The 72,089-nt window shown below is 41.8% G+C and overlaps 2 protein-coding genes across 2 annotated transcripts; one reads left to right on the top strand and one right to left on the bottom strand.

Annotated features, from left to right (window-relative positions):
• Positions 1 to 45,134: 45,134 nt before the first annotated feature.
• LOC149470424 (serine/threonine-protein kinase SBK1-like) lies at positions 45,135 to 49,952 on the bottom strand. The gene is made up of 3 exons (XM_089664256.1): positions 49,790 to 49,952; positions 46,303 to 46,505; positions 45,135 to 45,698 (listed from the first exon to the last, which is right to left on the bottom strand). The coding sequence occupies exons 1-3, from the start codon at positions 49,950 to 49,952 to the stop codon at positions 45,135 to 45,137; spliced, it is 930 nt and encodes a 309-aa protein (XP_089520382.1).
• Positions 49,953 to 59,972: 10,020 nt separating this feature from the next.
• On the top strand, positions 59,973 to 62,131 carry LOC149470423 (serine/threonine-protein kinase SBK1-like). Its single transcript, XM_089664254.1, has 4 exons — positions 59,973 to 60,135; positions 60,557 to 60,669; positions 61,311 to 61,592; positions 62,027 to 62,131. Exons 1-4 carry the CDS (start codon positions 59,973 to 59,975, stop codon positions 62,129 to 62,131), a joined length of 663 nt encoding a protein of 220 aa, XP_089520380.1.
• The last annotated feature ends 9,958 nt before the right edge of the window (positions 62,132 to 72,089 follow it).

The following is a 72,089-nucleotide window of genomic DNA, read 5'->3' as shown; positions in this document are numbered from 1 at the left end:
CTAGACGTTCACCAAATTTGATCTAGTGCTGATCTCCTACTCCTTAGACACCATCCATTCCTATTTGTTGTATATGTTCCATATCAGCGGTAGTCTTAGAGTGGACCCTCAATTACTTTAGGCTTCCTATTTTGAAAGAACAGTTTCTCTTATAGCTGATTTTCCTTAAATTGTCTGACATCAACTCGTTCACACTTTTACCATCCTTAAAATCATTGATCTGGATCCTTAGTATGTAACCATGTGTGTGTAGAACATTTATGTTCAAGATTGCATATATTTGGCCCTATGAGCACATATTGCCATCAAACTGTTACAACCTTTTCTTGTGAGATAGCATTTTAGTTTATATACACTTATTTTAGATGATCATTTTTACGTTACAACCTGATTTTGATGGATTTTATTTAAACACAAATAAATTCCCCCCCCTTAAGTTTCCATATATTAGATACATACACACTCTTCATTCTATTTGCTTTTGTCCTATGACAGATGGATAATATTATTCCAAGTTATTAAAAAAGGATCTCACTCTATCCTCTACATAATATTAAAATTAATTTATATTTTATTACCTTTAAAGAACTAGCGCCTTACATCTTCCTGTGCAGCCATTTTGCCTCCAGCAGAGGGTGCAGAGTTACACGGTCCCTTGTGCAGGGCAGTCATTTCTATTCACCAACATTGATTATGGCCCCAAACCAGAAAAGGACCAGGAGTCTGCAAGTCTTCCATTTACGTATCAAGACCAGGTCATCAGTTTTTGTCCTTGCCTCACTCTAGGTAGGAGTAAAGCATGAGAAGAAAAAAAAAAAAAAAAAAAAAAAAGGAATACAGATATGCAGGTTCAAACAACTATTATGGACAGCTACATTTTGCAATACAGCGGCTCTAAAACGCATTTTAAATGTGCTCAGCTCTCTCCTCCCCCCCCCCCCCCCCATCAGTTTCTGCAGAACATTCCTCAGTTTCTCAGAGGCCTCTTCTAGAGTCCCCACCTGGAGTCCCCGATGTTCTCCATCCAGCCTGCAGGACACAGATACAGGAGTCCTCAGTGCAGCAATACTTCAGTAGTTCCTTATGGAGGGAGCATTTCCTGTTCTCCCAGGAAGTGGTGGGGTCACATAAGACATGTTCTTGTGACTTGCTGTGGACTCAGGTGATATTCACACAGACGCTTCACAATGCAGACAGGATGTCACAGCAGGTACAGGAGTGTGAATACAGTAAGTACAGAAGACCCCGGACTCCTCCTGATCTGGCTAAGCATACAGGAAATTTTCTACATTATGCAGTGTTATGTTCCTCCGCAGTGCAGGTCACTCCTGGAACTCCTTTGCATTCAGGACAGGAATACCCTTCAGACCCCTCCTGTGTATACAACCAATACAGACCTGTTTTCCCTGTTGTACATTTTAATCAATCTGGAATCAAGTAAAAAATTAAAGCCAATTAAAAATAATCTTCCATGTTCTAGTTATGGTGTAAGGTTAAATTTTAAAACCCATGAAAGTATTTTGATTCCATCATGTTTATGCCCATCACCTATTTTCAAAAAAACCTTTTAAAAAAAAAAAAAATGCAAAAATCAGCAAGAACAATCTGGGTTTACTTACACCTTTCCATTAGATGTCAGCCAAAAAAGGAAGCCCTCCATTCTCTGCCTTCCCCACCCATCTCCCTTGTATAAAGCGGGCCTCTCCCTCTGATCAGTGACTACTTCAAGAGTTTCCGGTATATTCATCTACTACAGCCCAGCTAAAGATTTGGTGACGTTGTCCAGTGCTGATCTGCACAGGAACTGAATACTCTGAGAAACAAATCAAGATCCTCACAGCTGAATCCTTCATCTTAAGGTAAGGTCACTTTCATCTAACCAAATCAATGGATCTTTAATGAACATTCTGATGATCCTGCAGAGGTTTATGAGGTGTATGCAATTTTAAGACAGACAAAATGGGACACTTTTTCAGCCATGCTGGCCTATGCTTGTTTATTATTCTATTGGATGTTCAGTATTCAGAGGAGTCAGTATTCTGGTGAAGGAAAATGTATATTGTAACTCCATCCTTCTATCCTTATTGGGCTTTGGGTTATAACATTTTAAATGTTGGAGAATTCAAGCGTCAGGGGGCAACGGGGGAAGGAGCCCGATGACAGGTCAATCGGAAGCGTTAACAATCCTCCCCCAGTGTCTTCTGGGACATGACAGATCCCAGAAGACTACAGGCCCATTCACAAGGCACAGCACTACTTGCGCATGGGCACCCAGGTCTGAAGCCACAAGCTGTCACAGAACTCACATTGGGGAGTGAGGACAGCTGGTGAAAAGGGGCTTCAGTGTGCCGCTGGAAGGTGGGACAGGCGAGTGGCTGTTTTTGAAAGTCAGCAGCTACAGGTTTGACTTGAGCTCTGCTTTAAGCTTGGATCAAGCGGGTTCTGTTCATAGTCCCCAGAGTTTCTATTCTGTGCATGAAGTGGCTGGGAAAGATGAGAAGCTATAAATATAGCTCGAAGTTACAGGACAAAAAAAAAAGTAATCTCAGGATTCTGAGAAGGATCAGAAACAGAATGCATGCATATCAGGAGTTTTGGTCTACTTCAATGTTATAGAATATACCAAAAAAAAAAAAAAAAAAAAAAACTGGTACATATGGATGTAAAGCCAGAAAATATTGTGTGACCAGGCGTGCCATTGGTCTTGCTAAGGGCAAAGGGACAGTGATTAGAGCCAAGTGTAGCACCATCTTCTCCATGGCTCCAGAAAATGTGTGAAATTACCATGTCTGATGGGCTGGTTGTAGAAGGCATCCTTGATGTGTGGGTGTTTGGTGTAGTCATCTACATTCTACTCACAGGGCGGTTTCCATGGCAGGACACCATTCCTGATGAGGAATAAAAAAAAAACTTTTGTTGTTGACTGGCAATCTTAACCATTGACTATACTAAAAAAAAAAAAAAAAAAAAAAAAAACACAAAAACAAACAAACAAAAAAGAAGGAGGATAAGTTCACCATTTCATAAATAAAAATGCACAAGTTATTGAAAAAAAATGCATTTAATCACTTTTCAAACAAAGAGCCTGGAAAGCACTGCATCCGTGATCAGTGGAACATTGGCACAATGTCAGGCTCCTACAGACAAGCCCTGCAGCTTTGTGCGTGTACCTCCATGTGGGCTGTTTGAAAGCTGCAGGGCTTGTGAATGAACTAGGAGTGCTCATCAGTGCCCTTTATATTCATTTTGAACTACAAGCCACCAGCCATGGTGCTGTCCTGGACCTCATGTAAAACACGATCTGACTATTGTGTCAACCAGCTGTGAAACCTGAGCTTCAAAAAACAAACAAACACTCACTTGTCATGGAATGCAGAAATGCTTTCAGGAAACCTAACTAGGAGTATGGTAAATTTGTATGGCGTCCATTTCAGGATCTTCATGAAGTGCTGCCTTGTGTCTTCTTACAGATCATAAAAAAAACTTAACTTACTATTGGAACGGAGGTAGAAACATAACCCCCTATGCTCACCTATTTAAAAAACAGACAATTGAATATTCTCAGGGGAATTTTACAAGCATCATGTCCTAGTGGAAGGTAAAAACGTCTTAGTACACTGTTGATTTTACCAAAAATACAGGGACTTGCTTGGTGCCAAAATGGGGAAAAAAAAAAAAATGGATCTCACCTTTGCACCTGGAAAGTGGAGGAAATTCACTACTGAAGCCAATCAGGTTCTGGAGACATGTTGGACCTCCATGTCCATAAGAGGTGCTCTGCTATGGACATTGTAAAAATATGTTCGCCTGCTCTGGAAATCTGAAATGCCTCCAGAAATACCTAACATGTAACACAGCTTCATTAATCGGAGCTGAGGTGGGGGAAAAAAAAAAATCCCACACGGGGTTAGCAAAGACCAAAGCCAACCCTTAAAAAAATGTCAGAACTCTAAAATGAGACTTTTCTGACATTACATGAAATATTTAGTTACGATGGCTAAATATTTGTCCAGGTTTGGCTGTTAGCTTGTCACCAGGTGGTCCGGCCTTTGTGTGCCTCCAGTAATTCAGTATCGTATTTGGAGCAAAAGCTTCAATAATCAAAAGCCATAAAAAGCAGAATGCTGTTAAAGTGTGAGCGGGATTGAGAACATAAAATTTTTCTTTGAAAACTGCTGCGTCTAACAGACCTCCCCCAGGAGTGAAAATGCATGCAAAATAAACCCCCTGTGCTCCATCCAAAGTGTACACATTCTACAGTAGTTAAATGGTGAATTCCCCAGGTAAAAAGGTCCAAATAGAAAACAAGGGATGTAGTTGCCACAAAAGGATTGCTGAAATATAGATTAGTCTATTATGTTGTAATAATGCTAATGGTCCTAAACACAGATCACAGCATTAGTATCTTGTTAAATGTTCCCCCAAATTTGTTGTACAATGGGACATACTTCAACAAATGTCCGGTATACCTTGGGGAAGTAATGTCCAACATAGATACTTCCTTACTGCAACCTCCCTCTTCACCTACCATTACACCGACAGGTGCACGGCAAAGACTTTGGATACTAGTGGTGGGAGAAGAGCCACATAGACCAATTACCCATCATGTGTCCTTCATGTTTAGACATTGCAGACACGTCAGTGCAGCCCTAGCTGATAGTCCTTCCAAGGGCAGCTTTCAGCTCTGGGCACTGCTGTGACCTGATGGTGTAACTAGTCACCCAGCGGGGCCTGCAGGCTCCACCCACCCAGTGTCCACTTTGTACCACACTTTCTGGAGCCTGCACAAAAATTTTACTTTACAAAGCTTGGTAGAGTTCCATACCCAGTTAACTATACAAAAAAAAAAAAAAAAAAAAAAGCCTTTCAACCAGGGCTCAGGCACCCTGTGATGCCTTGACAAAGTGTCTAAAATTTCCAAAAACTTGTATACAAGCCAGTGGGTGGAACAAGCCTAGCTTTTAGTTACATAAAGCCAGGAGGTTTTTATTGTGCACCATAGCGATCTTCTAGCCGCCAGCATCCTAGCAACCAATAACATCAGTTGAAGATGTTGGCTGCATGCACAGAATCCTTGTTTGACACTCTCCTGACTTTATCTATCAGTGCTGGGCATCACATTAACTGGGTGAGGAACTGAGGGAAAAGAGAAACATTGGAATACTAGTCAGTACCATTGTGCTAAAGTTTATTTACTTCGGAATAAAATTAGGGTAGAACAGTGGCTAAATGATTAGCCCTTCTCCCTGGCAGTACTAGGATCATTGGTTTTGAATCCCAACCATGGCACCACGTGCCTGGAGTTTGCATGTTCTCCCTGTGCCTGCGGGGGTTTCCTCAAGATACTCTGGTTTCCTCCTACATGCCAAAGACATGCTAGTAGGTTAATTTTATCCTAAATTGTCCCTAGTATGTGTATGAATGTAAGTTAGGGACCTTAGAGATTGTACGGCCCTTGAGGGTTAGAGACTGATGTGAATGTACAATATATGTGTAAAGTGCTGCCTAAACTTGACTGCGCTATATAAGTACCTATAATAAATAAATGTTGGGTATTATGTGTAGATGTTACTGCTTTATTAGAAGAAAAAAAAAAAAAAACTTAAATAGTTAACATTAGAATTGAGAAAATTCTAGAAAGAGCACCTTAAACAGAAAAAAAAAAAAAGTTGAGAAACGTTAAGGATATTTCTATGGGGAATTTAATAAAAAAACAGAAGCAAACAGAATCTAGAGCAGTTGGGCAGGGGAAGCGATCTACTTTAATCTCTTTCCCTGAACTAATCTGAATAAGCTGGAGAAAGGCGATTGGTTGTAAGCACAGCCGCTACACATGACTGCTCCAGCTTTACTAAAAAACCCCCGGTAGTTTGCTGCAATAAGCACCCCCTTCAGTATGACAAACCACATGTATCCAGACTAGGGCACTCCAGCTGTAGTGGAAAACGATTACCATCATGCCTGTGGGGATCAGAGTCCTGCAATGCTTGATGGGACAACAACTGACACGCAAACTGTTCTACTTCTGTAGAAGACAACATGCTTGAAAATTTTGGGAAATGTATCCTGCAAGCTGTGGAGGAGGAGCAGTATGTATACTACCCTATGATTATTAATGTTTTTGGGTGTATAGGATGCCTAATAGGCCACAACTGATACATTAAGGGTACACTGAATTTTATTAGAACAGACATGTGCTCTGAGGTGTGTAGTATCTGATGGTACAAAGTATCAGACATGGCGGTGAAACATCCTGAGACCAAAACTAAACTTCAACCGTCATTTCACTCAAAAATTTGGTGATCAGACATGTCTATTTCCAAGAACCCCCCATTTGGGTATTGATCTGAGTCTGAGCACACTTTCATACTGAAGGTATTGTTAGATTTCTATTCCAAAATACAAGGGAATCTGAGAAGAAGCTTCTATCCCTCATTTCCTAACTCCATACAAGGTGGGTTTCCCTTTGTAGATTTAACCAACCGAGAGCTTTGCACAGCCCATAGACCTCTATACACTCCCAGCCTGGCCCACAGAACTCTACATAAAACACAGCCCAGCCCATAGAATTCTCTAGACACTAACATTTTCTTTAAGATCTCCTTCCCAATAATAAAACTTCGGTATTTACGACTCCCTACACAACACTTGACTTTCTGGATCTTCTCATTGCTAGAACCTCAGAAGATAGGAGTCCTATTTTTGAAGGACTTCCATGGCCTGAACTCCGTGTCTAATAACAAAGTCTCCCTGTTGGCACTCCCTGGACTGAGCTCTGTCTCTGATCTAAATCTCTACTTGTTTGCAATCCCTGGACTGATATACAAGTTGCTTCTCTCTATACTTAGATAAGTCATTTCTGTTCCTCTATCTCTAGTCTCCTCTATGAATCAAGCTTTTCTTTAGATACCACTTCAGTATTATTGCCTTTTACTATAAACTTCCTCCCCCAGAACATCTCTTCCTTCCAACACACAAATGTCTGACAGTGTCTCCTCTTCACCCAGATATAAGAGGCATTCACTCCGCCCACTGATCACAGGACCAATGAATGTGAAGGCATCCCAAGCTCCAGCCCTTCCCAATCACTAATCAGATGACATCTCTCATTAGCTATTCATACTGAGCTATAGTTCCTCCCTTTCCCAGATTAACTCTTTTGTGTCACGCTTCCTCTTGGATGCTTTATAGGAAATCTGCCCCCTATATCCATCTATTGGATGGAGGACCTCATCTGGTTTTGTCTATTAGAAGAAGAACCATGGAAATTGGTTCCTACAGACAACTCCTCACCTTTCCTCCAATGACAGAACTATCCTGTGCTGGTGATCTGACCCCAGAGAGGGAAGGATCTCATCAATATCCACCAAACCAATTGTCAAATGTGTGCCAGACAGACAATCTTCCTCCCCTTCACACCTTAGGATTGTTACTAAACTTGCTGCGTCCTTCTTGGATGAATGTATCAGTCAAAGTTGTACGTTTATTAAGCAAAGATAATTTCTCATTTCACTTCTCAGGAAAAAAAAAAAACGTCTCTGTTCCCTGTTAATGAAGCCGAGAACATTTGTTCTCACAAGGAGAAGAGAACATTTTTTTCAGCTGAGATCTGTGTAGAAGGAGGAGGACTGAATGTGATCTGGTGAGATAATTGTGTGATTACAGATCACCTGAGTTTAAACCGAGACACCAAAGTTACAAAGACCGTGTCATTACATGAACATAACAAGCACTGACCACTGGTACTTTATGCACATATTGTCACGTCCTTTAACCCTAGGTTCACATGTATGCCATGTTTTTTGTGGGCACGAGAGTCCATTGATTTGCCCCGTGACACGCAGGGTAGAAGTCCCTGCACTTCTTCCAAAAATGCAGCCCGTACAGGATCCCTCTGATTTCCAGTGTGGGCAGCGTGCCATTAGAACGAATGGCATGCGCCCGCAGGGCTGCATTCCCCTGTCCGGGTGGTGCGGCTGCCTAAGGATGGCTAGGTTCACATCTGTGTGGGTGGTGCCGCTGCGGATCCGCACAAACATCCGTGCAGCCGAACCACCTGCACAGAGGAATGCGGACCAGCACTCCGCCCACACTGGAAATCGCAGCCATACTGGTAACCGAGGTTCCCATGCGGGCTGCGTTTTCAGAAGAAGTGCAGGGACTTCTTCCCTGCATGTCCCGGGAGTCAATTCAAATGAATGAGCTCTCGTGCCTACAAAAAACGTGGACCACAGGAACGTGGATATGTGAACCGGGGGTAGAAGTGCATTTTGCCGCTTTTTAACATGCTGTATTATTTTAACACGCATTTTGGCATGGGTTTCTTAGTGTGCATTTTGGCGCTTCTCTAAACACACATTTGGACGCTTTAATGCACATTTTGGGACAGGTTATTTTAACACGCATTTTGGTGTGGTTTGTAACGCACATTTTGGCACTTTTTTTCAGGTTTTTAGTTTTTATACGTATTTGGTAAACGGCACATCTGCTAGTCACTTTTGGGGGCCATTAACAAATAATGGCATCACAAACACGACATGTATTTTGCACGCGTTTCCAGAACACACACAAAACGCAGGTTAAAAAATGAGCCAAAATACATGTAAAAAACGGCACCAAAATACACATAAAAATTTCAATACACATTGTGTTTGTTCAATGTGCATTTTGGCGCGTTGATAGCGTATTCGTCAAATGACAAAATGTACAGCAAAATGCACGTTTGCTAACAGAATTTGGGGTGCCATTAACAATGAATGGCACCCAAAAGCGCACTGCATATTTTTTAATACAGATAAGGAAAAATGTAAAAATGTAGTGAGCGCTCTCAATAATTAGCAGCTGAACATTCAAGGAAAACGCATAAAAGTCCCAAGAAATATATATATAAGTAAAATGCAGCGCTATTGATATATCATAAATGGTTAAATGGATAATGATAAGACACAGTCCAGTAAAAGGTGCTCTTTGATTCCCGGAGCAAATAGTAGAAATGCGCACTAACCAGAAGCATATAGGTAATACGCATGTGAATAAATATCCTGAAGATTCCCCTCTCCTTTCTGGTCTGATCACAGGAATAGCTGGAAAGAATGAAGATCAAGCGCCCTCGTGTGGTGAAGATGTGGTCCAGCAGGTCAGAGACAACTTTGCCAAGATGTAGTTCCCCCTCTCAGGAGCTGACACAGGAATCACTCAGGGCTGTAAAGGTTGAAGAAGCTTCAGAAACTGGAATGGACTCAAAATAGTGCGTCCCTGTGTCAACCTAATTAGATTGCTTGCTGGACCAGGAAAGTTACTAGCCAGCAGCATCTGCATGATCGGCAGTAAAAAAAAAAAAACAGGAAGTCGATGGCGTTTGTGTTTCTTAACTAGATGCAAAAGGGCGCTGTTACCTCAGGGAGGAAATCCAAAGGCTCTGGGAGCAAGGAGGAGTCAGACAGTGTACGTCACAAACGTCAAATTACAGTGCCGATCATGCTGCTGGCTAGTAACTTTCCTGGTCCAGCAAGCAATCTAATTAGGTTGACACAGGGACGCACTATTTTGAGTCCACCACACGAGGGCGCTTGATCTTCATTCTTTCCAGCTATTCCTGTGATCAGACCAGAAAGGAGAGGGGAATCTTCAGGATATTTATTCACGTGTATTACCTATACGCTTCTGGTTAGTGCGCATTTCTACCATTTGCACCGGGAATTGACGAGCACCTTTTACTGGACTGTGTCTTATCATTATCCATTTAACCATTTATGATATATCAATAGCACTGCATTTTACTTATATATATATATATTTTTAATACACTTTTAGCACAATTTGGTCCACAGCATCATGGTAGTTCATTGAAATCTACGAGCGCACAGCCACTAGGGCTGTCAGAACTTGCAGCTCATTTATTCACGGAAGTCCACGAAGGAATGACGCGGCAATGTGGGTGGAGCCCTGCACAGCCACGTTGTTTTCAAATCAGACAGATAATACGGGGAGAAGTTTCCCCGTACTATGTATGAAAGGAATAGGAGGTGGGGCGGTGGGCACTGCTGCAGCTATAGGAACATGTTACACGTTCCACCCTAAAAACAGGTGGAACGTGTAACATGTTCCAAAAGGTGGACTCATCCTTTAACCCCGCTGGTGCTGATATTAGGAAGGAAGAAGTCTTCTTCTTCACATCACAGCAGCTTCTCACCCATATTCTCCAGTTCTGGGACGGAGATAATTTACAGAGATGGTCAGTGAGATCTTCAGATCTCACCTTCATAACTGGCCATCTCTGTAAAAGTGAATGACAGAAGGGTGTGTCCTGTGATGAGAAGTGAAGAAAACATTTTCAGCTCCTCACCTCCACGTCATAAACTGGTACACCTGAGAGATCAGCAAAGATCATCAGGATCTCGGCTTTTCTCTCTTTCACAAACAGGCACGCCAAAGACAGAAAATAAACTCAGAGATGTGACTTTGCCCAGATTCAACCTTCTCTCCCATATTTTCTGCCCCCTGCAAGGATGACATGAATGATAACGATGGTGCGGGTTGTTTAGAACGGGTTTGTTACTCATGCAATTGCAGAAAAATGAAGTGTGAAGATGGCCCCTACAAGTTTATATACTGCTCAAAAAATGACTGGTTTCTGACTGGTTTTCACTAGTTTTTCATTTGGCTAGGGTCAGTGTCACTACTGGTTATCTAGATAATAAAGACACGGGAGCAATATTGTGAGATGCTAATGCTGAGATTACATTTGCAATTGGGGGATGTTTAAACCGCATTTTTACTGCCTCCCATTAAGCTGCAAAGGCAGCCGGACAGGGTTGTACACTTGATGTCTCATGAAGAATTATACCCCTAGGTGAAAAAAGACGGGTTTAGAAAATGATTCTCTATTTGTCAATAAAATCAGAGCCATCACCCTACAGATGTGTTGTGTACAATATAGGGGTCTTGCTTTATTGGGAAGAACACACAGACACCCCAGCATGGGTCTTAGTGGGGAGAACGCACATACCCCCCAGCATTGGTCTTACGGAGGAGAACACACAGACACCCCAGCATTGGTCTTAGTGAGGAGAACACACAGACACCCCAGCATTGGTCTTAGTGGGGAGAACACACAGACACCCCAGCATGGGTCTTAGTGGGGAGAACGCACATACACCCCAGCATTGGTCTTAGTGAGGAGAACACACAGACACCCCAGCATTGGTCTTACGGAGGAGAACACACAGACACCCCAGCATTGGTCTTAGTGGGGAGAATGCACAGACGCCCCGGCATTGGTCTTAGTGGGGAGAATGCACAGACACCCCAGCATTGGTCTTAGTGAGGAGAACACACAGACACCCCAGCATTGGTCTTAGTGGGGAGAACGCACATACACCCCAGCATTGGTCTTAGTGGGGAGAAAACACAGACGCCCCGGCATTGGTCTTAGTGGGGAGAATGCACAGACACCCCAGCATTGGTCTTAGTGAGGAGAACACACAGACACCCCAGCATTGGTCTTAGTGGGGAGAATGCACAGACACCCCAGCATTGGTCTTAGTGAGGAGAACACACAGACGCCCCGGCATTGGTCTTAGTGAGGAGAACACACAGACGCCCCGGCATTGGTCTTAGTGGGGAGAATGCACAGACACCCCAGCATTGGTCTTAGTGGGGAGAACACACAGACACCCCAGCATTGGTCTTAGTGGGGAGAACACACAGACACCCCAGCATTGGTCTTAGTGGGGAGAACGCACAGACATCCCCGGCATTGGTCTTAGTGGGGAGAATGCACATACACCCCGGCATTGGTCTTTGTGGGGAGAACGCACAGACGCCCTGGAATTAGTCTTAGTGGGGAGAATGCACAGATGCCCCGGCATTGGTCTTAGGGGGGAGAACATACAGAGATCCCCGGCATTGGTCTTGGTGGGGAGAACGCACAGACATCCCCAGCATTGGTCTTGGTGGGGAGAACGCACAGACACCTGGCATTGGTCTTAGTGGGGAGAATGCACAGGCACCCCGGCATCGGTCTTAGTGGGGAGAACGCACAGACACCCCGGCATCGGTCTTAGTGGGGAGAACGCACAGACATCCCCGGCATCGGTCTTAGTGGGGAGAACGCACAGACACCCGGCATTGGTCTTAGTGGGGAGAACGCACAGACATCCCGGCATTGGTCTTTGTGGGGAGAATGCACAGACACCCCGGCATTGGTCTTTGTGGGGAGAACGCACAGACACCCTGGCATTGGTCTTTGTGGGGAGAACGCACAGACATCCCGGCATTGGTCTTTGTGGGGAGAACGCACAGACACCCCGGCATTGGTCTTTGTGGGGAGAATGCACAGACACCCGGTATTGGTCTTAGTGGGGAGAACGCACAGACACCCCGGCATTGGTCTTAGGGCGGAGAACGCACAGACACCCCGGCATTGGTCTTAGTGGGGAGAACGCACAGACGCCCCGGCATCGGTCTTAGTGGGGAGAACACACAGACACCCCGGCATTGGTCTTAGGGCGGAGAACGCACAGACACCCCGGCATTGGTCTTAGTGGGGAGAACGCACAGACACCCCGGCATTGGTCTTAGGGCGGAGAACGCACAGACACCCCGGCATTGGTCTTAGGGCGGAGAACGCACAGACACCCCGGCATTGGTCTTAGGGCGGAGAACGCACAGACACCCCGGCATTGGTCTTAGGGCGGAGAACGCACAGAAACCCCGGCATTGGTCTTAGGGCGGAGAACGCACAGACACCCCGGCATTGATCTTAGTGGGGAGAACACACAGACACCCCAGCATTGATCTTAGCATTGAGAAACCAGTAGCTATTAGACAAAAAATTCCATCCAGCTGAGTGACCGCTCCCTTGAGATGATCTGGATGGGACTCAGACATAACGATTGTTGCCGATCCTTTGGAAATAACCTGGACTGGCAATGAATGTCTGTGAGGACCTAAGCAGAACCAATTCATTAGTTTGGAGTAACTGAGGAGGGAGTTCAGTAAGACTGAGTTCACACATACAGCAGACCTCGCCACCCCTTCAGAGCCTGTTATAACTCTGTAAATCCCGCACCACAACTGCAACATGCATTTTATACATAGTGAAAAGTATACTTTATGGCACCACTCCAAGCTATGGATGGAAAGAAAAAGATCCCCCCCACTGGTGAGAAGAGGGGAACATGAGTCCGAGAAATTCCAGTGTCAGCCAATACAAGTGAAGGGATGGACGCTGCTCAACTGACCCCAGGAGTCCAATGTTAAGACAGGGCATCAGAGGGCATGGCCAGAACGGCAGCTGAGGCCATTCATTAACATTGGACTCCTGGGGTCCTCTGAGCAGCGTCCATCCCTTCACATACATTTTATACAGGTGCAGGACAACCCCAATGAATTGACTGTGTAGCATTCAGTGGCAGTACTGCCTGTCAAACATAAAAAGAGGTATAATATTTGCCACATCCCCAAAGCAAAGCACCTCAGCCATGACCAAAGACAGCTCCATGCAACTGCTTTTTAAGCTTAAAGTGGAACAGTAAAAATGTGTCTCAACTGCCAATTTTTACCACACTGTGGTATATCTTCAACAGAACTTTTGTGTTATATCTTTTTTTTTAATTAAAAATTTGAACAAGTGGATGAAAGTTGCATTCCAGTTTTTGACTTATCTCTCAGTCATGATGAACAGCTTCAGTTTGCAGAGGTGTGATCTGGAAAATCTGCATTAACAAAAACACCCCGTGATGGGATGACACTCAGTTTGTAATAAATACTCCACATGGCAAAATGCTCAGGAGTTACGGTGCCTTGTCCGTGAGACACCAACATATGTGCTGGGAGTGTGCAGGGCGTGTGTTCTCAGCACATATGTGTTTTCAAATGCTACACAAAAATGCACCCGCTCGGCATTAGGCCCAGCCACCGAGAGACCGCATATTTGTGTACGGTTGGCGTCAAGGGGTTAAAAACATGGAAAAACCGCAAATGTGTTTTTGCCATGGACTAGTGTGAAAGTAGCCTTTGGATGGATCTTGTGACATCTATGGCAGATCCCATTCTCATCATTCATCAGATTTCCTTGAAGCATACAGTTGCAAGAAAAAGTATGTGAACCCCTTGGGATTACGTGGAGTTTTGCATGAATTGGGCATAAAATGTGCTCTGAACGTCATCTAAGTCACAACAATAGAAGAACACAGTCTACTGAACATAATACTACACAAACATTAGATGTTGCCATGGTTTAATTGCACATAACATGTAAACATTCACAGTGCAGGGAGGAAAAAGTATGTGAGGCCCTAGCTTAATGACTTCTCCCAGAGCTAATTGGAGCCAGGAGTGAGCCAACCTTGACTCCAATCAGTGTGATGATATTGGATGTGTTGCTGACAGCTGTCCTGCCCTTAAAAGACACACACCTGTTTTGGGTTTACTGGTTTCAAGAAGCACTGTCTGATGTGAACCATGCCTCGCAGAAAAGAGCTCTCAGAAGACCTACGATCAAGAATTGTTGACTTGCATGAAGCTGAAAAGGGTTACAAAAGTATCTCCAAAAGCCTTGATGTTCATGTGTCCACAGTAAGACAGACTGTCTACAAATGGAGAAAGTTTAGCACTGTTGCTACTCTCCCTAGGCGTGGTCGTCCTGTAAAAATGACTGCAAGAGCACAGCGCAGAATGCTGCATGAGGTAAAAAAGAATCCCAGAGTGTCAGCTAAAGACCTACAGAAATCTCTGGCACATGATAACATTTTTGTTGACACATCTACAATAAGGAAAACATGAAACAAGAATGGAGTACATGGGAGGACACCACGGAGGAAGCCATTGCTGTCCAAAAAGAATATTGCGAACGTTTGAAGTTTGCAAAAGAGCACTTGGATGTTCCACAGCACTACTGGCAGAATATACTGTGGGCAGATGAAACCAAGATTGAGTTGTTTGGGAAGAACACACAACACTATGTGTGGAGAAAAAAAGGCACAGCACACCAACATCAAAACCTCATCCTCACTGTGAAACATGGCGGAGGGAGCATCATGGTTTGGGGCTACTTTGCTGCCTCAGGGCCTGGACGGATTGTTGTCATTGATGGGAAAATGAATTCCAGAGTTTATCAAGACATTTTGCAGGAAAACGTACGACCATCTGTCCGCCAACTGAAGCTCCGCAGAGGATGGGTGATGCAACAGGACAATGACCCAAAGCATACAAGTAATTCAACAAAACAATGGCTGCAACAGCACAGAATACGCCTTCTGGAGTGGCCCAGTCAGAGTCCTGACCTCAACCCCATTGAAATGCTGTGGCATGACCTTAAGAGAGCCATTTACACCAGACATCCCAAGAATATTGCTACACTGAAACAGTTTTGTGAAGAGGAGTGGTCCAAAATGGCTCCAGATCGTTGTGCAGGTCTGATCTGCAACTACAGGAAACGTTTGGTTGAGGTTATTGCTGCTAAAGGAGGGTCAACCAGTTATTAAGTCCAAAGGTTCACATACTTTTTCCTCTCTGCACTGTGAATGTTTACATGTTATGTGCAATTAAACCATGGCAACATCTAATGTTTGTGTAGTATTATGTTCAGCAGACTGTGTTCTTCTATTGTTGTGACTTAGATGACGTTCAGAGCACATTTTATGCTCAATTCATGCGAAACTCCACGTAATCCCAAGAGGTTCACATACTTTTTCTTGAAACTGTAGTCCTCTTGTATGTAGCTAATAGATTTTTTTGTTTCCCTCTACAAGGATAGAATGTATGTCTTATGGCGAGTATTATTTTGCCGTATTGATTTCTAATTGTTTTTTTTTTTCCTACAAGTTGGTTAAATCCCTCATCCTCCAGAGGATTTTCCTGACCAGGCCAATTTTTGCGTTACGGAGCTGCGTTACTTTAACTGACAATTGCACGGTCATGCAACACTACACACAAATGAAATATACGTCCTTTTTTTCCCCACAAATTGAGCTTTCATTTGTATTTGATCGCCTGTGCTTTTTTTTTTTTGCACTATAAAAAAAACAAAAGACCAAAAATTTTGAGAAAAACAATTTTTTTTACTATAAAGCATGTCCAATTAAAAAATTTTAAAAATCTAATTTCATCATAAATTTAGGCCAAAATGTATTCTGCTCCGAGTCTTTGCTAAAAAAAAATCCCAATACCTGCAAATTAATTGGTTTACATGAGAGTTGTAGCGTCTACAAATGGCGGTATATATATACTGGGACTTTCTATTTTTTATTTTTACTAGTAATGGCGGCAATAAGTGACTTATAGTGGGACTGCGGTGGGCATTCTGACACTGGGGGGGGGAAACTGACTTGGTGTCACTGACATCTCCAGTGACACCAATACAGCGATTAGTGCTAATAAAAAGCATTGACAATGTACTAATGGCACTGGGCAGGAAGGGGTTAACGTGGGGCGATCAGAGGGTTAACTGTGTGCTGTTTTACTATGTGGGCTGTGTGTGTGCTTCACTGTAAGCACACTGCTGTGGATGGCTGGGCTATGCAAAACCATGCGTAGCAGTGTACAGGAGCTGATGGGGAGAGATCTGTATTGTTGGAGAGGGGAAGGGAAAAGAGGGGAAAGGCAAAAGGGAGATGGGAAGGGGAGAGGGAATGGGGAGAGGGAAATGGGAAAGGGAGGGGGAAGAGGAGAAGGAAAGGGAAAAAAAAGAGGGGAAAAGCAAAAGGGAGAGGGGAAGGGGAGAGGGAATGGGGGGAGGGGAAGGGGAGAGGGAAAAGGAAAGGGGAGAGGGGAAGGGGAGAGGGAAAAGGAAAGGGGAGAGGGGAAGGGGAGAGGGGAAGGGGAGGGGGAGAGGGGAAGGGGAGGGGGAAAATAAACACCATATCTTCACAATTTACTTTTGAACAATTTAATTATTGTACACTTTATAATACATCACATTTTATTTCAATTAGACCCCTGAGAGTTGGTTCTGCACACTCAGGAAATGAAGAGGGCTTATAACAGTGGGGGGCGCTAGAACAGGCAAAGTAAAATTGATGCCTTGTAGCATGAGTGGGTAATAAATGGGGCGTTGAAAGGCAGGGGACCAGAAGGGAAAACTCTTGAACAATACTGATCCTGGGGGAGGATGAGGAAATCTATTAATAAGGAGGAGGATGGATTTTATTAGTACTAAGAGGAGGAATAATGTTTCAATTATAAGATGCATAGTTTGCACTGGGCTATCTAGTCATTTTCTCTTTTTTTGTCTTCTCTTCCAAGTCGTGAATTAGGTCGATGTGATATTATTTGCTGGTATATTTTTTATATTATTTATCTGTGATTGGAAATTTAATAAAAAATCTAAATACTGCAGAAACAAATTATAAAGATCTGTAGCACTACCCCCTTAGGCGTCGTTGAAGTTTAGCCCCCCCTACAGTCCTGCACAGCCAGGCAACATTCATTTTCCACTCAGACGTGCATCCAGAAGACAGAAACCAGTCCTTCAGCTTGTGTTTTAGATTTTATTAGGGAAATTAGAACTTGGATAATGTAATGGATTATGGGATGTCAAATAGTAATGGCAACTTCAATGACAAACTTCCTGAACTATGGACAAGTCTCTTTAACAGCAAAGAACAGATCCTTCTTCTTGGAGAGCTAGCCATAATCCCTGTAGTGCCACCCTAGATACTCCTTATCCAGATTTTCTGGGTGAATCCCTTAGAAGAGGATCCAGTGGCTGTCACTTTAAGAGAAGACCCGAGCATTAGCTAATCCAGTTTCCCACTGAAGTGCCCCTTCTCCTTACTGGCCCAGGAGGTGCAGGTTTACTCACTCAGTCCTTCTCTTTTGCTGCTGCTGGGTTAGTGGCTGCTCTCAGGCCTTCTGCAGGGTTGCTCCTTCCCTGCTGCATAGGTGGTCCTCACTCGGGGGGGGCAGGTGAAGTCCCAAGCTTTCCTCCTTCCAAGTGTCCCTGCATGTAGGTAGGCCCCTTCCTATCTGGGCTCCTTCCCAGGCTCCTGCTCTCCTGCCTCACTTCTCCCCTCTGCTGAGCAGGCTCCAACAGTCATAGGCTTGCCATACATTATACAATTTTCTTGTACAATTTTCCTTTAGATTTACCAAAACCATATAATATGAGGTCAAACCTAAACACTTTCAATTTGTATGCAATCAAGCAGGCTCTTGCACTACATAGTTGAAGGTAAATTTAATAAGAAAATTGTATAATGTATAGCCAGCATTAAGGGCTGTCCTGGCCCCATGCCAAGCCTCCTGTTGGGGATTGGCCAGGATCTCTTGAGAGTGCAGACCATCCACTCCTTACCTGCACCCACTGCTTCTGGAACGTTCTCCAAAGTTCTAGTGGGAAGTCTCAGAGAGATGGTCTGCAGGGTACCTGACTATTACACCTGGTCTTCTACTCAGCCCTTCAGAGAGATGGTCTGCAGGGTACCTAACTATTACACCTGGTCTTCTACTCAGCCCTTCTAGCTAGAAATCAGAACTCTAGCTTCCCCTAGCTACCTATGAGGGTGCTACACATCTTTTATTACACAATTATACAAAACATTACTTAAAACCAACATCTAGGTAGCATACCACAAATTGTACAGGACGCCATGTAGGGGTCCTGGAAGGCAGATAGGTGCCCTTGCTATTTGGGTTGTGGTCCTACAAAGGGGAACAATAAAATACATTTTTTGAATTTTCATGGGTTCTCACCCATGCAGGGTGAGGGGTTCCGGGGTAGTCCAGTTAAAGTAGAGAGGACTGATTTACAGTTCTCTCAGGTTTGGTATGTCCTCATTGGGACCCTTAGTTTGAAGACTGAGAGAAACTTTGATTGGAATAAAGCCCTCTAGCCCTTATTGCAGGGTTCTTGGTCCTGAATGGATTAACCCATCTTAAGAAGAGTCCACAAAAGGAACAAGAAACAGTTAGCAGGTGTCTGTGAGGAGGAGTGTGAAGCAGAACACACGTAGGAACAAGAGCGGTGGACTGTAGTTGGGGACATGACCTTGTTAAGGGACAAGTTTTTCAGGCAGTCAGCCAAAAAAGCTTAACGTGTACCAGGAGTGTGCATGGTTTTGTTCATTCTTATGATGCAAGCAAGGAGTTTTGTTTTAGTTTTGAACAAAAAAAAGGCTGCTTTGCTTTTGCCAAGATGCTTGGCTGATGGTCTTGGGCTCCCCAAGATTACCCCAAGATTACAGCTGGTGTTTGGATGTTAGTAATTTAGCCATAAATAGCCAATGGAAGGAAAGCTAACAATCAAAGGACCAGTGCCCATTTTTACATGTTCTGGGCTAGAGGAACACACGTGCTGAAAACCTCTGAAGGCAGCATGGAGGAAGTCATAAAAGCTCTGGTTCAGAACATATCACCCCATTCAGCCTCAGGAGTCCATCATAAAATCCAACTACCATATGAGGAGACTTTGGCTTTCTTAATACAATCCCAGGTAGTGCAGTTATAGGTGCAAAATAAGTCTGTCAAGGCCCAGTTGGATGTGCTAGTGGATTGGCTGAAGGGTGTTGTTGCTCACAGTGACAGTGAAGGCTTATACCACATGATTGCTGAGAAATATCTGGTTTTAGGACCTGTGGGCCTATCGAGGGAATGACAGAAGGCCCACTATGACCTGCCAGTGGCTGACACCAAGGACTGTAACAAACACAAAATGGGGAGATCTTAGACCACCTTGGGGTGACTAAGGCTATCCAGGTGCACCGAATGCATTGCTGGAAATATCATGCTGGTCAGTCACTGTGGACCCACATTTACAATCTTTTGCAGCTGACTATAAAGTGATTTCAGCCGGAGAATCTTAGGGCTCATTCACACTTGACTCATTTCTAACTCTTTACAAATGCTCCTATAGCGTTAGTACGGGTGTTAGACAGGTGTTAATCAGCTTTGGTATGGGCGGTAGACTAGCATTAAAAACGTTCATCAAACACCCTATGGCCGGTTTTAAAGCATTTTGCAAGCATTAAAAAAGCTCTTTTCTTTTTTTTCATAGGAAGTGACATAAGAAGAAATAACGCAATTGAGGTGTGGCTTGTCATGGTGAATGTTTCCTGTGCATACTCCATCAGGAAGGCACCCAAATGGATTCCTTTACCATGCTTCATCTCATGTTCTGTCTCCTGCAGATGATGCTGATGTATGAGCAACTGGCTGAGCAGAGGAAGAGGAGAAGGGCATCCAGGAGCTATTGGGTACATCCAATTGTCTCTCAGAGATAATCTAAAGGGTACTTTCATGCCCTGTATCATGATTGGCGCACCTACCCTCGGAGGTTTTACAACTATGCCCCCATGAGAATCACATCCTTTGATGCTGGAGATTCTTAGACCCTGGTTAATCCACAACAGAACAAAACTGAGGCTTCCAGTGTCTCCAGAAGAACGTCTATTAGTCACTCTGCGGTAAGTAATCCAAGGTGACAACAAATGTATGCCACAGTTGTGTACACAGAGCTGTATGTTCTGCCATGTACAAGAATACTGTGTAATGTATCAAAAGTGGACGAGCCAGAATTACTAGCAGCTGTGCTTGGCCAAAAATCAGCAGTACTGAGCAACCTAAATTGTGACCATACACAGCTGCTACAGCTTTGATGACACCCCCCCCCCCCCCCAAAAAAAAAAAACACACACTGAATTTCCTACTTTATATATGTTAAAAACATAAATGAATCAAATTACTAATGACGTGTATTTTTAACCTCTTGCCGTTCGCCTGCTGTTTATAAACGGCAGGGCGGTGGCACTCCAGGGGTGGGTTGCCGTTCATAAACGGCACCCGCCTTTTCTAGCTGTGCGTGCTCCTTGGGAGCGCGCAGCACCACGATCCGGTGCCCGCTGTGTCCTCCGGACACAGTGAAACACCGATTGTCGGACATGACCTCTGTACGAGGTCCCGATCATGTGATAACTGATAGGCCAATCAGTGATCACATGCAAAGTAGTAAGCAAGATGTCACTTCCTGACATCATTGCTTACTACGTGTGAAATCTGTGAATGATCACAGAGGTCACATGGTACAAGGCTATTCACAACAGTCTTGTACCATGTGACAAGGTGTGACCAATCACAGCTCACTCAGTATTTCTCAATGGTTGCAAGAATGCAGACAGAGAGAAAGAGAAATGATTGCTTTTACATCCTACATGGGTGTAAAAGCAATCACTGGAAAAAAAAAAATCTTCATCACCCCCCACAAGTAGTACAGTGTCACCATGGTGACACTGTACTGCTAGGGTGACAGTAGGTAAAAAAAAACAAAAAAAAACAAATAATAATATAAAAACATTAAATAAAAATGTAAAAAAAAGTTTAAAAATTATAATTTTTGGTTATAAACTAATTTGGCTGATTTTTTTTTTTACTAAAAATATAAAGGAATACATTTTGGTCAAGATTTATGATGACAGATTATTTATTTGCAAAATTTTATAAGAAAAACACTTTTTAAAAATTTTTTTGGACTTTTTCATTTACATAGCAAAAAAAAATAAAAATCCCAGCGGTGAATAAATACCACCAAAATAAAGCTTTATCTGTCTCATGTATTGCATGACCGCACAATTGTAATTTAAAGTGTGATAGCGCTGAAAGCTGAAAATTGCCCTGGACAGGAAGGGGGTGAAAGTGTCCGGACTGGAAGGGGGTGAAAGTGTCCGGAGTGGAAGGGGGTGAAAGTGTCCGGAGTGGAAGGGGGTGAAAGTGTCCAGAGTGGAAGGGGGGAAAGTGTCCGGACTGGAAGGGGGTGAAAGTGTCCGGACTGGAAGGGGGTGAAAGTGTCCGGACTGGAAGGGGGTGAAAGTGTCCGGACAGGAAGGGGGTGAAAGTGTCCGGACTGGAAGGGGGTGAAAGTGTCCAGACTGGAAGGGGGGGAAAGTGTCGGGACTGGAAGGGGGTGAAAGTGTCCGGAGTGGAAGGGGGTGAAAGTGTCCGGACAGGAAGTGGTTACCAGATATTTGGCAACTGGAGAATCCGTCTCCTCTCTCTACTTCCATTACCTTCTGGGCAAAGCCACAATCCACAACATAGTTCATGAGACATGTGAAGCAATATGGAACGTACAAATGGGAATCGTAATGTCAGAACCAACAGAGGATCGATGGTTGGAAATCAGCAATGACTTCAATCAAAACAGCAACTTTCCTCACTGCATTGGAGTGTTAGATGGTAAACTCATACGCATTCAAATGCCCCCAAACAGTGGCTCCAAGTATTTCAGCTATAAAAAGTATTTCTCCATAGTCCTGATGGCCATTGCTGATGGCAACTACAGTTTTCTTGCAATTGATGTTGGTGCTCATGGAAGTTCTGTGGGCTCGCAAGTGTTTTACAATTCAACCATGGGAAGGATAATGGAAGGAAGGTTCAATATACCATCCCCTCGGCCTATAACAGACAATGGACAGCACCTACCCTATGTACTACTGGCCGATGAGGCATTTTCACTGTCTAGTTCAGCAAGGAAACCATATCCTAAAAGAGGCCTGGATTTGAAGAAGAAGGTATTTAGTTATCGGCTAACACGAGCTCGGTGATTGGTGGAGCTCACCTTCGGCATATTAGCAAATAAGTGGAGAATCTTTAGAGGTGCAATGCAATTAGATCCCGCTAATGTTCACACTATTGTTAAAAGTGCCTGTGCACTCCACAATCTTGTCCGTCAGAGAGAGGGGATTCATTTGGATGCCTCGCACATGACGCATGATCTGCGAGGTGATGTTTGGCATAGTGCACGAGGTACCCACCAGGCGTCCAATATCAGGTTTGCCAATTATTTTATGTCACCAGAGGGAGAAATCCCATGGCAATATTCAAAAGTGTAATTGTCTCTACTTACTGAAATAGTTTTGTTAAGTTGTTTAATGTGTTTCCAAACCCACATCAGTACAATCAGCCTGTATATGCAGTAAAGCATGCTTGTTATACTCACTGTGGAACCTAAGGGGTTAATCCTCTGCATTGTGTAAAAAGGCCCTTTGATCCTCCCTTGTCTGTTCCTCCCCTTTTTCAAGTGACCACCTCTTATCTCCTGATAAGACAGACTGAACCATAGGCATTTTGCACATGCTCAGTTTGGTGTGTATTGTTAAGGTTTGTTTTATTCTTGTGAGAGTGCATGTAATGAGCACAGGGCCTATCGGCATTGTCCAGACAGAGGGTCAGGGGTCCTGCAGCCTCATATAAGAACCAGTGCTCTTCTACACACTGATAGAAGTCACAAGAATGTATCTCACTTCACTAGGTGTATGAGAGAGTTCACAATGTCTTGTTTCCCTGTTCTGCTGGGAGGTTTTTCCAAAAAGTGTTGTGACGATGAAATGTAGTCATGTTTATTATGCAATAAAAGTCATTTTTTTGAATATGTGTTCCTTGTTCAACCTTTTTGTTCTACTGTTTGAAGTTCTGAACCCTATACTTCATATAATTGTGTACAAGTAAATAGTCGCTCTTTGATATTTGCTCTGTACAGGATTATAAACTCCAATATACCTGAGAATCAGAACTATACTGTATCTGGGCACCACAACCCTAAGCTGCTATATAGTTCATTGTTCTGATTCAAATCCGACTCCCCCATCCATGTCTCCATGCGGCAGTGTGAAGTTTTGCTTTACATATCTTTTTCATAGGGGAATAGTTATTACCAGTAAAAAGTAATTTAAAAAACAACAGAAAACAATTTTCATATTTTATTTCATTCACAGCAAAAGAGAACTTTTCAGGAACAATTTTCCATCTCCTACTAGACATAGTATCATTTATCCAAAAATCCACATGTTCAAATAGTGCGAAATATTACAAACATAGCAGACCATTATTTAAAATGTAGAACCGTACGCTCCGAACGCATATAATAACATCAACATATACATTTCACACCTTTACCCCAGGATTATCAGGTTCCTCTATCCTGTAGTGCGTGTTCCTTCCAACAGAGCACTCCAAGAAGGTGAAAGTCCTAGAGGTCAGCATTCATCCTCTGGTATTCCACAAAAAAATGCTAAGATGTGGAGTCAGAACAACAATAAAAAACAAAAAAAAAGTGCAAATGAAGCTTACAATATTTCCCTTTTGAGACTGACACTTCCAGGATTGTTGATCTTCTGTGACACCCTAGACTGGCTACTAATTCCAGCTGTTGACCTCCACTCCTTACACATGGGTGCCCAAGCTATGACCCTCCAGCTATTGTGGAATGACAACGTCCCATCATGCCTCTGCTTTGGGAGTCATGCACTGTCAGCGGCTTGCAATGCCTCATGGGACAAGTAGTAGTGCAATAGTTGGAGGGCCACAGGGTGAGCACCCATGTTATAGGATATACGTAGTATTCAAATGCAGGTCAGCAGAAGACCCACTGAGCACCACAATGGGCAAGCCCTACAATGTGCATACCAGCATATGATAACACCTAGAAGTTGTTACTTAACCCCTCGCCTACCGGGCACTTTTACCACCTTCGCTCCCAGGCCAATTTTCAGCTTTCAGTGCTGTTGCACTTTGAATGACAATTGCGCAGTCATGCAAAACTGTACCCATATGAAATTTTTATCATTCTTTTCACACAAATAGAGATTACTTTTGGTGGTATTTAATCGCCACCGGGTGTTTTATTTTTTGCACTATAAACAAAAATAGAGCAAAAAATTAAAAAAAAAGTTTTTCTTATAAAATTATAAAATTTCTATTATAAAATTTTGTAAACAGGTAGTTTTTCTCATTCACGGATGTGCGTTGATGAGACTGCACTGATAGGCACTGATGAGGTGGCACGGATAGGCAGCACTGATGAGGTGGCATTGATGAGGCGGCACTGGTGGGCATTGATGAGGAGGCAGTGATTCTGCTGCAAAGATATGCACTGATGGGCACTGATAGGCGGCTCTGATGGGCACTGATAGGCGACATTGATGGGTACTTATGGGTGACACTGACTGGTAGCACTGACTGATGGCGCTGACTGGCGACACTGACTGACAGCACTGACTGGTGGTACTGCTGGGCACTTATGGGCACAAATGCTGCGTGGCACTGATGGGGGGTACTGCTGGGTGGCACTGATGGGGGGTACTGCTGGGTGGCACTGCTGGGCACTGTTTTGTGACATCTGCCTGTTAACGGTAGTACTTTCCTCAGGCTGTGACAGCATGAGGAAAGTGCTGCCAATAACTGGTAACTGTATTTACCTTGGCATTTTACCTCATCCTGTGATCAGCTGTGTCTATAGGACACAGCAATCACAGAGAGCGCTGGGTGCGTGCCGCTGGGGGCTCGAGGGAGATCACGTTCTGGGAGGACGGCATATGACGTCCTCCCAGAACTGGACAACCACATTGTAGCCAACGTTTGGCTATATAGCGGTTGTGAAGTGGTTAAAGTAGAACTATGTACAATATTTTTCTTTTCTTCTTGGATAAATTTCTAGAACCCCTTTCACTTGTTTTTGCCATATGTGTCCCATAGGGGAGATATATATTCCTTCACTTTCTGTCCCACTGCCACAACAGAAGGTGAGAAAAAATCTCTAAAGTCAGGCAATCCCTGGTTGTCTTAGAACTAATGTCCCCATTGGAAGATATCCCATCTCACTGTTCTGTGGACAACCCAAGTTTGGATGGTAATTTACTTTTACTTGTAAGGATTATGGTAAACGGGACAAAGAGAGGTTCAATCTTCCTAATGGGGCCACAGACAGCAATAAATACTGAGAGGTGTTCTAATCCCTCTCCCATCTATCAAGAAAAAAACAAAAAAAACAATTGTGCCTGGCTCAGTGTCACAACCTTTTTTGGTAAACATCACCACAAAGCTACATGTTCCATTAAAAATTTTTTTAAAAAAAGTTGGAAGCCCCCAAAATAGCAGTTCACATGATCAGATCTGAGACATAAATGGTCAGTGGGAGGAATCGTCAGCTTGAGTTCCTGACCGGGCAGTTCTATGTGATGGCGCTTTGAAAGGTCGATTGTTATCCAGCACTGCATCACAGGGAGAAAATCAGGACATAACTAAAGTGTAGCGGTATGAAACCCATCAGTAATATAATGCTGCTTACAAAATGTGGTGTTTCCATTCTTTTTTCACTTTTTTTCGTAAGTAGCAACCATGGCTTGGTTTTGGGTTCCATACATAGTTCACCTTTACCAGAAACCTGCCTATGTAGCTAAGGGGTGTCTGTCGGTAATAACAACTCTTGTGTGTCTGAGGTGTCGGCCATTTATGTACCTCATGAACCCTGACTGGAATACTCCCATGATGTTGCAAGTATACCCAGAAAATAGCTAAGGCCTAGTCATTACTGATCATCTCCACCATCACAGGAGTGAGCTTTTTCCACCAATCAGAATCCCTTACATACTCTCCCCTGATGTAGTAGCTCTGAGGTCAGCGCCTGAGAGCTCACTCCTGGGATGGTGGAGGTGACAATAATGACTAGGCCTTAATCACTTCCAGTCCGGACACTTTCACCCCCTTCCAGTCAGGACACTTTCACACCCTTCCAGTCCGGACACTTTCCCCCCCTTCCAGTCCAGACACTTTCACCCCCCTTCCTGCCCAGGACAATTTTCACCTTTCAGCGCTGTCACACTTTGAATGACAATTGCACGGTCATGCAACACTGTACCCATATGAATTTTTTTTTGAAACAGATAAAACTTTACTTTGGTATTTATTCACCACTGAGATTTTTATCTTTTTTTGCTATATAAATGAAAAAGTCCAAACATTTTGAAAAAAAGTGTTTTTTCTTATAACATTTTGCAAATAATCTTTCTTCATAAATCTTGGCCAAAATGTATTCATCTATCTTTTTAGTAAAAAAAAAAAATAACCCAAAATATTTTATAACCAAAAATGATAATTTTTCCAAAATGTTTTTTTACATTTTTTATTTTATATTATTTATGTTTTTGTTTAGTTAGTTGTTTTAGTGACACTGTACTACTTGTGGGGGGTGATGAGGTTTTTTTTTTTTTTTTTTTTACACTGATTGCTTTTACACCCATACAGGCTGTAAAAACGATCATTTCTCCTTCTCTCTGGCTCCATTCCTGCAGCCATTGAGAACTACTGTGAGAGCTGTGATTTGTCACAGCTTGTCACATGGTACAAGGCTGTTGTGAATAGCCCTGTACCATGTGACCTCTGTGATCATTCATATATTTCACACGTAGTAAGCAATGATGTCAGGAAGTGACATCTTGCTTACTACTATTCATGTGATCACTGACCAATCAGTGATCACATGATTGGGACCTCACACAGAGGACCCGTACAGTGATTGGTGTCCGGAGGAAACAGCGGGCACCAGATTGCGGTGCCGCATGCTCCCAGGGAGCGTGCACAGCCTATAAATTTGGGCGTGACTTGACAAGAGGAATGCGACATTTGAAGCCCATGTCCAGGATCTGTCTGTGTGTGGTGACTCTTGATGCACTGACTCCAGCCTCAGTCCACTCCTTGTGAAAGTCCCCAACACTTTTGAATGGCCTTTTCCTGACAATGCTCTCCAGGCTGCGGTCATCCCTGCTGCTTGAGCACCTTTTTCTTCCACACGTTTCCCTTCAACATAACTTTCTATTAATGTGCTTTGATACAGCACTTTGGGAACATCCAACTTCTTCTGCAATTACCTTTTGAGGCTTTCCCTCCTTATGGAGGGTGTCAGTGATGGTGTCCAGTCAGCAGTCTTTCCCATGATTGTGATTCCTACTGAACCAGACTGAGAGACCATTTAAAGGCTCAGGAACCCTTTGCAGGTGTTATGGCTTATTTAGCTGATTAGAGTGGGACACTTTGAGCCGAGAATATTCCACCTTTTCACAATATTCTCATTTTCTGAGATTGTGGATTTGGGGTTTTCATGAGCTGTAAGCCATAATCATCACAATTATGACAAATCATGGCTTGAACTATCTTGCTTTGCATGTAATGAGTCTATCTCATATATTAGTTTCACCTTTTAAGTTGCTGCACTGAAATAAATGAACTTTTGCACCATATTCTAATTTTTCGAGTTTCACCTGTATATCTTGGATTTGGGGAATTGGAGTATTGCACAGATTCTGGTGGGGGTGGAGCAGATGACATGCACATGTAGCACTCCAAGGAGATTATATTTTAGGGCGATGTGCTGGAATCTGCCTCATGTCGTGTGCCATAGAGGTCAAAAATCCACCTGCTTGATCCAAGGTTATTCTACAGAGTTTAGGAAGCTTGTTGATGGTAATAGAAAGTGAAAGAAGAAATGTATGCCTTGCGATGTAATCGTTGGTATATACACTTGTAAGAAGTTTTCTATAACTCAGCAGATGAGAGCATAAGCCATCTGTTGAGTCAAAACAGCGCTGTTTTTAACAAATCATTTTTTTTCCTCAAGTCCGTGTCCGTAGTTCTCTGGTGTTTTTTTTTTGTGCATTTTTGGTTGATATTCTGTCTCTATTTTAAATACATCTATGATAAAAATTATAGACCTTTTAATTTCTTTTGGGCAAACTTGCAGGGGATAAAATAATTATTTTAGCCACTGTATCAAGGCAGATTCAGTAGGGAAATACATACTGTCTCCTGTTCATTACAGCCTTCAAGAACTGAAGCTCATTAAACAGTTGGTGCGTTTTCACTTTTTTTTCAGCAGAACCACTTGGTTGGGTAGATAACGCCGTCAGATCCTTCTTGAACGGGTCCCTGAGTGGCTTCCAATGTTTTCTGGACGTTTGTTACTGTTCCAAAAAAAAAACAAAAGGGAACAATATTACAACATGGAAAACTGAAATCATATTTTTCTGACCATGTGCAGTCACACGTTTGGATAATGCAGCATGTGTGGGCACAGGAATGGGATTTGGCCTAGTGTACTGATATCTGTGCATAGGGGCAGTGTGCAAAATGTCGTCAATGAAAGAAAAGTACTCACATTTATTCTCCCTCTCCTTTGCAGAAAGTGATTCCCAGCTGTTTGCACTGACCACTTTACATCCATCCATCCATGCCTCATGCTTTCTGTATGCATCACAGTGGGTTGGGGTGCTGGGATCATATCATTCTGCCCGGTTTTCTACCTCCTGGATCAACATGGAGAGATTGTCAGCCATCTTTATAAGCAGCACAAACAGGAAATGACTGCAGGACATTATTGAAGCACCTTAACCGCCCCGCAAACACCTGCCAGAGCATTAGTTGAGCATCACCATAGACTTGAATAGGAGGAGTTGAAAGGCTTCCTAGGTGTTTGAAGAGCGTTAAAAACTCCCCTCAAATGCCTGCAAAATGCCTGCTTACAAGTCTAGTGTGCACTTAGCCTTATGTAGGCCATAGATGGGTCGAACGATCGATTTTTCGGCCAAAAATAAAATCGGGGTGGGTTAATAGGTTGGCCGTTTTTTGGTATGTTGGCAGGTTTTTCTTATCGGTAAAGTTTGAAAAAGATCAGCCGATTTTCGCAGCAATGATGTGCAAATCGGCTGATCTTTTTACCAATAAAAAATCTGCTCATGAGCCGTGACCTGCAAGAGGAAAAAAAAAGAAGAAGAAAAATAAGAAGAAGAGGATGAAGAAGAAGAGGATGAAGAAGAAGAGGATGAAGAAGAGGAGGGAGAAGAAGATGAAGAGGATGAAGAAGATGAAGAAGAAGAGGATGAAGAAGAAGAGGATGAAGAAGAAGAGGAGGATGAAGAAGAGGATGAAGAAGAAGAAGAGGATAAAGAAGAAGAAAAAGATGAAGAAGCAGAAAAAAAAGATGAAGAAGAAGAGGATGAAGAAGAGGAAGAAGATGATGAAGAAGAAGAAGAAGAGGAAGAGGAAGAAGAGGATGAAGAAGGAGAAGAGGATGAAGAAGAAGAATTCCAGTCTGGCAAAAAGTGTCCCTGCAGAGAGCTCTGCTATTTCTTTGACAGTTCTTTGACATTTATAGCGGCTGCAACATTGTATCTATTTGTATCTGAATAAAAATATCTGTATCCTAAATGGATTTTGCCGATCGGTCGATTTTTGCGGCAATGACGGGCAAATCGGCTGATCTTTTTACCGATAAAAAATCTGTGCATGAGCTGTGACCTGCAGGAGGAAGAAAACTAAGAAGTAGAGGATGAAGAAGAAGAAGAGGAAGAAGAAGATGAAGAAGAGGAAGAAGAAGAAGATATAGAAGAAGAGGAAGAAGAAGAGGATAAAGAAGAAGAAGAGGAAGAAGAAGAGGAAGAAGAAGAAAAGGATGAAGAGGAAGAAGAAGAGGAGAAAGAAGATGAAGAAGAGGATGATGAAGAAGAAGAGGATAAAGAAGAAGAAGAATTCCAGTCCAGCAAAAAGTGTCCCTTCAGAGAGCTCCGCTATTTCTTTGACATTTATAGCGGCTGCAACAATGTATCTATTCATTTCCGAATAAAAACATCTGTATCCGAAATGGATTTTCGGACAATTTTTTGCGGCAATGATGGGCAAATCGGCTGATCTTTTTACTGATAAAAAATATGCGCATGAGCCGTGACCTGCAAGAGGAAGAAAAAAGAAGAAGAAAAATAAGAAGAAGAGGATGAAGAAGAAGAAGAAGAGGATGAAGAAGAAGAGGAAGAAGATGATGAAGAAGAAGAGGATGAAGAAGAAGAAGAGGAAGAAGATGATGAAGAAGAAGAAGATGAATAATAATAAGAAGAAGATGAAGATGAAGAAGAAGAAGAGGATGAAGAAGAAGAAGAAGAAGAGGATGAAGAAGAAGAAGAAGAAGAAGAAGAGGAAGATGAAGAGGATGAAGAAGAAGAAGAAGAAGAAGAGGAAGAAGAAGATGAAGAAGAAGCAGAGGATGAAGAAGAAGAGGAAGAGAGGATGATGAAGAAGAAGAGGATGAAAAAGAAGAAGAGGATGAAGAAGATGAAGAAGAAGAAGAGGATAAAGAAGAAGAGGATGAAGAAGATGAAGAGGATGAAGAAGAAGAGGATGAAGAAGCAGAAGATGAAGAAGAAGAGGATGACGAAGAAGAACAGGATGAAGAAGAAGAAGAGGATGAAGCAGAAGAAGAGGATGAAGAAGAAGAAGAATTCCAGTCCGGCAAAAAGTGTCCTTGCAGAGAGCTCCGCTATTTCTTTGACAGTTCTTTGACATTTATAGCGGCTGCAACAATGTATCCATTTGTTTCCGACATCTGTATCAGAAATGGATACAAATAGATACATTGTTGCAGCCCTTATAAATGTCAAAAAACTTTCAAAGAAATAGCGGAGCTCTCTGCAGGGACACTTTTTGCCGCCTGTAGACGGGATGAAAATCTGCCAATTTTTTTTTACTGTTCCTGGTAACGTCGGCCGATTGAAGGACCGATTTTTCATTTTTTTCCCATCTATGGCCTGCATTACAGGCCCATAGATCGGGCAAAGGGTCATCATGGACCAATACTTAAAGGATAACTTCACCTTTTAAAAAAAATATTTAAAAATGTTTTTTGTTGGGCTGTGTTCTTCGCGCCTTGCTTTTTAGAACTGTTCTAGGGGTTATTTAGGGTGCTGATACAGAACATTACATTGGCTAGACTGCATCAGCTCTAGTTTCTTAGATACGGACATATTTATATAACTTTTTAGTCAGTTTTTGAAAAGATCTCACTGTTCAGTTTGTTCTTCTGTTACCTAGTTGGTGTTTTTGACTACAAACTAGAAAATATAGGGAGCGTTTCCATACTTCCAACTATAAGGGCTCATGTACACTGCAGCTGATAAACTCGCGTTCAGGAGCTGTTCAGCATTTTTTTCAGCAGCCCCTGAACCCTCCCTAATGTTTTCCTATGGGTCCATGTGCACACAGTTCTTTACAGGTGGTGGAGTTTACAGTTGTTTTTTTGAACGCACCAAACTTGCATTCAGGAGTAGATTTTACCAGCGTTTCAAACGTCAAACACTTGTAAACGGTGTTAACTGCGTTTATAAGCATTTGTGTTTAGAAGCGTTTTTTAACTGTTCCATGCCCACATGCTGTCCAGAGCCTTTTTTCCTCATCAGAAATGCATGCAAAGCATTTTCCATGTATTCAAATGGACCCGGTACACCAGCGCAGTCAGTTCCAGGTTTTGCGTGAAGGAAAAAATGGTAGAACGAGCCGCATTATGCTCATGATGGGATCCATAGTGAATACAACCAGAAAAGACAGGTCATCTCAACACATACTGCTCTCTCTACTTCTGCTCTCTCTATTTTTCTCAAAATGTCTGAAATACTTAATTTTTTACTATTTGTCAGTGCATTCTAGGCATTTGGGAAGGTCTCCTGAGGTTATCTTTAAAAAACACTTCTAAATGCAAACGCGCATAAATGCAGTATGCAAACGCGGCTAAACAGATGTTTTTTGACCAAAGTTTTCCAGCAGTCAGTTTCCATCGTTCAGAAGAGTTTTCCAAACACCCCGTGTACATGAGCCCTAATTATACAGCAGAAACACTGGATTGTAAAGTGTCAATTATGAACTGTATTATAGTTCTCATCCTATAGGAGGTGTGTATATTGCCACTCATATCATTTCATGTTTGCAGATCACGCACTGTAGAGGTTATGGTTACTTCTGGATGGAGCTACCTGAATCGTCCCGATGTATTTTGCTCTATTTGCGGGGAGTGAACCCTGAAAGCCAGTAGGAAACCTATTTCTGAGTTTATGAAGAGATTGTATGATTTCAGGATCCTGCAGACTGTCAGCTGTGCTCACCAGAACCCTCACAGTTCATTGAGAACTACAAGCCATGTGCTGCAAAGTCAAAAGTTGCTTGTAGTTCATTCATTCACAGGAAACTACTGGTTTGGACAAAAAAAAACCCAAAAAACAATGTATACCCAGCTTACAAATATGCCTTGTGTTAGGAGATGCCGTAACACTTTAGTGAAGATAAAATGTTCCTACATATGTGGATTGTTTGGTCACATTGCAAGATATTGTTAATCATCTTATAGAGAAAATAAACTGAACCAGATTAATGTAGAACAATGAGGTGTGATATTGAGGTGTACGCACCACACTGGGGTGTTGTAAGTATGAAAAGCCTAGATCATCAGCCCATTCCAAACTATTGAGGCAGAAAAAGGAGGCAGAATCCTCAAGAGGAACCAATTACACTACAATGGAATCCTGCCAGAGCTGATAAAACCCAGGTCCCCAGTTGTACAAACCACAATGTGGTCCTGAGGGCCAATTACCACCCTCACGCATGGAAGACCTTATAACAGCCTTCCATAAGAGTGGAGGCCAGTACAATCCCACCAACTACAGAAGGATATGTGTCAGCAGCACACTGGGAAAACTATTCAACAGTATCCTGAACAACAGAATCTCCAACTTCCTAACACAACATAACAGCCTCAGCAGAATCCAGGCAGGGTTCATGCCAAAGGGAAATGGTAACTATAGTGCTGTCAATCATCCATGGGTCTGAGGGGTGTGGGAAAAGCCTATAGAGGTTTAAAAAGTTCCAAAGGCAATAATAAAGTGGGTAGAAAATAATGCTGATCCCATAGAACAGGTCATCAGTCACCTATATAGTGAATACAAGAAAGACAGAAAGGGGTGCATCCATCTAAATGTTGGCTATTTATTAAAATAAACTGATAAAATGCATTCACTGCAAAATAGGAAAGTAGGCATATCTGTGTGTGGAGAAGACATCTCAGTATCCTGGCACACACAGATATGCCTACTTTCCTAATTTTGCATTGAGTGAATTTTAATACTTTTATCAATTTATTTTAATAAACAGCCTACATTTAGATGTGTGTGCCCCTTCTGGCTTTCTAGGGTTCATGTAAAACCATCACTCCAGAGACCACATCTACACCCTGCACCCCTCACCAAGAACCATGTCCACACTACAAAACATGGGAAAACATATGCCTGCTTTGTGTAGCACCCCAGGCTTGTTCCACAAGCTAATGGAGAGTGGAATAGGAGGGAAAATATATGATGTCATCAAGAACTCATATACTGAGAACGGATGCAGCCTAAAGGTGAATAAAAAAAGAACAGATCACTTCCAGCAGGTCCATGGAGTCAGACAAGGCTGCAGTCTAAGCCCAACTCTCTTCAGCATATACCTCAATGAACTGGCTGAAGCTCTGGAACCTCTTCGCTTGGAATATCTTTACATGGCACCGGGGTTTGGTGGACTTGTGGAAAAAGAAAGAGGAAGAGACAGAGGGAGACAATTACTGATATAAATACAGTCACTGATGATGAACCCAATTCATGAAATACATAAAGTATGGCAAAGTGGTTGACTTACATATATGTATCTTCCCACATCTCAGAGCACAGCATGTCCTTCTAAACCTGGCTGGCAGCACAAAGTGTTGTTAGCTCAAACAGGAATTTAGGAGCTCACAGGACGTCTGGCAGGATCAACATGTATTTTTCTGTACAGAGAAAAATAAAGAGCACCACCCAGTGCATAGGAGGAGTAACTACTCATATATGTACAAGTTACACCACCCATGTACCAGGAAGGGGTCTTGTTCATCCATTGGGGCTAGTCTAGACTTGTCAGCTAAACAAATAAACACAATACTATAACAAAACATAGAAATTATCTAAAAAAATTCAAACATGAATATGGCATTTATAGTGACTAACAGCTTGTGGTTAGTTCTGAAGAACTACTTCTCTACAGAAAAACTGATTATCCTGCAGTAAATAATGTTATAAATATATATGAAATGCTTATTAATTCTAAGGTTACAGACACGGGCTTTAGAGGCATTTTGTGTCATTTGGAAAATAGACCTGGAATAGACAATCCTAGCAAATAAAGCAATATACAAAGGAATAGAGACTTGCACCAACCATAACCATCCTTCAACTGATTCACTGCAATAGATTGGTAAAACACATCAAACTCAGGTTCCTACGAGTAACAACATGTAATATTTGTCTTGGCAATGTCATATCAAAATGGATCTGTCAACCAAACAAAATATTTAATAGTGGAATGCTAAGGAGTATACAAGAGTCCTGCTATTACCATTGTTCACTAGAAGGCCACTTATATCATCCTCTTTAATTCTGATTTCATGTTAATACTCATAACTACAAGGTGTTACAACATTTAAGTTAGTTAATTAGTATTTTTTGATCTGAACATTAGAAGAGAGAATGAGGAGAACAGAGGGATCGGGTTCCAAAAAAGGGGTAATCCCTTTAAATGAGGAAAGTTGGGAGCCATGCTTTGGATGGATATACCATGCCTTTATTAAAAAAAATCGATGGTAGAAATGGTGGTGCAAAGAGTAATGTCTACACACTTAGTGCAGAACTAGCAGTTTTTGACATGCCCCTAATAGTTTGAATTGTGGAGCTGACTACTACAAAATACATATAGAATCATATAACTCCCTAATTTAATAAGGAAAGCCACATACCTGAGAAAGTTGACCATGTGAAGTTCTTTCAGGCGATTCATCTCCTACCAATTCTTCATCATCCGATATCTACTGAACCAACATGTAAAATTAACTCATCAAACACGATTAGAGACAATGCCATGTCATCCTTCTGCGGCACTAGAGTCATCTCAGACTGGGATACAGAAGTGATGATCAAACGGTGAGACGTGGAGCTGATGGTTAACATGATGGACTCAATGTCCTGTGAGGTGTTCAGATGGGAAGCCTCACACAAGGGTTCATCAGTTTGAGCAGAATATTTTTCTATGGGATCCTCATTGTCTTGTCTTGTGGTTTCTGCTTTCCAGCCTTCACTCATGTATTTCAGCAGGTTGACTTCTTTCAGTATAGTCAATGGTCAAAAGATCACTAAACATCCATTGTATCCCAAAGCCAACCTTGGTAAATGCTTTAGGAGAATTGTGCATCTGGAAATTACCAAACGTTTTATATTTTTCATCATCGGAAATGACATCCTCCCATGGAAGCTCCCCAGGAAGTAAACAATAGATGACTGCTCCAAAAGCCCACACATCAAGGCTGCCATCCATAACCAAGCCACCAGAAGTGTCAACCTCATACATTTCTGGAGCCATGTAGGACACAGTGCAACAATTGCCTCTAATCACTGTCCCTTTGACCTAAACAAGACCAAAATCTGTAAGCTTGATGGAATGGCAGTCCTGGCCAAACACTAAAACATTGTTTGGTTTCAAATCCCCGTGTACCAATCCTTTTGCTGTTATGAATTTAAGAGCATTGGAGATCTGCTCAGCACACCTCTTTACTGTGTCTTCTGGAATTCCCACCTAAAATAAATAAATACATACCGTTGCAAGAAAAAGTATGTGAACCCCTTGGGATTACGTGGAGTTTTGCATGAATTGGGAATAAAATGTGCTCTGAAAGTCACAACAATAGAAGAACACAGTCTGCTGAACATAATACTACACAAACATTAGATGTTGCCATGGTTTAATTGCACATAACATGTAAACATTCACAGTGCAGGGAGGAAAAAGAATGTGAACCTTTGGACTTAATAACTGGTTGACCCTCCTTTGGCAGCAATAACCTCAACCAAATGTTTCCTGTAGTTGCAGATCAGACCTGCACAACGATCTGGAGTCATTTTGGACCACTCCTCTTCACAAAACTGTTTCAGTGTAGCAATATTCTTGGGATGTCTGGTGTGAATCGCTCTCTTAAGGTCATGCCACAGCATTTCAATCAGGAAGGACCATTTTAGAATATTCTTATATACCCACAGACCGGAGGATAGTGCTAATCAATTAACCCTTCACTCTAATTCACCCCTTCTTACAATGGTCACCATAATCACCCCATCGAGGTGTCTTGGATTGCATAAAAAACACTTACATTAAACCTCCATAATACATTTAAAAAAAACCCAAATACACTTGTCCGAAACCACAGGTCCTCAAGTGGTGGAAAATATCACCCAAGAAACAACAATATTTTGAATGTCCCCATATACTCAGTATCTAATGAAAAAATAATAAGACCTCCCCAAAACATTTTTTCAAATCTAAATGAAGAATATATATAAAAAATATTATAAATAATTAAGAAATGTGCTCCCAGGGGATATAATTACTCCAAGAACCATCTTGTGGTCAGAAAAGAGTACTACATCTATCTCAAAAACCAAATTATTAATAAAAATTAAAATGACTAAAAATTGTTTAAAAAATATTTAACCACATGCCGCACAGGGCGGCAGGGTGGCACGGCTGGGTAAAACCACGTTTTAAAACGTGTGTTTGCAAAACAGGTAGGGGACGCGCGCTAGGCGCGCCGCCGCCCTACCTGTCCCGCCGATCACGGCCGTGGATGTCAGTCGCCGGGTCACGTTACCGGCTGTGTCCCGCCAATTAGCAGCAATCATTGACAGAGAGCAGGGCTGCAGTAGCTGTGCTCTCTGTCAGTTACCTGACAGCTCCTGACATGCTGAGAGAAGAGAAGAGTTTCTCTCTCCTGATCAGCGGTTTTCCCGTGCAGTACACACCCCCGCCCCTTAGCAAAACACTCCCCTCACACAGTTAACCCTTTCAGTAAATAAAAAAGTTAACCCCTTCCTCCCCAGTGCCATTAGTACAGTGTCAGTGTTTTTTTTTTGCACTGATCACTGTATTGGTGTCACTGACCCCAAGTCAGTGACCCCAAGTCAGTTCCCCCCAGTGTCAGAATGTCCGAAGCAGTCCCGCCATAAGTCGCTGATCGCCGCCATAAGTCACTGATCGCCGCCATTAATGAATTTACACGTATTGTTTTTTTTTTTTTTAGCAAAGACATGTCGCAGAATGCATTTTGGCCGAAATTTATGACGAAATTTGATTTTTAAATTTTTTTTACTGGACATGTTTTATAGCAAAAAGTCCAAAATATTGTTTTTTTTTCTCAAAATTTTCAGCCTTTTTTTTTATAGCGCAAAAAATAAAAACACGCACAGGCGATCAAATACCACTGAAAGAAAGCTCTAATTGTGTGAAAAAAGGACATAAATTTCATTTATGTACCGTATTGCATGACCGCGCAATTGTCCGTTAAACTAGCGCAGCGCTGTATAGCAAAAAAAATGGCGTAAACTCCATTATCTATACCATAGTTTGTAGACGCTATAACTTTCACACAAAGCAATCAATATACACTTATTGGGATTTTTTTTACCAAAACATGGAGCAGAATACATTTTGGCCTAAATTTATAACTAACTTTGAGTTTACTATATATTTTTTTATAGCTGAAAGTAAAAAATATAGTTTTTCTCAAAAAATTTTGGTCTTTTCTTGTTTATAGCGTGAAAAATAAAAAGCGCACAGGTGATCAAATACCACCAAAATAAAGCTCTATTTGTGTGAAAAAAAGGACGTAAATTTCGTTTGGGTGTAGCATTGCATGACCGCGCAATTATCAGTTGAACTAGTGCAGCACCGAGTAGCAAAAAGAGGCCTGGTCATTAAGGGGGGTAAATCCTCAGGAGGGCAAGTGGTTAATTCAATATCAATGTTCAGACCACATGGAACCAAGTATCAAGTTCATGAATCCATTTTGTTTCATTCTGGGATACCCTAAAATGATTGATGCCTAAACCCTTTCTTGATATTTTTAATGTGTTCATTGATTCTTTTATAGAAGCATCTATTGGTTCTCCCTACATACTTCAATCCACAAGGACGGGAAATAAGGTAAGTTACAAACTTCACATTACATGTAATGAATTTGTCAATCTTATAAAACCTTCCAGCAGAGGACTGAAATTTCTCCACTTTTCTATTTTTATTCATATTTTTGATGACCCTACAAGACAAACATCTGCCACACCTAGATATAGGCATAGAACACTACTCTTTCCAAGAACTTAACCTCTCTCTTAGAGGAATCTAACACATTTTTTGCAGTGAGCTTTATTGTAAATAAACGTGGGCTTCATAGGGAGATTCTTTCTTAAAGTATGGTCTTTCAAGAAAATAGGCCAAAATTTCTTAACACATTTCTCAACCTGTCTATATTGTAAATTGAAGCCTGTAATGAAGGTAAGCTCATTCCTTTCATTATTAATCTATTTCTTCAAGAGGAGTTCTTCTCACTTCATTTCATTTATCTCATTACGGACCTTTTCTAATTCCTTCTTCTTATAGACCTTCTCCAAGAATCTTATGCATATCCGTCTGTTTCATAAAGTCTACCTGACTATCACAATTTCTTCTAAAACATACAAAGTGCCCCTATGGGATGGCCCTAATCCATCCTGGGTGGTGGCAGCTCCATGTGGCAATGTACCCATTTCTATCCACTTCCTTGAAATGTATCCGAGTGGACAATTTATTACCCATTTTAAAAATGTCTAGGTCCAAAAATTCCACCCTCTCTCTGTTCCATGTTCCAACTGAATATCATAGGCATTCTCATTCAATTGGGTGAAGAAGAACTGCAACTTTTCCATTGTTCCCTCCCAAATGATGATGCTATCAATAGATCTATAATACGGTTTTAATTGTGGCCATGGATCAGAGAACACTTCTTACTCCTCCAATCTAAACGTTATTTTGGCTACATTTAGAGAATAACTTGCCCCATGGCCACACCCTTAATTTGGGTGTAAAATTCTCCCTGGTGCCAAAAGTAATTGTTTCCCATGGCCAAACTTAATCCTTCCAATATAAATTTAATCTGAGATTGTTTGATATCTGTATTTTTTTCCCATACCAGCATCCTGATCACCGTTATACCCCATACCAGCATCCTGATCTCCGTCATACCCCATACCAGTGTCCTGATCACCACCATACCCCATACCAGCGTCCTGATCACTGTTATACCCCATACCAGCATCCTGATCACCGTCATACCCTATACCAGCGTCCTGATCACCGTCATACAATATACGAGCATCCTGATCACTGTCATACCCCATACCAGCATCCTGATCACTGTCATACCCCATACCAGCATCCTGATCTCCGTCATACCCTATACCAGCGTCCTGATCACAGTCATACCCCATACCAGCAACCTGATCTCCGTCATACCCTATACCAGCATCCTGATCTCCGTCATACCCTATACCAGCGTCCTGATCACCATCATACAATATACCAGCATCCTGATCTCCGTCATACCCCATACCAGCGTCCTGATCACCGCCATCCCCCATACCAGCATCCTGATCACTGTCATACCCCATACCAGCGTCCTGATCACCACCATACCCCATACCAGCGTCCTGATCACCACCATACCCCATACCAGCGTCCTGATCACCGCCATACCCCATACCAGCGTCCTGATCACCGTCATACCCCATACCAGCGTCCTGATCACCGCCATACTCCATACCAACATCCTGATCACCGTCATACCCCATACCAGCATCCTGATCACCGTCATACCCCATACCAGCATCCTGATCACCGTCATACCCCATACCAGCATCCTGATCACCACCATACCCCATACCAGGATCCTGATCACTGTCATACCCCATACCAGGATCCCGATCACCGTCATACCCCATACCAGGATCCCGATCACCACCATACCCCATACCAGCATCCTGATCACCACCATACCCCATACCAGCATCCTGATCACCACCATACCCCATACCAGGATCCTGATCACCACCATACCCCATACCAGCATCTTGATCACCGTCATACCCCATACCAGCATCCTGATCACCACCATACCCCATACCAGGATCCTGATCACTGTCATACCCCATACCAGGATCCCGATCACCGTCATACCCCATACCAGGATCCCGATCACCACCATACCCCATACCAGCATCCTGATCACCACCATACCCCATACCAGCATCCTGATCACCGTCATACCCCATACCAGCATCCTGATCACCACCATACCCCATACCAGCATCCTGATCACCGTCATGCCCCATACCAGCATCCTGATCACCGTCATACCCCATACCAGCGTCCTGATCACCACCATACCCCGTGGGATATGATCTCCATGTATAATACATAAGGGGGGATATGATCTCCATGTATAATACATAAGGGGGGATATGATCACCATGTATAATACATAAGGAGGGATATAATCTCCATGTATAATACATAAGGGGGGATATGATCTCCATGTATAATACATAAGGGGGGATATGATCTCCATGTATAATACATAAGGGGGGATATGGTCACCATGTATAATACATAAGGGGGATATGATCACCATGTATAATACATAAGGGGGGATATGATCTCCATGTATAATACATAAGGGGGATATGATCTCCATGTATAATACATAAGCGGGGGGATATGATCACCATGTATAATACATAAGGGGGATATGATCTCCATGTATAATACATAAGGGGGGGATATGATCTCCATGTATAATACATAAGGGGGGATATGATCTCCATGTATAATACATAAGGGGGGATATGATCTCCATGTATAATACATAAGGGGGATATGATCACCATGTATAATACATAAGGGGGGATATGATCACCATGTATAATACATAAGGGGGGATATGATCTCCATGTATAATACATAAGGGGGGATATGATCTCCATGTATAATACATAAGGGGGGATATGATCTCCATGTATAATACATAAGGGGGGATATGATCTCCATGTATAATACATAAGGGGGGATATGATCTCCATGTATAATACATAAGGGGGATATGATCACCATGTATAATACATAAGGGGGATATGATCTCGATGTATAATACATAAGCGGGGGGATATGATCACCATGTATAATACATAAGGGGGATATGATCTCCATGTATAATACATAAGGGGGATATGATCTCCATGTATAATACGTCATCACAGAGGACAAGGGGGCGCTCTTTACGTCTGGAGGAAAAGAAATGTAATCTCCAAACACGGAAAGGTTTCTTCACAGTAAGAGCTGTGAGAATGTGGAATAGACTCCCTCAAGAGTTGGTTGTGGCCAGCTCAGTGGATTGCTGTAGGAAAGTCCAGGATTATTTCTTGGATACACAGAATATAACTGGTTACCAAAGTTTTTTAGGAAATGTTGATCCATGGAATATCCGATTGCCTCTCGGGGGATCAGGAAGGAATTTTTTTTCCCTGCAGGAAAAAATTGGATCATGATTTGCTGGTTTTTTTCCTTCCTCTGGATCAGCTGTGGGTATAGGATCATAACTTTTTTTTTCTGGTTGAACTGGATGGACTTTGGTCTTTTTTCAGCCACACTAACTGTAATATGTAATTATGTAAGTTTACACTTTGATTTGGATTTTATTGTCATTCAATATTATTTCCTGACAATTTCTATACTAGATCGGTCCACTTTAATTTATATACATTTGTTATGCTTGCTATGTTTCCCCTTTTAGGTAATTGGGTTCTTTATATTCATAGTTTTACTATTGTCAGCACTACTTTACCCTCATTTTTTCACCTGAATGATGGCTACAACGCGGTTGTCCAGTTATGGGAGGGCATCATATGACATCCTTGCAGAATGCACACCCCCTTCCCCGTGTGAACTCCCAGTGGTGCTGTCCATGATCTCTGTGTTCTATGGACACAGCTGATCACATGGTGAGGTAAAAGGCCAATCATGGCAGCCGTTTACCACCTGATCCTATAACAATAATGGGGCCCCAATTCATCCATCCTATGTGAATGAGTATAGTGTACACAGTAACCCTACTCATGTAAATGACAAACAGCAATAAAAACAAAGAAACAAAAGACACCCCAGTGCTTGACAAGTCCTTTATTAACTGCTACCCACCCGACAACTGCACAGAAATGGCCGGGTGGGAGCTTTCCTTTTCTGAGAGATCGGTGCGCTCCTGTGATGACGGTGTCTGTCGGACACAGCACATCACAGACCAGGGTATGGGTGCTGTGATTGGCCCTCCTCAGCACATGTTGGCTTTGTCCAATCACAGTCATCATTCAAGACATGTGTCTCTGTGTTGGCTTTACCCGCCGAGCTCAGTGAGAGCTCAGTGCGGGGGGGAGGGGGATGCTGCGGACCTGTGACAGCTCTATACAGAGAACGCACAGATTGCTGCCATCCCCACACAGTACATGAAGCACCATCTGTCCCTGTCCAAGTGTCACATCAACATCTGTGCCAGTGCAACATAAACATCTATCCCAGTATACCAATGTCACATCAATATCTGTCACAGTGTACCAGAGTACAAAACATCTGCAATTGGGTTCCAACCGCAGCATCCACATCTGTCGGTGTCCCGGTGGGTGATCAACATCTGTCACAATGTACAAATGCACATAAACATCTGACAATGTACTAGTGTCCCACCAATAAATGAAAAAAAATAAAGTGCCCCCATCCCCCTGTGCAAAGGCGAACGCATTCATTGGGGTCCTGTACACGTATGTGAAATGGTGATTGCACCACACATGTGAGGTATTGTCGTGAATGTCAGAGCGAGAGCGATAATTCTAGTACCAGACCTCCTCTGTAACTCTAAACTGGTAATATGCAAAGGCTTGCAAAACGTTGTCTATGGAGATTTTTAATTACTGAAGTTTGGCGCCATTTCATAAGCGTGTACAGATTTAAACTGTGGCATGTTTGGTATCTCTTTACTCAACACAGCACCATATTTTATACTTTACAAAATAAAATTGCTATTATATTGTTTGTGTGCTTTAAAATATAATAAAGTTTATTTTTTCATTAGTGTGTAAAATTGCGTTCGAAAAAACGCTGCTCAAATACCATGTGACATAGAAATTTGCAAAACCCACTATTGTGTTCTCTATGGCCTCTGCTAAAAAATATGTAATGTTTGGGGGATCGAAGTTCTAGCAAAAATACAGATTTTTACTTGTAAGCAAAAAGAAGACAGCCTGGTCTTAAAGTGGATAACGCCTGAAGGTTCTTCTTAGATGTTGGGCCTCTCTATGTGGCCTCTATGTGGCTAAGGCTGTGAAAAGGTCTCACACATGGGGTGTCGCCATACTCAGGAGAATCAGCAGAATGTGTTTTAGGGTGTAATTGGAAGCATGCCTATGCCGTGTGAGAGAAATAACTTATTATGAATTTTTTGTGGAAAAAAAAAAATATTTAACTTCCTCTTTTTCCAAAGAATTGTGAAAAAAATTACAACTTCACAAAAACTTGCCATGCCTCTTACTAAATACCTTGGACTGTCTACATTCCAAAAAGGGGTCATTTGGGAGTTATTTGTACTGTCCTGGCATGTTAGGGCCTCAAGAAATGAGATAGGCCGTCAGTACATCAGGTGTGATCAATTATCAATGATTGGTACCATAGCTTGTAGACTATAACATTCTCACAGACCAAATAATACACACTGATTTGGGTTATTTTTACCAAAGAAATGTAGCAGTATACATTTTTATTAAAATTTATGAAGAAAAATATACATATTTGCAAAATCGTATAACAAGAACTTAGAAAAACAATTTTTCAAATTTGCGATCTTTTTCATTTATAGGGAAAAAAAGTAAAACACCCAGTGGTGATTAAATACCACCAAAAGATAGCTCTGTCTCCAAAAAATATTACCAATTTCATATGGGTACAGTGCTGCATGACTGAGTAATTATCATTCAAAGTGCGACAGTCCTGAAAGCTGAAAATTGGCCTGGGCAGGAAGGGGGTGAATGTGCCCAGTATTGAGGTGATTAAAAATGAAAACCCCCAAAACGTTCCTCTTAAATATATCGCCAATCATGATGTCCACCACTATCCCGAGCTGTCATCAGCTATATAAAAAGAAGGGGGGTTAGAGGTGACATCATTGTCCAAACTTGCCCATGGCCATGTAGCTAGAAGTTACCGGCCATGTAAGTGAATAAGCCTTGTGATCTCAGTGGTTGGTAAGGATGAAGCTGGATCTACTCGCTACTTTTTAGCAACCATTGCCAGACAGAAGCAGTCACATTTGTCCACTCAAAATGGCCTAAACCTTCAGACAAATGCCTGAACAGCCACTTTTTAGTCTGAACTTTGGACTGAACACTGAGCTCATCCCTTTTCAGCAAATTGGTGTCTCTGCCATGTTGTCCTTCTGTGGCTCTGGACTTCTAGAATTGTCTGTAGATAAGACGTAAGACATGGAGCTGAGAGTAGACTTTATGGAAGCACTACTCTTTGGGGTGTTTTGGTGAGAAGCTTTACACAAGGGTTCTTTGGGTTGTACGGAAGATATGCTTTCTTTAGGATTGTCATCTTCTTTCCTTGTAGCTGAATGTGGATTTTCTTCTTTTCCAGCTTACATCGATATATTTTATGACTTCTGTAGTGTGACTTCTTTCTGTGTGGTCAATGGCCAGAAGATCACCAAACATCCTTCTTAGCTTAATGGGAATTCTTCTCCATGATTTAGGAGGCTTTTCCATCTGGAAATTGTTCTGCCAGTTTACAAATCTTTTATAATCTGCATCATCAAGGATGGCCTCCTGCCATGGCATCTCTCCTGTAAGTAGGGAGAAGATGACGACACCAAACGCCCATACATCAAGGCTACTGTCCACAGCTAACCCATCTGACATGGCTGCTTTACACATCTCTGGAGCCATGAAAGAGGTGGTGCCACACTTTCTAGTTACAGTCCCTTTGACTTTAGTAAGGCCAAAGTCCGTCAGTTTGATACAATGGCACTCCCAGTCAAAAACTAAAATATTTTCTGGCTTGATGTCCAAATGTACCAGTCCTCTCTCTGATATGAATTCAAGGGCATCAGACATTTTCACAGCACACCGCTTTACTGCATCTTGTTCAATTCCCACCTAAAATTAAAAAAAAAAATAAAATTGTGAGGTCACCCAAAAAATTCAAAAATCCATACTAGACCCATAATCGTAGCATGCAGCCTGGCTAGCCAGAAAAGGGGGGATACGGCACCTTTCATAAATGTTCGGGTGACTACTGTGATTAGGAATAAGTAATAGGAGAGAGTAGATTCAGATACAGATAGACAATTATGAGAGGAGATATAGATTAGTAAAGAGTAAAGAGTAAAGATGTGGATGGGGTTATTGGGTTGGGGGAGGGTGGGTGGGGTTAATTTGGGGTAAAATGGAAGTATGTATATGTGAAATATTTTTGTAATTAAATTGTTCTTTTTGTATTGGAAAAACAAATAAAAGATATAATAAAAAAGGAATAAGTGATGGGACATTCAACATATTGGAGTTTTAAGAAAAAGAGGAAAATGTAAAATTTCCAATGGAGAAGTTCAATGTCAACTTAGAGAGTTTCCTCTCAGTTTCTGTTGCATCTCTGGGACAGGAAGTGAAGGGAAATCTCCCCCTTAAAGGAAACAGACAGCATAAAATAAACGGAAAGACATTTGAACTCTCCTCTACATAAAACTAAGAAACATGTACTTACATGTGGTATGATCAGGGAGAAGAGATCTCCAACCGGGGCCAGTTCTTGGGTAAAGGCGTAGTAGTCGTCGGTGGTGAAGGCGGTCCCATAACATCCGATGATGTTGGCATGAGATGATAGCAAGAATGAGATACTAAACTCCCGAAGGAAGGAATGCTGGCTGGTTCTTTTTTTGTCCAGGAGCTTCATTGCCATTGCTTGATCTGTGAAAATAAAAAGAATCTAACTTAGATGAAGAACTGGAAATTTGTAGCTAGTATTTATTTATCTTCACTTGAGATTCTCAAACATGTTAATAAGATCTGCTGATCCCAGGCTGAGAATATATTATGCTTCATTTAAAGCTAAACCTCAGCCTTACTAGAAGACAGTTGTACAGGACCCTCTCCTGGACTGAAATGGCTTACTCTGATTCCACTGCACACTGTGAGATTCTCACAATGTGCATTAGAAGCTGCAGCAAGTCAGATAGAGCTCCGCCTCATATCCTGGCTGGAGGACATCCAGAACCATTACCATAGATTCCTCCACAGACTGACTGTTCCTGACCCACATTTATCATCCATTGGATTTCTGTATTTTCCATCTTGGAGGCTCCGCATCACATGGGATCATTATCTAGAGAGGTTTGCAGGCAAATACAGCTTGCTAGGAACGTCACTCCTCCAGACAGATGTGCACATATCAAAATACTTTGAGGGGGGTAAAGCTCCTCCCAAGAGCCAGCCCACTGACTGCTTATTGTCCAAAATAAAAACCTTCCAACATATATTAAAGTGGAACTACGCTGTATCTGAGCACCGCAATCCAAAAGGACTAATTCATTCATTTTTAATATTCAAAGCAAACTCCCCCATCCATCCATGTCTCCATGTTTTATTTTGCTGAGGAATCACATTTAAAAACTCCCCCTAGAATTTCTGTCTGTGGTCACCTTGAGTAAGGGGCAGATGATTCATGTAGCAACTACTTCCTGGTATCCATCTGCCTTTAGTTCAGGCATACAAGTAGGTCGGTGTACTTAGCTGAGAAAACCCCTCCTGAAGACTCCAGGAATGTATGACATCATTTGCCTAGGCATAAAAACTAGGAAATGTCTAAATACATGTAAAAAATAGTTTAAAACCAGTAAATAGAATACACTTTCCTATCTATTTTCTAATGCTAGCAGCATAAGGATAGGAAATAGTCAGTGTTGTTCAGAGAGTGAAGTTCCTCTTTCATGTTTTAAACTTTTTTTTTATTTATAGAGATGTAATAAATTCTGGCATTGGGTCATATTTGCTCACTCCATATACTGTATCTGCTATTCTTCATTAATAGTGTTCCTCAGGGATTCTACTTTATTTATAAGATTGTATTGATTTTCACACAAAGAAAAATAAATAAAACAATAAAAAATGTATGACATGAAAACATTAATATGGGTTATACAATTAGTTACAGCATAACAGTTCTCAGCTTTTACAGCCAAGATCGATAAGTCTCATAAAAAAAAAATATTCCTCAAAACCTTTGTGGGGTATAAAGACTAAAACAATCCCGGCTACAGCCACTTGGCTAACCAAGCAGCTTGCCATACTCCTGAGATCCATCACCATCAAATGTAAGTCAACTTGCCCAGCGACACGGCCATAGGCCATTACAGGTAACAATAACTACACGGAAAACCTGTTAATAGCCAAATGGCTCCTTTTATTGCAGAGTAAGTCTACAATTAGTGACTTCTTGTAAAAAAGTCTAAATCTTCCAGATCACATTTACAAGCATAGGCATAAATATTTGTAGAGGATATTGAAATGGTGGATACTGGGGAAGAGCTCAGTGTTCGGTCCCAATGTAAGTTTGGACCAAGCACTGGCTTTTCAGATGAAAGCTGAACATTGAGAGCTTTTACTATGGACGAATGTGACGGCTTCCAGCTGTCAATGGTTGCTAAGGAATGAAGCAGGATACACGATTGTCCAAGTATGACAATTGCCCCTGTCAGTGGTTGGTAAAAATAAAAAACTGCAACTGAAAGCATCCGCTGAATCCTTAACAACCATGAACATCACCTAAGACATCCACTTACATGGCCGGGAATCCCCTTGTGGGGGGAAGGGGCTGGGAAAGGAGCCTAACGTCATCGCCTAAATACAGTCACAGAGTCATATTTGGGCAATGCCGTTACCATTATCCCTGCCCCTTACTTTGTATAGCTGATGACAGCCTGGGGAGCACGTATTTGGCTAGGGTTACCCATCGGGGATTGGTTGAGTGCATCAGGTCATCGGGGTTTTTCTTTTGGCAAATCATTGAGTGGTGGGCATAGTATTTGACACTTTTTGGGGGATTTTTTTACTAAGGGACTTGTCAAACATTTGGGTGTCTTGATTTCTCAGCTAAAACTCTTTTTTGTGAATGAGTAAGGGTACTATGTATTCCATACTTACTCACACGGGGGGGCTTCCAGACTCCAATAAGCCCCCACAACCACTGCCAAGAGTTGTAGGGATGAGGCCCTTGTCTCCATCAACATGGGGCTTTGTCAGGGAAATCTCCTATGGCAAGGCAATCCCCATGTTGATGACATGTGGCCAGGAAGGCTGCATACTGACATTAGGGTTTGGTATGGATTTTTAGAGGAGACCTCACACAGTTTTTTTGTGTACAGTCTCTTTTAAAATCCATATCAATACTAGTATTTATCTACTGGGGACTTCATGTGTTGTTTACATTTTTTTGTGAGGTACCGCCTTAAAATTCATAGCAAACTCCAAAGTTCTGATATGCATTTTGGGGGAACTACATTGACCTCTTTTTTATACTTGCTGCAGGATGTGCTCCAGAAAAAATGACATTTACAAGACCAAATGTGTAGCAAAATGGGATATTTTTGCATTGGTACATGCTCCCCAGGGCAATGCCCACCCCCGTGCTCCACAGGGCAATGCCCACCCCATGCTATTTTTTGACAACCCCTTGCATATTAGCCCACAAGATGGGCATTTTTACTTTGGCAGATCCAGCTCCTATTGATTCCAATGGTGTTTAGATTCTGTGTCCAAATTTCCTTGGATGAGAACAAAGGATGTCCGATCGGCTGCACTCCAAACAATCCACTTTATTGAACCAAGATAAAACCAATACAGACAGTGGAAATACAGCGGGGGACTGGCAGGTAAATGCGTTTCATGCTAAAGACAGCGCTTATCCAATGAAACACATTTACCTGCCAGTCCCCTCTGTATTTCCACTGTCTGTATTGGTTTTATCTTGGTTCAATAAAGTGGATTGTTTGGAGTGCAGCTGATAGGACATCCTTTGTTCTCATCTATGCAGCACACGAGCTGGGCTAGCACCTACAGAGGGATTTTTGTTTGGAGATTAGGAGTCTCTCTACCTTGAACAGCAGTAAACACAAATTTCCTTGGAGTCTGCAGAAACTCCTGCCAAACCAAACCCCATGCAGTCCAGCTCCTCGCTAGTTGGCTCATTCACTCACCCATTTTCTTGTCCTTGGCCAATAATACTTTGCCATATCCGCCTCCTCCAATCTCTTTCACAATGAGATAGTACTCATGTACGTCTATCTGATGTATTCCTTGTGATGAGAAGGCGATAAGTCCATCTAGGAGACGTTCCACGTCATGGACAGCAGATGCCATAGTGTCTTGGAGAGCAAAAAGGGAAAAATGTGTTACGTTACTAAGCAGAAAACAAATCTTTAAAGAAAAACTAAAGACATTTGTCCAATATGAATACTGTTACCGGTAGTTTCTGTATATATCCATAAATATGAAATACTCAGTAGCCCTCCACATCATTATATATATGACTCGGTGGGCAGCTATCATTAGCCTAATCTAATTAGACTAGTGGACACTTTCATGTATTCTATGTACCATACCCTCACCCCTTCTGTAATCAGCTAATTAAAATTTTGCATGAAAAGAGTTTGGGATGGGAAATTTTAAATATTCAGGTGTTAGAGAGCTTCTCCAGGTCAACGTACCCATGTGGAAGAAAATATATATTCAACATATATTTGAAAAATATTCTTTCCAAATATATTGCCATATATTTGAAATACTACAATTCAATATATATATATTTATATATATATATACATATTTACAGAAATATATTATGGCCAAAATTGTAGTATTTCAAACATATGGCAATATATTTGGGAAGAATATTTTTATATGTTTCAAATATATTTTTCTTCCATGTGGGTACGCACAATAAAAGGCAGCCACCCCTATTGGTTATGTAACAATGGAAGGCTCTGAAGCTGCTATCTGGAGACAAAGGATGGCTCACCCCTATTATTTATATAAACAAATCATGGACCTGGCTGTAGGCATCCTCCCAGCTATTATTTAGCATATTATCTGGATCTAGTTGAACACCCCATGACCTTTATTTCACATACAGTTCATTATATTCCCACATCCCAGAAGCAGATAACTAACCAGATAGATAGGTTGGAGTTAATAAATGTGTGATCTGTCTAAAATATATACAAGATTATTTACATCTGCCAAAGGGGGTTTGAAACATAACATACTGTATATCATTACCAATACTAAGTACACTTAATAAAAGTTTAAAGTCTAAAACCGTTTTCCTTTCATTTGGAATATGTACACACATATAAGTAATAATCATCACCTTTTGTACCGATCAGTGAAATAATGTCTTCCATCTGGACAGACTTGTGTGGTAGACATAACATTGAAGCAGAATAGCTAGAGCTCTACAAGTTCCTGACCCTCCTATGTTTTCTGAGATAATTCCTACATATTGTTCTATGGCTTCCAGCTGTATTTATAGTTCATCTTCCTTAGGTTTCCTGAATATTCGGTTCCTTTGCTGATCAAAACGGGATAGAATGGACACTTTGGGGACTATGAACATAATGCATAGAAAGGACACTTTGGGGACTATGAACATAATCCACTGGATTCAAGCTTGACCAAGGGCAGTAGAGGCAGCTAAGCCCTGTAAGAGGGAATGGTGAGGAGCCGGCTCAGTAGATCTTCCCTATATAAGAACACAAGGTTCATTAGGGTCTTCCAACAGTTCTTGTACAGTAGAATTATTTAATATCACCATGTTGTCTGGGCACAATGCACAGCTTTTTAATGAATGGAGGGACTTGTATCTTAACAAAATTTAAATATTCATTTTACTCCATTGGGGGGGCCATACACAAAAACACTGACTGAATCAGTAGGTCTGTCAAAAATAACCAAAATGTATTTCCCATCCAATACAGTAATAAAATAAATAATAGACATAGTTCAGCATTGATGGGAAGGTGTATCTGCTGCCAGGAACACCTTAGTGACCCTAAAATTCCTGGAAGAAACTGCAAAGTAAAGACTAAACATACCAGAATGCCTAGTTTCCAGTTTCATTGCACAAAATCAGGAGGATGTACACAGAGCTCAGCCAATTAAGAAGTGTAATTTTAATCAGAAAATAGTTTTCTCCTTTTGTACCCAGTACAAGACAGCAGAGGCCATGCTAAAAGATAACAGAAGATATGAGTGAACCTGCCCTGAAACTTCCCTAAAACATTCCCGCCAAAACTGTGAAGTCCCAGAATGACCCACAATAACCATGAGTGATGTCAGAACATCCAAACACTCAATAGTCACATCCCTTCTCAGGAACCTTACAAACATTTTCAAGGCATTTTCCTTCTCAATGATTTAGGTTTTTATATATTTAATATACACCTCATAAATCTCTGCAGGATTATTATCAGAATGTTCATTAAATAATAAAGATCCATTGATTGGTTAGATGAAAGTGACCTTACCTCAATGTGGTGGAAGATAAAGTTGAGATGATGATGGATCAGGTTTCCTGAATATTCGGTTCCTTTGCTGATCAAAATGGGACACGGTCACCAAATCTGCAGCTGTGTTGTAGTAGATGAGTAGATGGGACAGGGTCTCTGTAAGTAGAGTTACTGATCAGAGGAGGGAGAGGCCCGCTTTATACAAGGGAGATGGGCGGGGAAGGCAGAGATTGGAGGCTTTCCATCAGCTGACTTCTAATGGAAATGTGTAAATGACTCCAGATTGTTATTCCTAATTTGCATATTCTAGGGAATAGTTGATAGGATAAAACAAGATGAAACCCAAATAATTTATAGAGGTGTAAAATAACAATTTTCACCATTTGAACTATACAATGGCAAATTATTTTTGTTTTATAATATTTAATTTTTTACCTGATTGATTGTAGACTGAACATCTAATACAAGAGAGAGTACTAAACAAATCATTTATTGAGAAAAAATCTCCTTGTACATCAGCAGTAGGTTCTTGCTGTTCTTTTATACCATTATGTCTTATTTCCAGTAACATTGTACACCAATGGATTTAAAAAGGTTTTTTTGAAAATAATAAGTAAGCATAAAAATGTTATCGGCATAGAATAGGTTGCAGAAATATTGGAGCTGTCATGTCTTTATTTATTTCTATAGATTCATCTCCAAACATTCCGATTATTTCTTCACTACTTGGTGGGTCATTGAGCTAGAACAAGCCATGTGTATATCAAGTCATGGAAAATTTCATACTGATGATGTTGTGGGTGAATGTGTACAAGAAGGTGGTCATATTTGCTCATTACATGTGAAGAATCTGGTTCCATTTTATGGATTTTTGTTTACTTCACTTCATCTCAATGTAGATCTACAATTCTGAACTGACTGTATAAAAGCAACACGCTTGCCTATTACCTTCCCTATATGTTACTTATTGTTCATCAGGGATACCTACTGCATGGAGAAACACCTGAAAATCTGAAATGTAGTACAAATTCAAACTACAACAGCTTAAAAATGATGGTAATTGTAGGACACCTGAGATTGTGTTATTCACTAAAATATTTTGGTTTCACTTTAAACCTGAACAATGACTGCAGAATTGAGAACTTTTACCCCCAGGACAGAACTGAGCATCTCAATGGTGATGGGCTTCTGAATTTATATGTTAAAGAGGAGGCAGAACACCTGGCTGAGGTGTAACTGCCAATACTGTTTCCATCACAATGGCCTTGTTTATGGAAGTTGACCTCCATTGTTGGGACTAGGGGTGTCCAACTTTGTCCCTCAATAAATGCTAAATGCGCATGATTCACTCAGTATAAGAAGGGACATAAATACAACACATACGAAGATTAAAAAATAAATAGTGTAAAATATAATGAATACATTAACTAAATAATTGTACAGAACAAGCAGACAAAAATAAACTTTCCCAGCATATTTACAGCAAATGAGTAAAAATCAAACCATTCAGTCTATCTGTGTTATAAACAGAGGTTTTAGTTGCACAACATTTAAATATATGTGGAAGCCGCAGTCTGCAGTCAGTCATAGACTGTAGTCTAGGAGATCCTCCATGTTGGAGGCAATAAATAAATTATGGTCAGTATGTCTGGAGGAAGCCTGTGTGTCCCGGCTCCAATTCCAGCAAACTAAAGAAAAATGGAAACCACTCCAATTTATAATTAGCTTTCTAAAGAAAGGTGCACATGGAAGGGCTTTGCAAACAACAAACATAATTTCCCAGAGCAGAACTTACCAGCCAGCTAAACAAAAAACTGTCTAACAATTTGCATTAAAAAGATGCAAGTTGAACTACATTTTCAAATATGTTGAAACCAAATGTTCTCCCACCAGAAATACACACTCACCAGACTGAATTGACTACTTTTGGGTTTGGCAAGATGCGTCTGGTCCAGCGATCCCCATCCTCAGTCCTTATGTACCGCCCAATAGTCCATGTTCTGGTCTCCCTAGGACAATAGAGCTCGCATAAATTTCAGTCATTGACAATTATTTACAGCACCTGTGCAAGGTGAAGGAAATCCTGAAAGCATGACCTGTTGGGGGTACATGAGAACTGAGGTTGGGAACCCCTGGTGTATACTCTGGAAGATCTGTCTATCTTTATTGAAGTGAAAAGGAACTTTCATGAAATGTTAAAAAAATAAACTGATGGGTGTTAACCCTTCCCTACAGTAACACGTGATATGTATGATCTGCAGTGCTGTGTGTTGTTCATTTGGAATGGAACCCCAACACATGACTCCATTATTTTGTATGCCGGGGCTGATGGGTAAATTCTCTTTAAAATAAAATGTGAACAAATCTTCTTTTCTAATGGAATCTATTATGGTGTACATACAGTAGAAGCTGATGGCCAAATCTTGTTTATCTTTGTCAAACACGATTATCCTGCATTACTGCGTTTTCCAAAGAGAGTGAATCTCCTTAGAAAAAAAAAAAAAAATTCAGATGAATGAATATCCAGCAAACCTTCACCAGAAATGATGTATAAATAGACTAAAATTTGGAAATTATAAAACAAAACCAAACAAGTTCACAGATCTGTTTGAAACGCAATTCAGTTTCTTTGATCTATAATGAAGTGATGGTCTACATCAGGGGGATTGAATTAAAATTCAAGGAGGTCCGGTAACTAAAATTTTCTTCCAGCCGAGGTCTGAATATCACGTCTGTCTACATGGTGACTTTGCTTTGTAATCATGCATATAAACTTGCTTTAAATTGGTAATGTAGATTTTTTTTTTTGGTGTTTCATACGTTTGTAGCAAAGATGACTGTTAATAAATCAAATTACAGACTAAAAACTTGGACACTGATAATCTACTTACAGAATAGAAAGAATGTTTACAGAATGTAACTGACCATCCCCCCAGAGACTGACCCGTACATTCATATGGTAATATGAAGGTTATTGGTATAACATGTGTCTCCTATGGGGCCCTGGAGTAGGAGGGGGCCCCTATAGGGAGGTTGTGAAGGAAACTAATTTATGAAGTTTCCAGTATAGAAGGTCTGAAGTCGGACCTCAGGATCATCACTAGTCACCCATCCCCCTCTTTGCAGTAAGAGGCATTCGCTGATCTGTCTTAGCAGTGTAGATGTGTTGTCCTCTGAATTCTACTACAGACTGACATGGACCCTGAATGTCTAATGGAGTCACCAACCCCAGAGATGATCCTCTGCTAAAACCTTATAGGATGTCCGATATCATGATGGTTATTATTATTACTACTAGTGCTGATATCTCTCCTGCTGCCTGTCCTTGATTTAGGAATACTTTATGTGAGGATCAATGACAGGATTGGCACATTGTACACTGCAAGCTGTACAGAAAGAGTAAAGCTGGCCATACAGTGGTAATCATTTGTATGAATGTTTGTAAAAATGTTGTCAGCACATTTGATAATGCATCAGAGACTTTAATGAAAGTCATTTGATGGAGCTTCCATTTTTTTGATTGATTTAAAAATTAAATTTTTTTAATGAATTGAATTTACCATAAGAAAATCAAATTCATGATTAGAATTTGATTCCTTTTGAAAAAAAATTCCATCTTGCTACTTTTTCATCACTAGGGGTAAAATCATAGATATGACCCCTTTCTGTCTTTAAAAAAAAAATTGATTTTTAAAAAAAAAAATTCATCCTGCTTAAGTCATGTGGCTTCATGATTCTTAAGCCAGCCATAGGTCACTGCTGAATCGGCCAAGATTTCAACCATCAATGGGCGGGCTGATTGTCCCAAGCATGTTTGAAGCTATGTACTGTTGACTGGCTCACTACCTCTACTGGAAGTTTATTCCAAGTATCAACTACTCTTTCAGTAAAATAATACTTTCTGAGATTAGTTTTGAACTTTCCTCCAGTTAGTTGGAGGTCATGTCCCCGTGTTGTAGATTTTGGTGTCATGTTTAAAACCCTTCCCTCCTGAAACTTATTCACCCCTTTGAAGTATTTAAAGGTTTCAGTCAAGTCTCCCCTTTCCCTTCTTTCCTCCAGACTGAACATGTTAAGTTCCTGAAGTTGTTTTTGATATGTTTTATCCCCCAGAACTTTCACCATTTTTGTTGCCTGTCTCTGGACTCATTGTATCTTATCAATATAATTTTGTAAGTGAGGTCTGCAGATCTGGACACAGAATTCTAAATGAGGTCTAACTAAAGATCTGTAAAGGGGAATCAGGACCTCCTTCCTCCTGCCGGTGACCCCCTCTAGTGATATAAAGATCTATATAGAGGAATTGGGACCTCCTACCTCCTGCTGGTGACCCCTCTAGTGATATAAAGATCTATATAGGGAAATCAGGACCTCCTTCCTCCTGCCGGTGACCCCTCTAGTGATATAAAGATCTATATAGAGGAATCGGGACCTCCTTCCTCCTGCCGGTGACCCCTCTAGTGATATAAAGATCTATATAGAGGAATCGGGACCTCCTACCTCCTGCTGGTGACCCCTCTAGTGATATAAAGATCTATATAAAGGAATCAGGACCTCCTTCCTCCTGCCGGTGACCCCTCTAGTGATGAATCCTAGAATTCTATTTGCTTTCCCTACTGCCTGGTCACACTGATCATTTTGCAATCATGTGAAATAAGTAGCCTCAAATCATTTTCCTCTGTAGTTCTGGCCAACACTGTACCCCCAATGTTGTATCTCAATGGATTCTTTTTCCCTAGGTACATAACTTTACATTTAGAAACACTGAACTGCAATTCCCACTTTTTTTTTACCAATCTTCCAGCAATGCCAAATCATGTTCCATGTTACAGACACCTCTAGGGATATCAACCCTATTGCACACCTTTTTGTCATCAGCAAAGAGACATCCCCTACCCAGCAAACCTTTAGTTATATCACTTACATTAGATTAGATTCAATAGAAAAGAACCTAGTATGGAGACCTGCGGTACACCACTCGTGACCGGTCTATTTTCTAAGTGAATCCTATTTACAACCACACTTTGGTATCTATCCTGTAGCCAGCTGCATATCTACTGAACCACCCAATGGCTAAATCCTAGCTTGTACAAATATTCAGTAGGCGATTGGATACACAGTCAATGTGTATCCAAAAATATTTATTTTGTCTCCAATTTTGGATAAAGTAGGGAGGGATTAGAACCCCTGTAATGGTTTTATGCTGTCTGTTTCCTCACTGGAGAGATCAAACCAATTGCCCTGGTGACCATAGACACTGGGACTGAGAGAAAAGTGAGAGAAAATCTGAACATTTTTGATGACCTGCCCAAAATTCAAGCAATGGGTGGTCCTGTCTGCACCCTCCCACATGACACCCTTCAATCTAAAATAACCGGATACTCATTCAAAGTTCTTCTTTTTGAACCCTTTAATGTTCACATTGCTCAGCCATCCAACAGCAGCAAACGTTAGTCTAGTCTTTCCATCACATTTACTGAATTTTCTCTAAGAGCTTTAATTTCACATCCTCCTGTGTCTGGTGCCATGGGCTTATGGATTATGGATTAACTATACAACAGTACACCACTAAAAAATAATAAAATAAAACAGAAAAAAACAGAGGGAACATGATCAACAAAAGTGATGGGATGCAGTACCTACAGTAAGCATACAATGGACAATAGTACAGGTGGACCCCCCAGGAAGACAATAGGAACAGTAAACACTGGCAGTGTTATCCTAATGACTACCACAACCAATTCAACAGACAATGTTAGCTGTGCAGGACCTCAAGAGTAAATTTGAACTTATAATAAAGTATTCTAGATGCAACGGATATTAAATCACAATCCAATGAATATGTATCTGCTAAACTGATCACACATACACAGCTCTATACCCTAGAACATGTTTTAACCTCACACAGAAAGACCAAAACTCATATTTATTTAAAATAATTGGATGTAACTTCTATGAATTTCCATTTTTGAGAATGCTGAAAACAATTAAATTCCCCTCATACACTACTGCTGTAACTCTCACTTCCCTGAAAAATACAATGTGTCCATTAACATACATAATAACAAAGAAAACACTGTTAGGGCTATTATTTAAAAAAAAAAAAGTCAAGCTTTATTGCCTTATAAAATAAAAAAATCCAAGAGAATAAAAATAAGTAAACATTTTTACAAAAACAAAACAGCTTTCTGTGCCTTCCTAATAAAAATATGTCACCAACAAAAACACAAATCCAAGAAACTGAAGTAAGTTGAGCAAAAAAGAAACAAATCAAACCCAAAATTTTCCACTCATGATATCCTCCCATTATATTGATCTGTTTTTAATGGACTTTCCAATATAATTTTGGGATATCTGAATATTTTTTAAACATTCTGTGGTGTATCCATATTTTTTGAGTTCTCCCTCCTTGATTTGGAGTTCTTCCAATACCAGCTAATAAAACAAAAGGTATCTAGTTTATCTGTGCTACATGGAAAACCCTCACTTGAGTGTTCTGACAAATGGACACAAATTAAGTTACCCAAAATGTAAATGCTTTACTAAATTATATCACTAGAGATAACAGATCTCAGAGAACGTTTGTAGTTATAGCAACCTTCCAGCACATCTATTTGGAGGGAAAATTACAGGGTCTCCAATGGTCAAGTTAGGCATTCCTGAAAGGCTGGACACCCTTACTGCATATCTAACCAAGAGGATCCTTTGAAATGGATATCTGGAAAACAAAGAGATCTGGACCCCCTTGTCTACATAACAATCCAGGCACCAAATAGTCTCAGTCTATTGTCACACCTAGCATACAGTATCACCTGTAATTAATAGAATATCCCCCCTGGGCAGCTTACATACAATTAAACAATTCCCATCTATCTTCACAACCTGGACAGATAAGACAACGTATTACACAACCATATCGATCAAACTCTAAATAAAATATATTTTCTATTATAAAATTATTTATATCTGTCAATGGAGATCTCACATCCATTTATATTGTAGCTCATGTGGACCCTTTTGTTTAATTCAACAGGAGTACAACATTTTACATACAAATCTCACAGGTGTAATGCTATGAGCTCTTGCTGAGAACATAAAGATCACATTGACCTGGAAAGTTCCTGAAAATGTTTTTTTTAAGGTTCCTGAAAAGAGATTGTGGTCCATTCTGAGACTTCATAGTTTTAGAGAGAATGTTCTAGAGAAGTGCCACTAATATCTTATGATGGCCTTTAGCATGGCGTCTGCTATCTTGTACTGGGTACAAAAAGTGAAGCAACAATTTTCCATGTTTTATATGATGGTTTTATATGATGGAAGTATCTGCCAGAAATATTGGTGGCCACCAAGCTACTTCTGGCAGCAGATACACCTTTCCATCAATGCTGGCCAATGTTTATTACATTCCTTCCTGAAGGACGTTTAGCAAAAAATGAGTCTTTTGACCACTAGTTACTAAGAGGGCCCCCAGACACAACTGAACTGGTAACTATTGGATATATCCTGGCACTTATTTATGTATAGCTATATGTCTTGGCTTTTAGATAAGTTTTTTTTATACTTGGTCTAGTTATAACCTTGCTTGATAATTTTCTTGTATATAAATAGATTGCTGGTTTTCTATATTTTTTTTTTAACTCTACTCCATAAATTTATGTTGTTTTGTTTGAACTCTCACTTTAGAATTCAAACTTTATTCCCGAGTCACATACATACAGATGTGGAGGTCTATTGAGCATTTCATATTTATAGCTATATAACTGAGGGTAACCGTATTCGCATTGGACACATTTCTATGGTTTCTCATCAAAAATGTGTTTACTGCCTAATAATGTACCATGTTTGATTTTTTTTTTTTGCTCTCTAGAACACTATGGCCTCCATTGCCCATGATGTGGACCATCTTCTGTATAGATTGTTCTCCTTCAATTCACAAGGAATAAAGAAGGTAGACATACAGGAGCGCTTCCTCATTCTGCAGGAACTTGGAAAAGGTGGATTTGGGAAAGTATTCTTGGCAAACGACAGGAAAACAGGTCAGTGAATAAATCTAATCACCATTGCAATGTCCTCTACAAATATTTATGTATATGTACTGTATGTAAATTTGATCTGCAAGACAGACTTTTTCAAGAGGTCACTAATTGTAGACTTACTCTAAATTAAAAGGAGAAGTAAAGTAGAATCCTGTGCAACACTCTATATGTAGAATAGCAGGAATATGGAGTGAACCTATATGGCCCAATGATAGAATGTATTACATCTCTATGAAAGGACTACATCTGGGTGCAACAGATCATATTAGAATGATTTTCAAGTGAAACATACAGAAATTACCAGCTTAACATTTCCAATTCTTGATCTAATGTAGAAAAATGGCATTGAAGGTCATGGAGAAAAACAGAACCACTCAGATGTCTTTCCTCTGGGAGTTCAGTATTTCATCCTTACTTTCAGTTCACCTCAACATCATCAGATGCTGTGGAAATGCCTTCACCACCACCAACCACTTTGTATTTGCCCAAGAACTGGCAGGTCTTGGTGATCTGCTCTCCATGATTATACCACATGTAAGTACATTAAGATTTAAGTATTAAGAATTGTTTTTTCTTTGGTTTGGATAGAGTTAAGAAAAGTTAAAATTCCTGTCAAATTATTTTATGCTATTTGTATGCTTTTGAAAAGATTTCCTTTCATGTCCTCTCCTAGAGTTGCAACAGGAAGTGAATGAGAGGAAATTCCTTTAGTTGACATTAGTAGAGGTGTCCATGTTGAAAAATGTACACTTGGCTTTTGTTCTGACTTCTCATACTTGTTCTGCGCACATACAGACATACTTATGACAAAAGAATCCATCCCTAGTCTAAAACTAAAATAGTTATAGATATACATATAATTCAGTTGTTTCTAGCTAAATATTCTGAATTTCTCATTTCTAGATAGCTTGAGGTGATTGTAGCCGTATTAGTGCATTTGTGACAGAAACAATTGAGTACTGACGTGATACTTTTTTTATTTGCACTAACATACAATTTTGAGGACAAGCTTTTGACTTATAGTACTGTTTGGACCTTGAAGAAGGGGACATACCCCGAAAGCTTGTCCTCAAAATTGTATGTTAGTGCAAATAAAAAAAAGTATCACGTCAGTACTCAATTGTTTCTGTCATTTCTTGATAAGTATTCTGAATTCCTTTTTTTTTTTTTTTTAGGTGGGAATTGCAGAAGACGCAGTGAAGAGGTGCGATGTGCAGATCTCAAGTGCTCTTGAATTCATTGTGGAGAAAGGACTGGTACACATGGATGTGAAGCCAGACAATGTTTTAGTGTTTGACCGGGACTGCCATTCCATCAAGCCCACATACTTTAGCCTTGCTAAGGTCAATGGCACAGTGATTAGAGGCAGGCGTGGCACCGTGTTTTACATGGCTCCAGAAATGTGCAAAATTGATACTTCAGATTTCCTGGTTGTGGATGGCAGCCTTGATGTGTGGGTGTTTGGAGTAGTCATCTATTGTTTACTTACAGGAGAGCTTCCATGGGAGGATGCCATTCCAGACAATGAAAAATAAAAAAGGTTTTATTGCTTGGCAAAACAATGTCCAGATTGATAATCCTCCTAAAGCATTGACCAAGGTTGCCTCTGGGATATGAAGGATGTTTAGTGATCTTTTGGCCATTGACTATACCAAAAGGAGTCAGACTACGGAAGTGCTAAAATGTACAAGGGAAAGCTAGATAGCAGAAAAGCCCAGATTCATCCAAAAGGTGAGAGGATAAGGATACCATAGAAAGCTATTCTTCTGTGGTATATGAAGAACCCTTGTGTGAGGCCCTGAACCTGAACGCCTCACAGAACAGGGAATCCATCATGTCTAGCTTCAGCTCCACGTCTGGCCCATTGATCATAGACACTTCTGTATCCCAGTCAGAGATGACTCCAGAGCCACCTAAGGATGACATGGCAGAGGCACTAATCATATTTGACCATGAATTCTCTTTAAATGTTGGTGCAGAGGTAGATATTGGGTAAGATTGGTGAGTGATGGCGCCTCTGAAAGAACATCATATATAGTCAGAATTCTCAGGTATGTGACTATCTTGAAAAAAAGGCATCATGAGATGCTATATGTATTTTGCAGTAGTCAGCTCCACAATTCTAACATTAGGGGCATGTCACACTGCCAGTTCTGGGCTAAGTATGTAGGTATTACTCTCCTACTGTCCCACCATCACTATTTTTTCCCATCCATGTCCAGAGAATAACTCTCAGCTCTCCACATTTAGAGAGACTACCCCTTCTTTGGAACTAAACCCTTTGTCCTTCTGTTCCTTACCTGGAATCTTGTAACACACTAAACCTTTCATTCAACCTCTAAATTATTGCAGGTGTGGCGGGGGGTGTTCTATGCCTACATACTTTGTGCTGTGTGTCCCCCTTCTCAGAAAGTTGGGAGTTTTACAGATGAAGGAACTCTTGTTAGCAATTCTCAGACTGGTGGGGTTAAGTCTTGTAGTTACAAGTATTAAGGTAAAATCAGAATTTAAGAGTCTGATATAAATGGCCTTCTAGTGAACAATGATCATAGCAGGACTCTTGTTTTTTACACTCTTAGCATTTCGCTATTAAATATTTTAATTGGTTGACAGATCCATTGTGCTATGACATTGCCAAGTCCAATTGATATATGTTTAGTGCAGTAACTTGCAGTAAAGTGTAGGAAACTGAGTTTGATTTGTTAACCAACCTATAGAAGTGAACTGATTGAAGGTTGTGTCCTTCTTGGTTGGTGTAGGTCTCTATCCCTTTATATATTGCTTTAATGACTAGGATTGTCTATTTTAGGGCTATTTTCTGAATTACAAAAAAACACCTATAAAGCCCGTGTGTTCGACCTTATAATTTATTAGCATTTTATATATCATTATAACATCATTTACTGCAGGATATTCAGTTATTCTATAGAGAAGTTGTCCTGCTGAACTGACCACATGCAGTTTGTCATTATAAATTTAATTTTAATTTTTGCATTTCACATATAATTTCTATATTTTTTCCAAAAATATTTCTTTAATTTTTTTTAGATGACAAGTCTGGACTATCCCCAATGGATGAACAAGACCCCTGCCTGGTACATGGTGGATGTAACTTGTACATATATGAGTAGTTACTCCTTATATGCACTGGGTGATGCTCTTGATTGTTCTCTGTACAGAAACATGCATGTTGATCCTGCCAGAAGTCCAGTGAGCTCTTAAATTCCTGTATGAGCTAACACTTTTTCTGCTGCACTGAAATTCCAAGCAATGCTGTCAGCCAGGTTTAGAAAGGCATGCCCTGCTCTGTAATGTAGAGGATATATATTAGTCAACCACTTTGCCATATATCTTGCATGAATTTGGTTCATCATCTCTCTCTTTTTTCCTCAGCAAACCCACCAGAATTGTGTAGGACATTCAGTCACTGCTGGCCTTCCATTCTGAAGATGTACCTAAGTATCTCAGATGTTGTTCTCTCTCCCACTCCACTATTTCTCTCTCTCTACCATTTTTCCTCTCCCCTTTTCTCCTCCCCTTTCCTCCCATCTTCTCTCCTCTCCCTCTTCTACCTTCTCCCCCCCAATTTCCTGCTCTATCCGTTCCTTTTGCTCTCTTTTTTTCTCTTTCCCTCTATATACCCCTTTACTCTCTCACTTCAATCCCCTCCTATCCATCTCCCTTCCCCTCTCCTCTCTCTTTCTTCACTTCTCATTATTTTCTTCATTTTCCTCTCTCTTTCTTCCTTTCTCCTTCTCTCTCCCTCTCCAATATTTCTCTTCCCTTTCCCTTCTCTGTCTCTTATATTTCCCTTGTCCTGCCCTTCCCTGTCTGTTTCTTTTTCTCTTTTCCCCTTCACCTCTCTCTGTTCCTCTCCTCTACCCTCTCTTTCTCTCTATTCCCCTCCTCTCTGTCAATCCTCCTGTCCCCTTTCCCCTTTCTCATTCTGTCTCCTCCCCTCTCCTTTTCTCTTTTTTTCTTTCCCTCTCCTTCTCCCATCCCTGTCTCTCAATTTAGTTCAATTCAAATGCATTTTATTGTCAGGAGCAAATACATTTTAGAATTGCCAAAACATTTGAGGAGTTTGCATGGGATAGGTGGGAAGAAGGGAGGGGGAATGTCCGGGAGTCCGGGATGAGAGTGGAGGGTCTCTGAAAGTGAGTGTCCCTCACTGATGAGTGTAGCAATTGTGCACACAGAGATGGACGTGGTCATCCATCTTGCTAAGGATCCTCCATCTTGTATCTCTTCCCCTGCAATCCCCCCTCCCTCTCTGTTGAGTGACACGTGGTCTATGTGTGCTGGGTTCAAAAGTGCACAGGCAATCAGGCCCAGCGGGACAGTTTCATGGTTATAAATCCCATCGCTGCCACCAATATGTGACGATCGTGGTGTCAGACCCCCAGCCCTTCTCACCAACTCGTGACCGAAGGACTAGCCAATCTAAAACCACGCTGTCACGTACGTAACAATACCACGCTCAGCTGCACCCTGCACAAAGATTTTCCAGCTAATGGACTACAATCTGTGTACCGCAGCCTGAGAACGACTGTTACTGGGTCGGGTATATTGTGGTCCATTAGCAGGAAAATCTTTGTGCAGGGTGCAGCTGAGCGTGGTATTTTTACGCACGTGACAGCATGGTTTTAGATTGGCTAGTCCTTCTGTCACGAGTTGGTGAGAAGGGCTGGGGGTCTGATGCCGTGATCGTCACATATTGGCTGGCAGCATACGTGGGATAGTTTGCATTAGAGCTTCAGTGCATTGTTAGGACTTAGCTCTGCACAGAAGGATTGTAACCTTTGTGGAAACAGTCCTTAGAGATAAGCGGTGCATATTTTTTATAGAGAGAGAGAGAGAGAGAGAGAGAGAGAGAGAGACATAGCAACAGCTCCTTCCTTTTTCTGCTTTCTATTCTACCTTTGCTTGCAATTATGCCTGGTGACGCAGAACACAAGAAAATGAGCAAATGTGATTTGAGTACTGAATGTACCTCACAAGGAATTGACGTTGGTCGCAAAACTCATGAAGATTTGATTCGTGACCTACGGGAACATGATATCCGAGCAAACCATAACTTGGGGGAACTCTGAAGTGGCTCAGAGATAGCTTAGCAGGATGGGCATACAGAGACGGACACTGGAGTACCGCCGCATGTTTCCTCCACACCACAGCATGAGCGGGTCAACACCGGAGTGCCTGTAACCAGCAGAGACTCTCCTCAGATGTAGGAAGCCATGGAATGCATCAAGGAGGTGGATCCTATGGCATACCTGCGTTTCCTTGAATGCAAGGCTGACAGAGAGGCTGCGGAATGCCAGGCAGAGGCTGACAGAGAGGCTGCGGAATGCCAGGCTGAGAGAGAGGCGGTGCAGAGGGAAGCTGATTGTCGGCACGAACTGGAGATGGCTAGGCTCCAGCTGCAGCGACAGGTTCAGAACCTCTGGGCCCTAGAGCACAGGGACACCTCTCTGGCTGTGAGCACAGCAGCCAAGTTTCCAGTGATGGAAAAAGATAGTGACATTGACACGTATTTATTGTCATTTGAAAAAATGTGCCGTCAGTACCATCTGCCCCAAGCACAATGGGCTCGGTACCTGACACCAGGGCTACGAGGCAAGGCCCTGGATGCATTTATCAAATTGCCAGAGGGGTAGGATGACAATTATGAAGCTCTAAAAGAAGCCATCGTCCGGAAGTACCAGCTGACCCCAGAAGTGTACCGCAAGCGGTTTAGGTCCTTGCAAAAGGGACCTGGGGACTCTTCCACGGATGTGGTAAGTCGCTTATGCACCACATTCCGGCAGTGGACCAAAGGACTGAAAGCTGACTCCTACGGGTCTCTGGAGGATCTCATGATATGAGATCAGCTACTGCATCTCTGCCCAGCAGACGTCAGACAGTTTGTACTGGAGAGAGAACCCGCATATGCCAAAGCGGCAGCAGATCTGGCAGATACCTACATCCACACACAGGTGTCTGACCATCGCAAGGCTCCACCAAATGGCTGAAAAGGAGGGAAACTACCCATAGCAACCCCTACTACTCCAGTGAGTCAAGCTTCCCCTCACCCAACACCTGCAGTACTTGGTGCCAAACCATCCCTGCCTGACAACCGCAGATGTTACACCTGTGGGAAATCCGGACATCTCAGGACGCAGTGTCCTGAGCAGAAGCAGATGACATCACCTGGCCAGCCGGCCAGCAACTCTTCTTCAGTGCTGTTTGTCCGCAGGAAGATGTGGGTAACCCCCGTCAACTTGCAGCCAGTCACTGTGGGCAACCGGTCTGTAACTGGTTTCCATGATACTGAAGCAGAAGTCACCTTGATCCAACCAGAGGTGATTGAGCAAAGGAACCTCATCCTAGGAAAGTTCCTTACCCTCACTGGCGTGGGGGGAACCTGTTCATGCATACCCTCTGCAAAGGTATTCATTGATTGGGGTGCGGGAAGGGGGATGAGGGAGGTAGGGGTCTGGGATGAAATTCCCACACACGTTTTTGTTGGGTGCCGATTTGGGTACTCTTGTGTCCTATTATGCCCCTGCCAAGAATACCCTGAAGGCCCCCCTGGAACTCTCTGGATATGCCAAGGTACTGTGTGCAGATGTTGGGGTAATGTCTGGACAACCTGTGGATGGACAGAGGGAGGGGGCTGGGAATACCTGGGATTACCGGATTTTCCATTAGCTGGAGAAGGAGAGGAAATCCCCTTGCATGGGGAGGTAATGAACTCATGTGTCATTGATATTACAAATGTAACTGTTGATAATGATGATGATAATGATGACGATGATGTTGATACTGATAATGTTGATGATAATGATGATGCATTTTCATTGTTGGGGGTCACCCTCAGTGCTGTGAAGTGGGCAGAGGTACAATCTCTGGGTGCTGAGCAAAGGGATGGTCTGGATAGGCCTTTTCCTTGCTCCGGCTCAAAGGATTCTACCTTGATAACCCCCCAGCAGTTGTCTTTGTCTGGTACTGGACAGCTGGTTGGTACTTGTAGCCCCACGGCCAAGGCAGCACTGGGGAATGACCAAAATGTTGCATTCATCAGCAGGCTAGCTGTGAGCTTCCCTGCTGAGAAAGATAAACAATGGCTTGACAGGGACAGTGAAATGAATGGTCTACCAGCAGGGGACTAGGCGACTGAAAGAGTGTCACCTGATCTAACCTGCCAAAGTGTGTGGGGAAAATCTGAAGCTAGGGAGGAAGTCACCTCCAACTGTTACTGGCTTAGATTCACTCCCCAAATACCAGGCAGACCCACGTATGTCATAGGCAGTGACAGCACACCGGGATTGAAAGTGCGAGGGGCCCTATTGAAGTTGATAGCCGGCCCTCAGAGAGGGAGCTGCGGCCTTCAGCTCCAATCACCTTTCCTTTCCATTCAGGTAAAGAAGCTGCTGGCAAGGCCTATGGTAGATGGTGTCTGGGTTCAGGGAAACCCTGGGAGAGCTCACCGTGCTTTCATGAGTTGGACGGCAGGGGGTATCCTTCACTTATGCCTTCAGCCCACCTCATCTCACAGGAGGTGCAGACTGAATGGGCCAAAGAGACAGAGGGAATATCGCAGTCAGGGATCCAGAGGTCCCGCAGGGTCTGGGCATCATCGGTAGTCTTGGTCCCCAAACCAGATCAGATGACCAGGCTTTAAGAGGACCTTGGAAAACTGAGCGCCAACCCTGTGGTTGTGGCCTACCCAATGCCCAGGAGCCAAGAGGTAATGAAGCATCCGGCAGGTGCCCGCTGTCTAACCAACCTTCACCACCCCATGTGGCTTGCCTGAATTCGTGGGAAAGCTAGTTGGGGTTGAGAACGCACCAACCACCTCCCCAGGGGTCAGGAATGACCTACAATGTGGAGTGGAACTGTGTGCAGTTGTCCACTTTAGGGGCCTTGCGGTGTTCGGCCCTGCCTGGGCAGTGCAACTTGGACCCCTGTCACTAGTCAGGAACAAACTGCCCGTGCCTAGTCTGACAGTCGAGAATGGTAACTGTCAGAGGGGCATGTCGGTGGTTCAGCACTGGGAACCACCGGTAGGAATAGACCCTCAGAGGTCTTGAAATGGGGAGACCAAGGCAGTTATGGCCTGGCCTACTCCCCAGGCCAAAAAGCAGGTTACGTCAGTCTTGGGTACAGCTGGCTACGGTAAGACGCCTGGGTGCAACTATCATGGCTCAGCTGAACATGTGACTGACCTTGCAGACAGGAAACTGATGGAAATGGTGTCCTGGATGCTAGCAGGTAAAGAGGACTGTTCATCCTGGATGAAGGTACCAGTAGACACATCTGAAAGGCGAGTTCCAGAAATTGCCTGTCCGGTTCCGGTGCACACAGGCACCACTACCTTCAAGTCAGATGTAGCCCTGGGCCTGAGGAAGGAGATTGGAGAGTGAAATTTCACTCTCTACCTCGACAAGAAGCTACGTCTCAATATGTTAGCATATGACACCTCTGAACAGAAGTGTTTTATGAACAGGTGGGCACCATGGCAGTTGCCATGATATCTGGGTAGTCACAGCTGACTGGTTCTCACCCGACAACTCACTTGGTTGGCACACCAGTGTTGCTGGGGAGAACAGCACCCTTCTCAGAAGGAACCTGGTTCTCTCACAGTGCAGTTGTACCAGGTCACCCCAAGGTGAACCTCTGGGCAAAATGTATCTATGCCCTGATCAGCCAAACCAGCAGCAGAAGTTGGTTGCGTCAGGAGGTAAATTGCAGTTCCCTCCCATGCAATCACCTGAGGGGGGAGGTGTAGCAATTGTGCACACAGAGATGGACGAGGTCATCCATTTTGCTAAGGATCCTCCATCTTGTATCTCTCCCCCTGCAATCCCCCCTCCCTCTCTGTTGAGTGACACGTGGTCTCTGTGTGCTGGGTTCAAAAGTGCACAGGCAATCAGGCCCAGCGGGACAGCTTCACGGTTATAAATCCCACCGCTGCCATCAATATGTGACAATCGTGGTGTCAGACCCCCAGCCCTTCTCACCAACTCGTGACCGAAGGACTAGCCAATCTAAAACCGCGCTGTCACGTGTGTAACAATACCACGCTCAGCTGCACCCTGCACAAAGATTTTCCAGCTAATAGACCAAAATCTATATACCGTATATGTATATATAGTCTGACCCAGTAACAATCGCTCTCAGGCTGCGGTACATAGATTGTGGTCCATTAGCTGGAAAATCTGCGTGCAGGGTGCAGCTGAGCGTGGTATTGTTACGCACGTGACAGCGCGGTTTTAGATTGGCTAGTCCTTCGGTCACGAGTTGCTGAGAAGAGCTGGGGGTCTGACGCCGCGATCGTCACAATGAGTACTTGGGGCACTGTAGCAGGAAGTGGTCCTCGTCCTCCAGGACCCCCTAGTTATATTGCTGGCACAGTCTACTCTCCCTGGGATTGTAGTTCTGTCTGTGCCGTCCTGATTTGATTTCCATGCTGTGAGAGTTCAGTCTGTACAGGCTCAGGGTCTGTCTGTCTTTGGGTCGGGTAGAATGTCCAAGTATGGGGCCAGTTTGTCTTTCTCTATTTAATTATAAATAGTTAATTTCTTGGAGTTTGTTGTTTCATTTCCAAATCTATGACATATTTCCCTTTGAAATCATTTACTATGCTTTTTTGGAATTTGTCAGCCTGCAATGTTTGTGATGGACAAGGTGCTGATGCAGGCCACATTTTTGGACTGGTCCCTGGTTGGTGAGTAGGGCTTAATAATATGAGTTGGGACTGTAGTTTTGTAGGTGGTCCCAGTATAATAGTGCCCTCTTCTGCTCTCTTTTATTAGATTTTTTTAATTACAAAAAAAGTGTTAAATACACATAAATCTCGAAACAGAAAACAAAAGCCAAAATGATAACAAACTTCTCCCATGTATCCCAATAACCTCATATCATATTTTTCCCTGCCCCCATCATCCCTCCCCTCTCTCCCCCTATTTCCCTAAAACCACACCACTTTCCCAACCTTATCATCGTTATCAGTCTATATCTGTATTCCCTTCCTACTATCCCTTTTTCTCTGTGGGCCATCCTTAAAAGCTCCTCCCAGTACTCATTTACTTATATTCCAAGCTGTTCAAATATCTTTTAGTTGTTTAAAAGGCCAACCACTTACTCCATGTTTTCATAACTTTTTCCGTTTTGTCCTCTTCAATATGACACAACTCCTCCATCCTATAAATGTTCTCTACTCTATTTCCCCAATCATTCATACTTGGTGGATCAGGGGCAAGCCACAATATGGGAATCAGGTCCTTAGCAGCACTAACTAGATGGTATAGTACCCTGTTCTTACGTAGATTAATCAAAGATTCAAATTTATAAAATAAACACATCAAACGAATCTCTCTGTATAGTAATCCCACTTATTTCCTGAATATATTGTAATACTTCCTTCCAATATTCTTGTATATCTGGACATTCCCACCATATATGAGCCATCGTGCCCTTTCCCTCACAACCTCCCCAACATAAAGGTGAAATCTCAACCTGTTGTTTATGTGCTTTACTCGGTGTGATATACCATCTAGCCATACATTTATAGTTCATTTCCACCGTGCTCATGTTTGTTACCTCGTTGAGGCAAAATGCCCCAATTGGCAATATCTCAGTTCATCTAAGACAAAATCAAATCCCTTTTATTCTTTAATTATTGTAAAGTGCACAACTTCCCTTTGTCTATTATATCTCCCAAACGTGCATTTCTATCTTTAAACCATTTTCCCGAAATGTTTCCCCTCCCCGGGGGAAAAAATTTGGTGTCCATCAACGGCAACAGTAATGAATTATATTTCCATCCCATAAACTTGTGTAAACCATCCCAGACTCTCAATACTTCCTGTGTCAATGTGCTACTATTTTCATCCAATGCCCGAAACTCTCGTGGGCTCCATATGATCCTCTCCAACTGTGTTCACTTAATATGCCCTCCAGTTTATCCCACCTTCTTTCTTGTGAATTATGTGTCCAATCCACCACCCGTGATAATAACACCAACAAATAATACTCTCATATCAGGCAAATGTAGTCCTCCATTCTCTTTCTGATAGCATATGGTTTCATACTTAATTCTTGGGTTTCTTGTTAGCCCATATAAACCTCAATATCAATTTTTTATTATCCTAAAAAATGATCCGAGTAAGTTTATAGGGAGCATCTGAAACTTATACAAGATTTTTGGGACTATTACCATCTTAACCAGATTTATCCACCCAATCCATGAAGCCCACCCTCCTGAGAGACTTCTCAGCTCTTCTTTAATTTCATTTATTAGTGGGATATAATTAACCTGGTATAGGTCCTTTGTGCAGGGGTTAATTGTATTCCTAAATAATTTAAATCTCTTTCCCTCCATGCAAATGGAAATTTTTCTTCTAAGTTCTTCCTTTCTGCCTTCGACGTGTTAATATTCAAAATCTCAGATTTTGTAGGGTATATTTTTAAATGAGATAACTCTCCATACTGTTTCCACACTGTTAAGGGCCATTAAGTTAGGTAGTGCCACCCTAGGGTTCACTATATAAACAGCATGCCGTCTGCATATGCAGCTGCCTTATGTTCCACCTCTCCTATCTTAATCCCTTAATTCCTGTAATATCTATATTCTTTATTATCACTGCCAGAAGAGGTTCCAGGGATAATACAAACAATAACGGGGATAGTGGACATCCCTGTCTAGTTCCATTTTGCATTTCAAAAGTCCCAGACAGGGTCCCGTCAACCTTCACTGCTGCTGAAGGGCCATTACAAAGCCCTTTTATCCAGTTCATCATTTTTCCCCCTAATCCCACCACCTCCAATGTATTTAACATAAATCCCCAGTCTACCCTATCGAAGGCTTTTTCTGTGTCTATTGACAGATTTATTGTCGACTGTCTACCTCTCTTTGCTTTTTGTAGAAGGAGTAATGTCCTCAAACCGTTATCTCTTCCTTCCCTACCTGG

This window comes from Staurois parvus, unplaced genomic scaffold, assembly GCF_062004578.1.
Source record: "Staurois parvus isolate SC_StPar_1 unplaced genomic scaffold, SC_StPar_1.0 ptg000046l, whole genome shotgun sequence".
In the NCBI taxonomy this organism is placed as follows: domain Eukaryota; kingdom Metazoa; phylum Chordata; class Amphibia; order Anura; family Ranidae; genus Staurois; species Staurois parvus.
The sequence above is the reverse complement of the archived record's forward strand: the minus strand, read 5'-3'. Positions and strand labels throughout refer to the sequence as shown.

What these genes read in the sequence shown, in the direction of transcription:
- LOC149470424 (XM_089664256.1), bottom strand. Translation starts at nt 49,952, where the DNA reads ATGGCATCTGCTGTCCATGACGTGGAACGTCTCCTAGATGGACTTATC. An exon ending in GGCCAAGGACAAGAAAATGG is followed by an intron (nt 46,506 to 49,789) that starts GTGAGTGAATGA and finishes TTATTTTCACAG; the next exon opens with ATCAAGCAATGGCAATGAAG. An exon ending in TCTCCCTGATCATACCACAT is followed by an intron (nt 45,699 to 46,302) that starts GTAAGTACATGT and finishes TTTTAATTTTAG; the next exon opens with GTGGGAATTGAACAAGATGC.
- LOC149470423 (XM_089664254.1), top strand. Translation starts at nt 59,973, where the DNA reads ATGGCCTCCATTGCCCATGATGTGGACCATCTTCTGTATAGATTGTTC. An exon ending in GGCAAACGACAGGAAAACAG is followed by an intron (nt 60,136 to 60,556) that starts GTCAGTGAATAA and finishes CCTTACTTTCAG; the next exon opens with TTCACCTCAACATCATCAGA. An exon ending in TCTCCATGATTATACCACAT is followed by an intron (nt 60,670 to 61,310) that starts GTAAGTACATTA and finishes TTTTTTTTTTAG; the next exon opens with GTGGGAATTGCAGAAGACGC.